This window comes from Macrobrachium nipponense, chromosome 47 (genome assembly GCF_015104395.2).
Source record: "Macrobrachium nipponense isolate FS-2020 chromosome 47, ASM1510439v2, whole genome shotgun sequence".
Taxonomy (NCBI): Eukaryota; Metazoa; Arthropoda; class Malacostraca; order Decapoda; family Palaemonidae; genus Macrobrachium; species Macrobrachium nipponense.
Genome location: NC_087222.1, coordinates 1,247,783 through 1,310,504, shown reverse-complemented (window position 1 = coordinate 1,310,504; position 62,722 = coordinate 1,247,783). Strand labels below are relative to the sequence as shown.

Sequence of the window (62,722 nt, the reverse complement as noted above, 5' to 3'; positions counted from 1 at the left end):
TCCGTCTTCTTTCTGCATTTGTGGCCCCACCAGAAAACAAGATGGACAGTTCAGCAGCATTTGATTACCATCGTGGAGGGAGTGTGTGAATTTTTGCTCTACGACTCACTGTCAACCAAATTATGAGTTGGAGGATAAGGATCTTTTGGATTCATGACAAATTTAGACAAGAGGAAAGAATGGAAATTATTGTCGCAAATTTCAGCGGTATTTGAACGACTCGTTTTATCCCCTCTAGATGATATGGGACGGATGACCTAGACACTATGAGGAAAAATCCACAAACAGGGGGGTGAACACTAAACAAGAATGTTATTTTACAAGCATTTTATTACAAAATAAAATTCTTATAAATTTGGCATAATGGAAAGTAAAACCACAGCTTTGTCGAACATAAACTTGAAACCTTAAGGGCATATATGTTCACAATTGTGGCGATAAGGACGATTACTCCTCAGCCATTTCACAAATTTAGAAAAACACCAAAACTGAATCTCATTATAGTAAAACAATGACTTGAATCTAAAATGGGACAACTAAACGACAGTTACTTTACTACTACAACGTGACAGCCCTGGGGATGGCAAACTTAATCTCGGATAAAATACTGACGGTGGCCGGTATGCATATTCCCAAAGTGCACTGAGCGTTTGGACAGGCTCCACCCCCTAGCAGACGACGCCCTATTTGTTCTCCTCCGTCATTAACTTATTTTGTTATGTTTTTATTATTTTTACGTTGTGCAAACATGAAATTGTGATATATATCCACATTTTACGATAGCTATATGCATATTTTGCTATATAAATCAATATTATTCATAATATTTTTGTAATATGCTGCTAGCCAAAGTTCGTATGTCTAAAGTTTTACATTACGATGTGAATTGATGCTATGACAATTATACAAATATATACACATTTCATCATAATTGAAGCTCAAAATGTGACAGTTAATAGTGTTTCCAGATATATATTTACTTGATTAATATGAGTAATTGTCAAATGACTAGCACATTTAATAGGAAAGGAGCTTCATTTCCTAAACCCAAAGTTTTGTTTACATTCGTCAGCTGACGTGTGGCCTAACTTCTACTTTTCTTTTACTATATACAAGATCAGAATTTGTAAATACATTTTTGTTTTTCAATAGAGAACGAAGAGGGCATCGTCTGCTAGGAGAGTTAGATATCTCCGCCCACAGTGGCTGTAGGGGGCGGAGTCTGGCCAAACACTCAGTGCACTTCGGGAATATGCGGCCAGTACCTAATAATGTCACAGGAAAAATATCACAATGCGGCTAGGGAGAAGAGTCCCGATCAATTTTCAGTTCTTTGTTCATGCTTTTACGGTGTTGCAATTTTATCACAAGTTCGTTGCCCAAATGTTGAGGGCCGATGACAAGATCGTAAAGGACCAAGCAGCAGCTACATAGGGTAGGGTTGAACAGACAAGGTTGACAATTTTCACAATTTTATTTAAAAAATAGACTATTAAAGTTGAAAAAAGAGACAGTTCCCATATATCACAAATATATCGACTGGTTAACAAAATTAAAAATTTTTAGTCATCAGAGTTGCAAACTGACTTTCCTGTGTTAGTTTTTGATGCTGATTACGTATCTGAAGTCCGTTTTTCTCTATGGGGTCACATTTTAATGTTACCGATACTTATTGTTTAAACGTACATGGTATATGTATATTGAATACAAGATATGACACTTACATCCCTTTTTATTGTACAAAATCAAAACTATTACATACAAAATAAAGTTAGAATATACTCTAATTAAATACTTTCTTTGGTGTGTTTTGTCAGGTTTCATCTTTGTCTTACATCCAGCAGTAGTCAGCTAACATCCCTGCATTCCAAAATCCTTGATATCATTGTTCCATTGATGCAATATCTTGATGAAATCGTTCCCCTTGCTCATCAGACACTGCTCCAAGGTTCTCTGCAAAAAATTCCAGTATGAATCAAGGAAATGGACTTTCAGTGACATCCGACAGCCCATTACAGCATAGGAGTCTAGAAGACATTTCACTCTATTTCTAAACTCTAGAGATCTCTTAATTGTTGCCTAGAAAATTTTCACAGAGCCATTTGAAAGATTCCCAGGCTTTAAGCTCAGTCTCATCGTGTTGTGAGAAAGTTGTTGTCCTTCAGGAGTTCTTTTTTCTGTGGTCCTACGAATACGCCTTTCTTCAGTTTTGCCTCAGTGATTTTTGGAAACTTAGCCTTCACATATTCGAAACCTTCTGAGCTTTTCCTTAGCAAGTGTCTTCACGAATTCTTTCAAGAGGCCAAGCTTCGTGAATCCTGATTGTATTCCCATCAACATTTCAATCACCTTCAAGTCTCCACATATTTTCCACCTGTAGTTTGTGTACCTTATGGCATGTTCTCGTAACACTCCTTCATGTGTACTGAATGTCCTATGTGAATGGATGGTTTCTTGTTACCGTTGTGTAGTAGTACTGCCTTGAGACTTCTCTTAGATGAATAAAAGAATAAGTGCCATTCAGATGGAACATATTCTTGAAACAAACAGCGAAATAACACTTCAATGTTATTACTGAAAGAAAGCGGTCCATCAACAGAGAAATAGGAAGTCAGATTCCTATTTCTCTTTCTGAAATGAGTAACACAAACGTCTTTCTAAAGCAGACATTTTTCTTGTAGACGAGATGCCAATAGTTCAACTTTATTCATAAATTTATTGTAATATGCTGCTAGCCAAAGTTCGTTTAGCGAGGGTTTTATCCTTCAACAATGGCAAGTCTCTAACCAAATCATTCAACTCTCCTTGAGAAACTTTCTGTGGTTCGTTTTCATTTCCAGTCACAAAATCCGCATCCACCTCGGTTTCTTCGCTATCAGCAGTATTTTCCTCAAGAAAAACATCTTCGTCAGACATTTGAAGGCCATTCTCTGGTGGCACTGGAATAGGAAGGTCATCATCGTTGTACTGTACTGGTCTTCTTCCTGATTCCAAGTTGGGATACACAATCTTATGCTTAGTCTGTACAGTAAGCCAACATACAATAACCTTGCAGAAATAACAGTCCGTGAAATGATCCTTTGGTTCTCTCCATATCATAGGTACCGCAAACGGCATTGCTCTCTTCCATATACCAATCCCTAAGTCCATTTGAACAAGCTGAGCAGATGATGTGCGGTGCCCAACTCTTATCTTGATCCCCATGAGAACATCTAAAGTATAACTGGTAGATCTTGATTTCAGTTCTGATGGTACGTTGCTGAGCCTTGGTAGTGAATCAACCACAGACATAAGAAAATATATCAGGACTGTTCTTGCAATGCCTTGACATCCTGAATAGAGTTTGATGATGATGACGATGATGATGGGACACCTGAAACAGAAAGTAAAGTTTTGTAAGGTACAAAAGATGACCGATGAAATATTTTGTAAAAAAATGCCATCTAAAATCATAAAAAAAAACATAAAATTGCATAATGTACGCAATTGGGTATAAAATACCAACCAGAATTTACCTGTATAGGATGTTTACGCGTAGTGATGCTGCTGATCAGAATTTTATTCCTCTCTGTTCTCATCAGACAAACTGTTTCTGATAGAAGGAAACCGATTACTGAAATCGATGGCCATAACTACATATGAAACACAACATAAAATCCCTGATGAAAATTGGCGGTTGACAAGTGAATTATTTACAATTCTCATAAGTGTGAATCTACTACAAAATGGTCATAAAAAAGAAGGGGGTAATCTTCACAAAACAGAACACAATACAGTTAATTCCTTTACAAAAGGGATCCCAATACAAGAGCTAACACATCTGAAGCAATAATTCAAATACGATCACGGATACACCTCGATAAATCTAATTCAAGCACATATCTTACAACTATTAACCGGCTCAATCAGAGGAGAAGGTTGCAATCACCTACTTTACCAATTCGCGCCCTGGGGAAGAATGTTCTTTGAAGGGGGTGGTAGCCCACTTTACAACTTGGAGAACACCAAGACACGGACTAGTTTATTGCGCATTTATGTTATCTTCATGAATTAAAAATTAAAAATGATAAATCTATATTACAATCAAGGGTCGATTGAAGTTTTATCATTTAAATTCAATTTCTAGGCACTCTCCCAGATTTGCTATAATTTCAGCATTTTCGCCTTGGGAAGTTCTTTTGTTTTTTATACCGAATACATCCTATAAATTTTGATTCGTTATTTACAGAAAGGTTATTTTTTTATTAGCTTAATTCATCGTCTTCTCCTCTAATTAATTTGGTTTACTGCAACCTTTTAGTTGCATTCGTCAATTTTGTTACTCACGTGGCCCGTTCTTCTCGCTAAATAACCTGTAGTTGTGGAAGGTTTGTCGTTAAAAAGGGAATCCTACCTTTTTCGCGAAATACGGTAATCCCCAACGAGCTTGTACTAAACACGTTGCAAAGGTTGATACGTGGTGGGTTGAAACCCTTACGTGTCACTGTTTAGGAAAAATTAATCTGACTTTGTTCCAGTGACTTTTTTCTTGTGACTTTTTTCCTGTGACTTTTTCCCGAGACTTTTTTCCTACCCAAAATGGTGACATTTTTCACTGTTACTTATTTTCCTGTGACATTATAACTTGGATTCGGGAAGTTCACCAAATACACTGAATTTCCTGTACTCCCTTAACTGATGATTCTAGGTCTCTTCTACTTATATTCTTCTCATTCTTGCGTTCATCATTCTTCTCCTTCTTCTTCTTTTCTTTAATCTTTTTATGTCCTTCATCATTCTTCTTCTTCTTTTCCTTATTCTTTTTCTACCGATGAGATCAGGTCCACTTGAGTAAGAAAGAGCTCAGTGAGTGAGTGAGGAAAGAATGCTGAGTGATGAAGGAGCAAATGAGTGAGGAAAGGGTGAAAAAAGAATGAATGAGTGAGGAAAGAGTGAGTGGGAAAAGAATGAAAGAGTGAATGCGTGAAGAAAGAGTGAGTGAGGAAAGAGCAAACGAGTGAGGAAAGTACCTAAGAATCCACTGGATGGAGGGAAAGCCACAAAAGAAAGGACTGCATATTTATCATTCATATCCAATATAAAAAGGCTTGAGTAAAATTTTTTGAATTATTTTGTAAATAATAATAATTTTTTTTGACAAAACATAAACTTCTTCATGCAAATTAAATTTATTACATAGAGCATTGAAAAATATTCATTTTAAAGATAAAAAGGTATGAGCATTTGCAGTACACGAATTAAGCAAAGACCATGTCTTGCGTAACACCTCGTGCTGTTATTTATAGACTTTCAAACAAGGTATTTTGTTCGAGCTCTTCTCTCATGGCAGAGAAGCGACCGCCGTCTCCCGACCCTTCGCTGGTGGACCTGCCCTCCCCTGATGAGCAGGGCTTCCAGATGGTCCAGAAGAAGCGCAAGAAAGCCCTGAATAGCATTTTTCACGCCTCTGGCCCCTCGACTTCAACACCGACTTCGACCCCTGTAAATAACCTCTCAACTCTCCCCAAGTTTAAGGTAATAGGAACGCAAGGCAAAACGTCATATGCAGCTGTTTTAGCCTTAGAGAAACAACACCCAGAAGCAAAACTCCATGCTAGACCGAATCTGAAAGGGGAATTCATAATTTCCCCGAAAGACCAGCATTCTGCCGACCTCCTCAGCAACGACCCCTCCTGCCTTCTGCTAGATCCTGCAGATAAAATCATGAAAGGGATGATCTGCAAAGTCCCGAAATATATTCCCATCGAAAGAATTCTCCAGCTACCAAATATCCTGAGTGCAACAAGATGCACAGTAAAGAAGGACGCAACAACGACAGAGGAAACCTTGAAGGTGGAGGCCACATTTAAGGGTAATATCCCTCCCTTCATCGATCTCGGAATCCTTGGCACCTACCACACAGAAGCCTTTGTTCCTGAACCACTAAGATGTTTCAAGTGCCAGAAGTACGGACACCACAGGAGAGAATGTACTTCCCACCACGTCTGCGGAATATGCAGCCAGAGACACGAGACTGATGTTTGCCTCCAGAAATTTAAAGCAAAGGGCCACACTGTTGCCCGATGCCCCAACTGTCACCAGTCGCACCATGCATGGTTCAGGGGATGCCCTGCCAGACTGGAGAAGATCTGGAGGATAAAGGGCATCACTCCACCACCTGCAAGACCTCAAGAGCGCCATCCGCCCCCAAGACAACCTCCAACCGAACCAAGGATCGACCCAAGGACCAACCTACCTCCTCCACCACAAACACCTCATCCTTTCAATCAACCCAAAACACGCCATTATATCCCAAACCCATCATCCTTTCCTTCCCTCCAACCTCCAGTTCCCAAACCCCTTCCATCCCCCCGAACCCCTAAGGTTACTCCCTCAACCCCTCAGTTAATTCCCCCAACCCCTCAGGTTATACCCCCAGCCTTTGTACCGCCGACGCTGCCGATTCCTGCTCGTGTTGAAGCAGGAACTCAGACAGAAGAAGCTACAGCTATTGAAGAAATGCAGACCGAGATATCGGCTGCAGCTCCCGTCACGTATAATGAAGCAGGAACACAGACAGAGATCATGGATAAGAGAGACAGCTGCGTCGGAAGCACCTTCATTCTCGTAGGAAAATACAACATTAAAAAGATCCTGCTGACCTACGAAGAACTTCAAGCAATTATACAAAGAGCTCTCTCTAGAAAAGGAAAAAATTATAATCATCAACTGTTTTCTGAGATCTTCAACGAGGCCCTAGATTTAGAAATCAGCCTTCCAGACAATCTCCTCGCAAAAGAATACCGGTTAAGAACTCCGACGTAGAAATTCGACCGTTCACGAAAATTGCTGTTTATAGCAATAACTGCTTTTTCTACTACTAAATAATCTTCCTTTCCCCTCCGTTTTTCGGCCGCCTCACGTCTAACGACCGAATATTTCAACTGTCACTCTAACTACCGCTTAAGCTGTTTGTTTACTTTGTTTTGCTATTCCTAAAACTGATAACATTTCGTTTTTCTCTCGTCGATTCTCTATTACTAACGATCGGCGCTTTTTTTCTATTATCGAATAATGAAATATGGTACTTGAACTCCATAGATTAATGTGCTTTTTTTCCGTTTTTCTACGACTATAAATTTTTCGATTTCCTTATTGGCCATCTCTGACTCGCCAGGACTCGCTACTATCGATCTTTATCTTCTACTAATGGGTACCTTAGGGTTTAAAGGGGTTTGTAACCTTGCCTATTCACTTTTCCTTTCACTTTTGAATCCATACCATTCCACCTGCACATTCCATAGAAATCATAAATAAAAAGATCGCCTCATATCCTTAAATCACCTTAACCACCTGCAAAAAATTCAAATGACCTATGGGCTGCTTATAGCTAAAGCCCGTGCTGGCATAAGGCCAGCTTAATCTTCAACAACAACAACAACAATTAAGCAAAGATGTTCCTACAATGTTCTCCCTTATAATAAGTTTGGTTATATCTTGATATCAATGTTGGACACCCAGGAAGCCTATCAACGATGTGTATGCGGTCTAGCTGCTATGGGACTGTTTGGCTAATCACAGTGCACAAAACCAGTGATGACATCTTGTCCCTTTCAGCAAATCCTTTTAAGAAGATGATGCTCTAGCCTTTGGAGTTAGGAGGAATGCATGTCGAGTGATGGTCCTGTAAATTCCATGTTCCAGATGCTTCTTTAGACTTTATATTAATGTGAAATGTCACCAATTCGTTTCTTGCTTTAATACATTCAGTAATGAAGCCATCGATTTCTGAAATGTCCATAGCTTAAAAAAAATAATACCTAAAATTAGATTCAATTACTTCATTCTGACAAATTTTCTTGCCAATAGTGCGTGAAAAAACATGAACTAAAATCGATGCACAGGTGGAAAGTATTGGCACTAATTTCTATGTTATAACGGTTTTCAATGAAGTAAATAAATCAAACTTTGTGTTTTTGCACTGTACAATCATTTGCATGTTGTTACATGAGTGGGATAATCTTATGGAAAAATCTCCATTGTATTTAATTTGTTTTTCTTTGATCACATTGATATGACATCACAATAAATAATTCGCTTTTGTATCGAAAATTTACGACAAAAATTAATGTCAGTAACAGGCAAAGTAACTTTGGTCAACCATAGTCAAATTTCTCTTTACGAGAGTATGTCATGTTGCAACGGGCTACAATCACATCCCTTTAAAGGTGTCATGCAGTCCAGCTGTAAACTGGGATTTTAAAACCAACAGAAAACTAGATACTCGTTTGACAATTGCTGACAAAATGCAGAGGAATTTAATATCCTATACAATGAAACCAAGACCCAGTGCATGTGGCTGCTCCCAAGATCGTTTAAGCATATTGCAGAACCACAAATTTCCGTGCACGAATTTCCGAATTTGGGCCACATTATTACGGACGACCTAAAAAATATGGCAGACATAGAACAGAGGTGTCATAGACTATGCGCAACTGGCAACATGATTGCAAGGAGGTTTGCCTTCGGTCACCGAGACGTGAAACTGCTGCTCTTCTGCTCGTATTGCTACAGCATCTATAGGTGCTCCCTCTGGACGAACTACACCCAAGAGACCATGAAAAGTATATCACTGTTGTGCAAAATGACATTTTGAGACGTCTCACAAAGACTCCTCGCTACCACTCTGCCACACAGATGTTCACAGAAAACCACTTGGATAATTTTAAAATTATTGTAAGACGAACAATGCTACGATTATTATTACTGGTGTAATGTTTTGAGAAACACTACTCTCTCATTCTGCTATGTTGAACCTTCTGGTTCTGGGAGTTGTAGTTGGGGGGCGATCTCCCGCCATCCACGAACTATGACGCCAGCAGAAGCATGGGTCTGCTTACTTGTAATTGATATACCAGAATAAAGTACGTGAATTACCAACCTGTCTTCTTGGAACCTAAGTACCAAAGGACGAGGATGGAACAGTGGCGACGAGGAAGAACCAAGTGTACGAAGAGGTATGTCATATTGAAGGAGAGTTAGTGTACCAAGGACAACCGGCTGTATCTAGCCTAGCATACCGGTTTAGGCCTGGTCAACGTCCAGACTCCAGTATTCGAGTAGCCTGAGTTCAGCTGTATTTGTTGGGGACTACCGAAGTTCCATACCCCGTCAGGAAGGTTTTTTTTGTTTTAATTAATTTATTGCGCCCATTGGTGATCAGAACATTGTTTAGTTGATCAGTGGGGTTAATACAGTAATATTGTTTACATCTACATTGTAATTAAGTTATGCCTAAAGAAAAAAAAGTAATAAAAAAATAAAGTATATACAGACATTTAAGTACATATCAAAACAGTATTGTTTACATCTACAGCACATAATGAGGGTTACACAAAGGAATACAAAATAAAGTATAGACATATATTTAGTACATATTAAAATAATATTACTCATTTCTATATATTAAAGGTTATACAAATGAATTCATATGGAATACAAATTAAATTTAGTTTGATTTCGTAGGTAGGTTGTACCTATCTTTAATTAGTATTACATAACAGCTGATTATTCAGTATCCACCAAAGTGAGGATGGCACATGAGGATCTCATCGAGCAAATTATTATCTGTCAATAATTTTTTACATATATCAACTACTGTGAGTCTTTGGGGTAATATGTCACTAACAAGTGGACATTCCAGGCAATAGTGTTCCAGGGTGTTGGCGTTGGGTGCGTCACATAACCTACAGGGGAGAAGTGAGGAACTCCATCTTGCTCAGCCACCTGCCAAACTGGTCGCCAACCCAGCCGAAGACACGCACAAACAACGTTATTTTGACGAACCATGAGTGCACTGCGGCGATACTTGTGTTGGTGAGGAAAGAAGTGATCATAATGCTGTATTGATACACTGGTGGCTCTCTCGGCATTACTACGATGATGAGTAGGTGAGCGAGCAGCTTGGCGCACCATTTTTCTGCAGCACAGGAGAGATGGACTGGGAGCATCAGCATCTGGAGGATCCAGCTGACAGGCAGCCTTTGCGAGATGGTCAACAGTGTTGTTAGCCAGAAGACCCAAGTGAGAGGGAATCCATAAGAAGTGCACTACCAGTGAGCTCATGTTGGCCATGTCTAGTTGCCTATGTATTTGTGCAACCAGGGGCTAGTATGCTGGCTTATGTGATGAAAGGGCTTGGAGTGCTGGTTCCGAGTCGCAGATGATCAAGCCGTTGTTTCTGGTCCGTGTGATTAAAATAACTGCATCTAGAAGTCATGTAGTTCACAATACGTGGAGCTTGATGACTTTGGGAGGCGACGGCCTGTCCAGCCCTCTGGCGGGGGTTCCAAAGTGGGGGAAAAAACAGCACATCCAGCACTGCCATCCTGCTGTAGGGAGCTGTCTGTGTAGAGGTGATGGGCTACACTGAGGGATGAGGATAGTCTGTCGATGGTCTCCAATGCACGTTGTTGTTGAAGTTGAGGCAAGTCAGTCTTAGAGACTGGAGTGTAAGAGATTGCTGGCACAGGAGTCTGCCAGGGTGCAAGGCCATGATCCACGTTCTCTGCCACGGTGTTGATGTCAAGCCCCAGAATGCTTGAACAGACAGTACTAACTAGTGTACGTCCCCCCTGGCGTAGTTGTGGACGAGGTGCATCTAGATCCAGAGAAGTTCTGATGATGTTTGAATAGTGAGGAGACAGGTGAGGGTAATACAGGCATTTGATACTGAAGTAGGTGACATTGGAGTATATTCGCTCAACGAGTGGGGGGAGACGGAGTTCGTGTTGCATGTTTACAATTCTAGTGGATGCTGGACAACCTAGAATGAATCTCATTGCTTGGTTCTGGAATTTTTCAAGCGGCTGTAGAGTTGATCTGGAGAGTTGACATAGTGCAGGGGAAAGATAATCTATCACTGAGCGGATGAAAGCAATATATATGTTTCTGGCAACTGGGATAGATACTCCTGCAGAATAATTAGTGAGCCACTTGAGAGGAGTGAGGCGTCGCTGTAACCGGGCCAGCAGATCTTGAACAATGGGATGTACTCTCTGTCTTGCTGGAATGGATGGTGTAATTCGCACTGCCGCTCCCAAATAAATATACTGTGTGCATAAAGGTACAACATTGTTCCCCACAGTAAATTCTGGTAGATTCCTTGCTGGCCTTGGGGAGAAGATTCTACTTTTTCCTGGGGAGATTATAAGACCACAGGAGGAAGCTGATTCGTAGAAGGAAGAAAGGAAGCGTTGCAAGTGATCCGGGGAGGTTGAATGAATGCAAATATCGTCTGCGTAGCAAGTGATGGTTGTGTTATCAGTATCAGGAAGTAAGGAAAGAAGGCGATGTAGGAGGATATTAAATAAAAATGGACTAAGTACTCCCCCTTGTGGAGTACCAAGTTCAAGTTCCTTTGCAGTGCTCAATGCTCCCTTAAACAGCACACGAGAGACTTTATTTCAAAGATATCCACGTATCCACCTCAAAAGGTTTCCCTTGATTCCAAAATCAATAAGCTGGTCTAAAATAATGTCTCTATTTGCAATATCAAATGCACTTTTCAAATCAATGAAGGCTACAACACTGGTTGGGGAGAGACGAGTGTAGAGCTCCATGAGACAACGATGTGTTCCTCGTTGGGGTAGGAAGCCGTATATTCTAGATGAAAGCTTATCTTGCAGCCGGAACATAAGGCGTGAGAGGAGGATACGTTCAAATCTTTGCAGAAACAGGAGGTGAGGGAGATAGGACGAAATTTGTCAGTGCTAGGCTTGGGAACGGGTATAATTGTACTATGAGTCCATGCTAGGGGCACATATCCCAGGCAGAGGCAGAGGTTGTAGAGCCAGAGGAGAGGGTTGCCAGGTATTTTTATGAGTGTGCAAAGGACTGCATAGGTGATGCCATCATCACCAGGAGCTGACTTCTTACTCCTTGCTAAGGCACATCGTAGCTCTCCCTTAGTTATGGGTACATCGTCCTCTTCATCACTGCTTAGTAAGGCGGAACTGAGACGTAAGGCACAATGGTTTTTATGTGAAGAGAGAGAGTCTTGTATATGAGCTGGAAGGTTGATGGTTTGTGATTGTGCTGACCACTTATCAATAAGGTCCTGTGCATACTGAGCAGGGCTGTGGTGGAGGACACTTGGGGGTTTCTTCTTCACAATCCTGTTGATGAGGTGCCATATGGAACCGATGCTTGTTTGATGGTTGATGCTGTCTGTTAATTTGTGCCAGGAATCTGTTTGTACACATTGCTGTAGAGCAACTAGATCATCTCTCGATAGTTGATACTGGTGCAGAGTCTCAGGACTTGGTTGTCTCATAAAGGCAAGGCCATCATCCATCGCCTTCTTTTCTGCCTGAGAAATTCGATTATCCAGTGTCATAGCACCAACACAATGCCTGATATGAGGCTTTCTGATATATTGTGTGTGGAAAGCATGTGTGGTACTAACAAGTAAGGAGTATAGTTTCTCTGGACAGTGGAGGTCAAATGTGGATCGAAGGTTAGTCATATATGAAATGTATGTAGGCTGGTACTTAGGCGGAATTGTGATGCAAGTGCGATTGTGTATTGGAGTAGGTGTAGCGGGAAGGGAATATTGGATGCTGAGACCAATGTGATCAGAGAAGAGCGTAGGAACCATTACACAATTGACTCGGGAAGGTACGAGTCCACAGGTCAAGATGTGATCCAAAGTACCACCTCGTGCATGCGTAGATCCACCAGTGTCCCAACGGGTCAGTTGATTTCGACGAATGTATCCTAGAAGTAGGTTCCCGTTTCGGTTCACAGTGCCAGCAAGATCTCCCAAGTCTGGATGATGGGCATTAAAATCTCCCATGTAAACCATACCACGAAGGGTTGGGGCTGGAAACTTGGTTGTATTTATCCTACCTGGTGCTGCATATACATTGCACAGTCGTATGGTGCCTCCGCCAACAGTAATCTCAAATAATTGAAATGTTGTATCTTCATCCTCAGAGTTTGGGAGAAGTCTATGCTGAATTGAAGTGCGTATATAGGTTGGATGAGCATTACCAACAAAAGCTTCCTGAATTAGAATAACATCTGGGTGGTGACTATGTACAATTCCCTTAAGTGCAGAAAGTTTTGCCCAGTTTGTAATACCACAGGCATTCCATGAGATGATATTAAGCTTTACTTGGTTATCGAACATGTCCCTTGGAAGAATGGCAACTAGATAAAGAGGCAGTGGTAACACCGGTATGAATTGGTGGTGTATCACGTGGCAATGGTCCTGTATGGGGATTAGTAACACTCTCAAGACGTGTAGCAAGTGAGTCAAGTTTCTCAGTGAGTATAGTAACTGATGTGATAACAACCTTCTGAGCTTCAACAAGAGATTGTAGTGTGTTATCATTAGTAGCAAATTTAGAAGTTAGATTGTCAAAGGAGGTTACGAGACTGTCGATGCGAGTGTCCATGCTCTCTAAACGAGATTCAATGGCTTCAAAACGTGATGTAAGGGAGTCACACCGAGACTTGAGGACATCTACAGCCTTACGAAGTGTAGTCACTTGTGAGGAGGCAGTAACAGTGGGTTTGATTGATGGCACTGGAAGCTGTTGTGCAATAAGCTGGTTCGATGCAGAGCCTGAATGCCTGGTACAGCCATGCCACACATTGACTCCAGGCTCATTACATCTCGGGCATTTCCAATGCGAGGAGTCCGGTGTAGGTAGAGGTAATGAGGTTGATGTTGATGCCGAAGAACTGTCAACCACTGTGGGTGGTACAGGGGGCCGATGAGGGCAGGTCCGACTGTCATGCTCAGCAGCACAAAATGCACACTTTACAGGGGCAGCACAGTATCGTGAGATGTGACCGATACCCCAGCATTTGAAGCACCACAGCTTTTCGTCTGGCATTCTGCGTAGTTCTCATGATGGTAGACAAGGGAGGAAGGAGAAGTTAACAAAAGGCGGGGGTGGATCTTGGTGGCTCCAAGTAATGACAATACGATTGATGGACTTCCCATCCTGTAGGAAACGACACACAGTGTGCACCCCTTCCAGTTCCTTAGCTAATGAAGGGTCTACATCCACAGGATATCGAGTGATGAGATATGTAGGGAACTTACAGGGTCTGTTTTCATCATCCTGAACATCTAACACAAGTGACAGAACCTCACTACCCTTGACCCTGTTTATGATATCCAGGCAATGCCTCGAAATGTATACAAATCGAGAAGTGACCGCAGACATTTTAACTTCAGCCAATTCCTGATCGAGGCTGAACATCTTGGTAACCTCCGATAGCCAGCGAAGCTTCACATTAACCCCCGGATTCTCTCTAAATAGGAGCTTTATGTATTCAGCACGTGAAGCAAAGGCAGGGAGAACAGTTTTTGTAGCCATGGTAGGTATAATCTGAATAGCAGGTCTAGGCAGGGAATTATTTAGAACTTTATTTTGAGAGGAGGAAGCATCACACTTTGTAGTTTTAGCAGCGGGGGATGATGGCTCATTACTGCTATCTGAATCATGCTCCATACATCGTTTGTTGGAGGTATAGGTATGGTCCATGAGACTAGGAGCTGCACCAGCAGGGATCAACTTATGAGATTTAGTAGAGACAAGTCGTGGCCAATGTTCCTGTGTAAGCAGATATTCTTCAACATTATCATCACTTAGAGCAAGGTCCTCCTCAACATCAGCGAGAGTACCAGGTCCCGAGAATTCCATAGTCATTATCTACTGGTGTTTTAACAATGCCCGAATCTGATTTCGTTTCTATGGTACAGTAACGTTGCCATGACGCGGATAACCATGTCACATACTCTGTACTGCGCATGCGCGGTTTAGGAAAAATTTGAACGTAGTGGTATGGCCGAGTGAACGAGATTTTTAATCCTAAATAAAGTCTAAGTTCAAAAACTCGTAAACACACTAATGTCCCGGCACTGACCACTAAGTACTACCACAGCTTTCAGTCAATTCTAGGTGACGTAGATCTTCGTATCTCCTAAATAATCGAGAAAGTTTTCAGAGCATACAAATGTGCTTGTTGACAAAGTCCAAGATCTTCTTCTCCCATCAGGAAGGATGGCAGCAGCAAGGAGACCGACAATTCCCGAGTTTAACCCAGATAAGTTGGAATTATCTTGTTGGCTGGATCTATTTTCCATGAAATGTGAAGTAAATGAAGTAACAGAGGCGACAGCAAAAAGGGCTTTGTTGCTTTCTTCAGTTGGAGTAGAGACATTTTCCACGATCTGTAAGTTAACAGCACCGAAATTGCCGTCTGCAGTTCCATTTGATGACCTAGTAAATCAACTAAAGTCTCATTTCATAAGGAAACCAAGTTATCATAGAGCATTATGTGATTTCCTACAAAGGAAGAAGCAGAATAAAATTGTTAGCTCAACAGTGTGAATTTAATAGTGATTTTGACCGAAGGTTGAAGGAACAATTATTGATTGGTATTGATAATGAAGTATATTTTAAGGTTTTATTAGCTGATCTCCCTTTGAGTTTAATTAAATCAATCTCCTCTCGTTAATTACTTGCCAAGGTTACCAATTTAGAAACTGCCTATGTTACCGAATGTAGTCCTAATTCAAGTTCTTTTACAGATAATAGGCCTACAGGTGCTGTTAACAAGGTTAGGCATAAGTTAACTAGGCCTAGACCTAATTCTAGTGCAGACTCTAAAGGGAGAGGTAAAAGTGATTACATATTGTAAAGCTCAAAGTAAATGCATTCATTGTGGGCATGATAACCATTTAGCTAATAATTGTAAATTTAAGAATGCTAATTGTTCTTCCTGTGGCAAGGAAGGCCATGTTAGTACAGTGTGTCCCAATAAAAAGGCTAGAAATAAATCTAGGAATGTTAATACAGTGTATGATGTAGACGAATATACTAGTAAGCATATTCCTATTAATGAAAATTTCCATGATTCTTATGATTTATTGAAACTTTTTGATGTTAATGTGAATTCTATTGATTTTGTCGATGATTATGAGGAACCATATAGAGAAATTTTAAGGTTAAATGGGTTTCCCCTAGAATTTGAATTAGACACTGGCAGTGGTGCATCCACTATTTCACGGCATGATGCTAATAAATTGAATTTAACACCATTACCAACAAGGAAACACTTAGCAAATTATGATAATGCTGAATGTAGCTAATTATTCTCAAAGTGATAGAGAGGCTCTATCCATTATTTTTGGAGTCAAAAAGTTTTCTGATTTCCTTGTGGGTAGGAAGTTCGTTATCAGGACGGACCATAAACCCTTGACTCATCTATTTAACCCTAGTAATAGTGTTCCACAATTATCTAATGCTTGTATTCAAAGGTGGGCTTTATTTCTATCAGGTTTTGAATTTAAAATTGAGCACATTAAGGGAGTGCATAATACAGTGGCAGATGCTCTTAGTAGGCTACCATTGTGTAGAGATGATGCTGATTTTCATGTACCAGGAGAATATGTAAATTTGATTAATATTTTGGATAAGAATTCTTTTGATGTTACAATGGTAAAAGAATGTATAGAAAGAGACACTGTTTTATGCAGAGTAAGAGATTATGTAAGGAAGGGGTTCCCCAAGGAAAATGTGATGGAAAATTGTATGTTACCTTTCTATAAATTGAGAAATCTTTCTTTGCATGAAAATGTATTACTGTATAGGAATCGTATTTTGGTTCCTGAGATGTTGAGGAAGCGTGATATGGAAATGCTTCATGAGGGCTACAAGGGTATTGTTGCCATGAAAGCTGAAGCAAGGTCTTTTGTATATTGGCCCAACATGGATCAAGATTTAGAACAAATAACTTCTAACTGTGCATTATGCATAACAAATCTCGAACATAAGGCCATTTCACCTTTATCTTGGCCGTCAGTAGATAGACCTTGGTCCCGCTTGCATGTAGATTATTGTGGACCCATTGACAACATGCAATATTTGATTATTATTGATTCCTTTTCTAAATTTATTGATGTCTATGCTTGCAAGAATATAACTTCAGAGGATACCATACAATGTTTAAGGTCATGTTTTGCTAATTATGGTATTCCTGACACAATTGTATCTGATAATGCAACTTGCTTTATGTCTAGGGAGACTCAGAATTTCTTTCAGAAAAATGGTGTTAGACATTGTTCAGGAGCACCATATAATCCAAGTACAAATGGGCTTGCAGAACGGGCTGTCCGAATATTCAAACTAATTTTTAAAAGTTTGATTGTAATTTGCCTGTAAAAACGAGAATGGCAAAATTTGTGTATACCTATAGACGTACAATACAGTCTTCTACTGGCTGCTCCCCAGCTGAATTATTATTTGGAAGGAAATTTGAGGGTCCATTAGATGTTATAATGCCTAAACAAGGAGATGAGTTTTATGTTCATGAGTCTAAATTCAGAGTTGGTGATGCAGTATATGCCAGGAATTTTGGTAAAGGACCAGAATGGTTGGAAGCTAAGATTATCAAAGTTCTTGGTGAAAGGAATTATTTAGTTTCTGTAGATGTTAATGGTATTTTGACTTAGAAGCGTCACCTATCACAGTTATTTGAGAGAAAAATGTATAATACTAGAGTAACTGATGAACCGTCACTATTAAAAGATACGATGATTCCCTATGTTCCTGTAGTTTCTTCTCCCCATAATGTACAAGGATTAAAAGAAACCAATAACCCTATTCAGAACTCAGGTATGATTTGTAATCCCAATGTGGAAGTAGTAGGATCTGAGAACAGTAATTGTGATACTGGTGCCATTGTAAGAAAATATACCAGAGTAAGAAAGAAACCTAGGAGACTCATTGAACAAATTTAATTTTTCTTTTGTGTGTGTGTGTGTGTTAACCTAAGGGGGGAGGAGTGTAATGTATTGAGAAACACTACTCTCTCATACTGAGATGTTGAACCTTCTGGGAGTTGTTGTTGTTGGGCGATCTCCCACCATCCACGAACTGTGACGCCAGCAGAGGCATGGGTCTGCTTACTTGTAATTGATATACCAGAATAAAGTATATACGTGAATTACCAACCTGTCTTCTTGGAACCTAAGTAGTAAAGGACGAGGATGCAACAACTGGTATTTTCCTTTTCTCATTATTTCTGTGATTATAATCAATATAGTTTTGTTACATTCAATTTTTTAACTATTCTCAATTCTATGACGGTTATTACCATTATCTTGATTATCATCTTTTGTATTACTTCAGCAAGTGTGGATAGTGTCGATTTTTTTTTTTTTTTGTGTTATCTTATGTATATAGTAAGAAGCGGTTCGGTCAGAGTGCACTCAGTTCTTAAATTAGTCGGTTAGTAATTGGTTTACTCGGTTCTTGGGAATTTGATTACTTTTCGTAAACGGCATGGAAACTACCTCTCAACTCATATAAAATAGCACAAAAATATTGAGAAATGAAAAAATAAGCCAAAATTTTGCATTCTTAATGTTTATTCATAACATTAAAAAGTACTAAAATCACCAGTACTAAACAATAGGGAGGAATGGTCAATATTGAGTTCATGAGCATGACTCGAACGTGATGAGAATGATATACACTTATATCACAAAAGTACTATTGACAGCGTTAGATCCAAGTCCATACATGTACCATACGGCAACGAAAACAGCTGAAATCACTATGAAGAAGGGTATGGATGGATATGATACGATAATAATGATGTAATATCAAGTCATCATAACATCAAGTGTTAATAGTCCCATGCTAGACAGTAAAAGTCTAAAAGAAGCTGCGCTTCAGCATGATTTATTGATTTCCCTGTTTGCAATCGGTATTGTACCTGTTTTAAACTAACAGATTATGTAAGGATTGTGAAGTATTTCATTGCCCTTTACACTATTTATATTGGCTGCCCTGTTATATATTGCATAAGTGTTCAGTATCTGGTCTTATCTGAAGTAGGTTTGTGATTTTCTCCAGACATCCTGTCTGGAGAAAGGGAGAAGTTTGATGCAAGGCTCCCCAGGTGCGGTCGTTCGGGGCACGGGTGTCGGGGAGGTCCCTAGCAGGGGTATGGATTGTCTTGCGGGCCGAGGTACCGAGGCTCTGGAGGGCACAGGCCAGGAGAAGTCACGTGATTGAGCTGAGTCCTCCATTGTCTGATCAGCTCACTCTTATGGTCGACAGGGATCGTGAATGGCAGGCCAACCATAAGATCAAAAGCCAAAACACTTCTGTGGAGAAATGCCATTGAAAGTCCGCTAATGACGTTGAGGAGTACCAGAGAACCTAGACTAGGCATCGTATGGGTTCGTTAAAGGTTCTCTGAAAGTGAGCGGCGGTAATTAGTCTCTTAATGGCGAAAGCCAAAACCACTGTGTCACCTACTCTGGAAGGTCACCAATTGTGAGGACTGAGTCAGACAAGGAGTGAGATTGAACTAACTTTATTCTGTTGTTTAGGATTAAGCTGGCTTTATGCCAGCACGGGCTCTTGCTCAAGAGCAGCCCCTAGTCTTTATTCCACAGAGAAGTTGTACATAAGGCAGTGTGCGGTCGGAAACGTGGTGTCCATCAGACACACACGAGACCACAAACAAACAAAGAAAAAGGGCAGAGCCTCACAGCCGAAAATACACCTATAGTTTGACATAGAGGAAACGGATTTACCCGATATATACACTGATAAAAAGGGCGTGAATTGCTCTACAATTTAGTATCTGGAAGAGAAGGAATATACATATGGGAAAAAAGATATTTATAAAAGTAGGGCGAACATTCAGCCCGAATGTCGTCCTTAAAAACAATGCAACACAGTCAAAGATCTTAGGCCAATTGCATTAACAAGTGTAGCTATAATATAAAATTTTCATGGGGATCCTGGAAACCAAAATAGAAAAGCTGATTAGAAATATAAGGACAGCTAATAAACTGTAATCAGGCTTTACCACATAAAGAGGAATTGATGATTTATATATCTTAGAATACTACTGAACACAAGAAAATATGTAGGTACAAAAGAAAAGACATTATTTGTGGCATCAATAGACTTCCATAAAGCTAATGGAGGCATTGATCATTAATATGCTTTGATTTGCAGATCTGTTGAGGGGAAGTTGAAAATAGGAAGGAATTATGGTATTGCAGAGAGAAAAGAAACTTAAATCCACATAATCAAAGGAGGAACAAAAAAAAGAAAAAAAGAAAACCAGGGGAGTGGTTTTAAAGACAAATTCCACCTAATACTTCTTATACGACTTCGCCCGGAGTATTTATCATCATCCTTTATCCTAATTATCTCGCAATTAAATAAATTACCTGTTTTTTTTATTATTTTTCCAATGAATATATCTAACTTTCCCCTTTTCATCAATTAGGTCTGAATTCAAATTGGAATCACGAACGAAAAGTCCTTAGGAGACGACGCCCAAAACGTAAACAAAACTTCATTACGTGAATCCATTATTTAGCCTAATAACTACCATTAAATTATCCAGTTTATTAGCAAATTATCCGAATTTTTAATCATATTCCAACAAACTGCATACAATTGTCCAGAAAATGACTTATTGGAATGAATGAAAACCACCGAAACCACTTCTAAACCAAAGCCACAAACATAAACACTGTCAATAGAAGACGTCCAAAATGTCAACAAAGAGACGCCATTGACTGCCTTAGTAGTGTAACTTCTATTAAACGTCTTTTTATCTTCTATAATAATTGCCATCTTCAGAATCAAGACAATTCTTAATCAATCGTAATAATTGATAAATTTCGAAGACAACTGATAATTACTGTAATAATGTGAGTTATAGATGTTTATAGATTATATAATTAGCTTCTATAGATATGGTTCTCTTAGGTTACCCAATACTAGACCTGACCTTCTGTGGGGTCTTAACCTGAGGCTATCTAAATGAAATGAGTTATATTTTATGATGTCTCAATGATTTACTTGTAGGCTAATGTCAAGTTTAAGTTATAAGTTTCTGTAGGATCTCATTGCTGTAGGCTACAGGATCCCTGTATCCTGGCCTACTTTATCCTAAGACTGTCTGGTTCAATGATACCGTATGATTTCATAATGATTCCACGGAAGGTGTAGGTACGGTAATTTAATCTATAGCTAACCCTATAGCCTAAGCTAGGCTATAGCCCCATGTCCTAGGTTATTTTTTCAATTAACCAAAAGACGACTAGAGGAGGATTTATCCTACAAAATAACTAGTGTAAATTGCGTCTTTCACTAGTTTTTGTCATTTCTTTTTACAGGTATTCTCCAATGGGTTCTAAAAAACCCATTGTTTGTTGTAAAAGTCGTATCTCAAATAGGGGGAAACACTGCCTTAGGTCCATCGTACTCAAGTGGATCAGCCTTATTCACTCGATATTTAATTGGTGAAACAAGATTATAATTACATCTTTAAGCATACCATTTAAAAGATTGAAGTTTCATCAACAAAATGTGATATATGAAAGCACCATACAAACTTAGAAAAGCATGTGAGGTCTTCGTAAAATATGTTTTCAAGGCAGCTTTTAAATCCAATATGGCATCATCCACCTCCGGTCCCTTTTGTAACCGGCATTGCTCCAACGTCCTTCCCAACCTTCCCAGCGCTCATTTGAACAATATTATCTTATATATGTAATGTTTATTGATCTTACTCAAGATTGCAGTTGTAATCAGCACAATAAAACATTTTGTTGCCTATATTAGTGAAAGAATGAAACTTCTTATTCCTGGGGTCATGGTTTGAACTGAATTTAATTTTTACCTTGTAAGCGGTGGTTTTATCCTTTCCACCATCACAACTAAAACTCCACAGTGCTTATTTGATTGTAATTATACATGTTTTGGTCTTAATTCACTCCAAATTCCACTTGAACTACATTGAGAGTTTGTTGACAGCAAAGTTGTGGCGGGAAAAAATTTCCAGAATGTCGTACATCTGGCTGCTGAAAACCATTGCCAAACAGAAGATGGATTAGTGAATTGTTTATGACAAAAATTTTGTATTTTTTATTTATTTTTGTTGTTGCTAGCACTTTTCATTGATTTAAGTCTATATTACTATTTTGACTTTTTTATTTTTAATAATTGTATGCCAGAAATAAATGTAACCTTTAATGCTTGCATGCTAGGAAGGGCAAAATTTCATCGTTGCCAATTTAATGCAGCTTTACACTTACGCCGATGCATATACAAAGTGTTTCCATGAATTCTAGTTGTCATAATAATGCAATAATTATAAAATTTCTCTAATATGTATATATTAGAGCAATTTTAAGGGGTTCTGTTCTTGAGACACGTTATAACAAGAAAATTGTCGTAAGCCGGAACATCATACAAAATACTAGGAAAACCTTACTTTTAATGCTTTGGGTGCATTGAAAACTATGTAAACTGCATTCTTATTGTGTTTTTATCAAAAAACCTTCAAATATTGATTATTTTGCATTTTTGGTGTCATATTTCTTCTGCCAGATGAGCGTTGTAGGCATTGTAACCCTGGACCATGCGTTGAAACCCTTGAAATAATTTCTGATGAATATAATTGAAAAGCGCCTTAACCTCGAAACGTCGTAAGCCGAACCCGTCGTAGCCCAGTGACTGCCTGTATACTACAAATAGATATGCTAATTTCACTTATTGCCGGACGGTAAACACATACCAATTGGCAACACTGATAAACAATAGGAGAGCACAAACAACACGTATGTACTTCTCACAGCAAAACTGTTGATATTTGAGTCAGGAATCTAGTTACTTTTTCAACAACGAATATTTTCAAATTAATTATCATGAATAAAAATTTATGCAATTTATGGCCTTAGACTGATGTTTAACTTTTTATTTAAATAATTATCTAGTGCACGCTTCTTCTTTTTACCAAAAAGTCGCAAGTTTCCTTGGATCCAAAGCGGAGGGCGTCATTGTTTACGATTTTTGTGAAGAAAGTGTCCCAATGTCTATGGGTACAAGTGGTGCACGAATTTAGCACATGGAATGGAAAGTTTATAGACACAAGTGACTCCGCAAATATCGAGATGGCGTTAGTCTTCTACATTTTTGGTTTTAAGTAAAAATTTTGAAAGCATCATGATGGCGAGTTTCTTTTGCCATACTTAACACAATTCTGAGCTAATTTTCTTGCTTCTAGTTTGCATAAATGAATATCTAGGTACTTTACTTATATGGGACAAGGTAATTTTTTGTTATATGTTGTGTTTTTAAGTTGTAATATGACTTGAATATGTCTTGTTATGAACTAAATTATTTTTTTCGTAATAGATTGCATTGGGGGAATGTTTATTGTATAAAAAAAATTGATTCTGTTCGCTATTTTCAATTGATTTAATTGTAATACGAACTTTAAATTCCTTATCTTTTATCGGTGTGAAAAGAATAGTAAAATGTGATTTTCCATGCCAGTTAGATTTGATAAAAAAAAGTTTTCTGTCGATTTTATCTACAGTTGTGTTTGATGGCATATCAAAGTTTACGGGAGTTTTATCCTTGTTGCCGATGCACGATAAATCATTAGCAGCATGAACATTGTTTTCTCAGCTTCAGCTCCAACTTGCATTTGTTCCTACATGTTATACAAACCCTCCGTCCTTTACTTTAGGAATTTCTTTCACCGTAGGCTGGAAATCGGTTGTAGAAGACTAACAACAAGGTAGTTAGGCAGCAAATACTTGTCCAATTGTCGGGAGTCCTGCCCAACTGTACGTTAACATTCCACTTCACTTTTGGCTGCCGTGGTGATCAGATGTGCTTTTGCTCTCTGATCATTGTTGTTGTATGAAGTTCTGGAACTCTGTGAGATCTGTCTTTTTCTGTTTTGTTTGTGATTGTGTATTTTATTTGCCATTCTCGCAGCGCATTTGCCCTGGAGTTGGGGGCAAGATGTGTGGTAGCTCCTGCTCAAAAGTTGTGGGCCCTCACATCCTCTGTGTGAAGTGCCAAGGCCATGAGTCCTCAATTGATAACTCATGTGATACTTGTCTCTCTTGGTCAGTGGAGCAGTGGGGTAGGTATGAGGGGAGGAAGCGATCTTAGGGGAAGGCTTCCAAGGCTTCGTCAGAGGGTTACACACCTCTGAGGACCCCGTTGGTGACTAATCCTTAGTCTTCCTTCCACCCACCTCGTAAGCTTCCTCGCCTTGCTGTTTCCCCTTGGGATGAAATGTCTCCCTCCGCTTCTTCACTTGATGTACTCAGGGGCTTCTGCTTGCTCCAGAGGGGATCTTTCTCCTTCGGGGTGAGTAGGACCTCCTCCCACTAACCCGACTTTTGCTCTCTCAGTTGTGTCTGCCTCTGTGGTTGGGGATTTGTAGCAGGCATGGCTGAAGTTGGGGTTGCCTGGTGTCCCTTCTCTACAGGGGCTGATGCATCATTTTTCGTCGACCCTGGGTATGTGGCACCAACTCACCTGGTGTACACTCAACACGTGACCACAGAAACACCTTCTTTGGTTGTGTCATCCATGCCACATACTTCAAGGGTAGACCCATTTCTGCCCACTCTTCCTCCAGGTTATGCAGTCCTCTCTCCCCCAGCGACTTACAATCGGCCCCAGAGACCATTCCTGCTAGACCTTCCACCTGTCTCCATGCCCATGCCTGCTGCTGTACCAGTTCCTGATTGTGTGAGTGCTGAGGTGGAGGGCAGCCCCAGTCCCAGCTTCCCTGGAGCCTGCTGCTTTGGCAGCTGCTTCAGTGTCATCTTGGATGGGGGATCTGACTGCTGCCCTGAGGAAGCTGACGAAGAAGTCCAAGAAGAAGCATAAGGTGTCGTCGTCTTGCTCCTCCTCTTCGTCTTCGTCATCGTTGTCTGTCACCTCCTCCACTTCTTTCGAGGCTTCCCTGCCAAGGAAGAAGAATGTAGTCTTTCTCCCCCTAAGAAGTCTCATTCTGTGACTTCTAAGGGTCTGTCTTGCCGTTCTGGTGAGACAAGTGGGCCTTCCACTGGTTCTCCCGAGAACGTGCACGAGACGAGACCAGTAGGAGGTCCCGTTCAGTTCTCTCGGGAGGTTCCAACGTCTTCAAGGATTGGGATGCATCAGGAGGATGGTAACCCCTCTCGTCATGCAGGTGCACGCTATTCTTCGCCCGATTGTTGGTCATGACTGGTCCAGGTGTCGAATAGCACTTATCCTGGTGTACGTGAGCGTTGTTCCGGTTCTCGGCTGAATGTTTCTCTACAGGGAGAATGCTCCTCTAGACCTGAGAATTGATCAACACCGATGGTTGGTGATCGATTTTGGCCCGCCCCATCTGTTAGTTCTGCTAGCAGGGCAAGTGAGAGCGTCCGATCTTCCTCACCTGTCCCTTTACCTTCCTTCGGATACACCGAGAGGAGCAAGGCAACCAGGGGGAACCCTGGGGAGTGTTGTTTTCAGGGTTCATTGAGATCATAGCAGGTCTATTAAGGGTCTTCCTTCTGAAGGAAGAGAGAAGGAAGGAAGAGGATCGAGGGAGGGACTCATCCTGGAAGGACTTGACGGTCTTTCTCTTCAGGATGTAGTCACTCCTGAGATTCAGAGGACTTTTGCAGAGGTCATCGCGCTGATTTGTCACCACAATGGCCTAGGGGAAGGGTCAACGGTTGTGTCCTCTGACTACCCTTTGCAGTTGGAGTCCTTCTGCGGTCCTAATAAGGAACCCAGAGCTTATGTGGGCTTACTGTGATCCTCCTTGTCTGAAGATGTGTTGGAGTAGGTGAACAATCTTGTCTCAGGGCATGAGAATTCACTTAGGGCCAACAGATCAGACAAGCTGCTTCCCCCTTCTCTACCTCGATAGAGGTGTTTCTACACACCCTTGGAAAACCCTTTGCTGATGAAACAGGTTGATCTGTAGGTAGTTTGTCTGACTCCCGGCTTGCTGCTGTAGCACCTTGTTACCGAGAACCTCTAGTTCATGCAGCATGAGGCAGGGGCCTTGAAAGCTACCACTATGGGAGTTTTCCAAACAGTCTCCTGGCTGGATCTGTGGTCCCTCACAGTATCCAAAGTTGCTTCTTCTTTGGGACTGATAGTTCCCGGAGAAGATTCGGTTTTTGGGAGACTTTGCCAGTCTAGAGGTAGGGCTATTTCCTACCTGGCCCACCAGATGGTAAACCTGTCGGCCAACCTGGTTCTTAGGAAGAGGCACTGCCCTGAATCATGTAGCCAGGTCTGCTGGGCCAGAGTCGGCATTGGTGTTAAGGAACAAAATGTTGCTGGGCTCCTCTCTCTTCCCTAGAGAGATGATGGACTCTGCAGTGGACAAGCGAAGAGCTGAAGATATCGATCGACTTGTCCATCAGGCAGTTACTAAGACCTCAGGGCCATCTCATGCAACTGCAGCTAGGCCTTCGAGCCAAGCTAGCTCTTCCTCCGCCTCCAAGAAGACTCCTCCTTTGAAGGGGGTGCGAGGAAAGACCCAGCCTCCTTAGTTTGCTGCCATCAATGTGGGGGAGGGGGGGGGGTGTTGCCTGGCGAACGATTGGGCACCATGGCAGCGCTATGAAGACAAGTCCTGGGTAGTGGATGTTCTCGGGAGGGACATCTTCCTTTCGAGTCAAGGCCACCTCTCACCGAAACTCCAGTCCTACTACAAACTTACATCCCTGGTTCAGCCAAGGATCTGGCCCTAAAGGAAGAGGTGCAATCGATGCTGAGCAAGGTTGCTGTGGAAGTTGTATGAGATCCGTCACCAGGGTTCTACAGCCGGGTCTTCTTGGTGGAGAAGGCTATAGGGGCCTGGAGACTGGTGATAGATCTCTCTCCCTTGAACCGATTCGTTCGCCAGACTTGGTTCACGCCTCTAAGGAGAATAACTTCATGCTTTCGGTGAACCTGAAGGATGTGTATTTTCAGATACCCATTCATCAGTCCTCCAGGAAGTACCTTCACTTTATCCTTGAGGGGGCGGTGTTACAATTCAGGGCACTGTTTAAAACTCTTGACCGCCCCTTAGGTGTTCACGAGTGTTCACCTTGGTGTCTGCTTGGTCCCATTCGGTCGGGATATGTCTGTTGAGGTATCTCGATGACTGGCTAGTCCTGGCGAGTGAGCTCTCACAGTTGTTACAGGTCAGGGATCGGCTTGTTGATTTTTATTGTGATCTCAGGATCATGATAAATTTTGAGAAATCAGATCTTATTCCCAAGCGGAGGATAAAGTATCTGGGCAAGCTGATCAGTACGGTAGCAGCACGGGTCTTCCCCACAGACTTGAGGATCCGCAAGTTCGGGAAGGCAGCTCAACTGTTTCTGTCTCAGCATGAACAGCCAACTCTGCTTTGTCAGGTTGTGATTGGTCACCTTTTGTCACTAGAGAAGATACCTCATGGGCATCTTCACCTGCGGTCTCTTTAATGAAGACTAAAGGAGTGTTGGTCACAGGCTCGGGATCCTCAATCCTTTCTCATCCCTCTAATGGAGGAAGTGAGGAAGGATTTAGCCTGGTGGCTAGATGACAGGAACCTCTTAATAGGGGTGGAGTTGCACACTTCCCCTTCGGACATGCTTCTGTTCTCGGATGTATTGAACGAGGGTTGGGGCGCACACCTGGAGGGGTTGCTGACTGCAGGAACGACAAGCACCTTCACGTCAACATTCTGGAACTCAAGGTGGCTTTCTTAGCCCTCCAAAAGTTCCGGGATCGAGTGATGAGACATTCTATGGCGTTGAAAAGCGATAACACCACAGAAGTGGTATATGTCAACAAACAGTGGGACCTAGTGTTCTTTCCGAGGCACCACGAGAGATTCTCCTGTAGCACAACCTTCTGTGTCAGCAGCGCATAGAGTGGTACCACTCAGCAATACAGTCTCTGTGTTTTCACACCTGGTGTTATCCACCATCTCTTGTGAGCGAGAGGCTTGTCTTGCCGAGCAGCAACAGAGATGGCAGGATATCTCTGACAGTCCTCTGCAGCAGTGTACCAGGGAAAGTGGGCCGTCTTCTGTGAGGAGTGGATATTTCTGCTTTTATGGAGATCTCTCTCTTTATGAGGAGCTTCAAGAGGTCTTGCCCACCCAGGAACTCAGGCCTCCTGAGTGAGATGTGACTGTTGTCTTAAGGAGTTTGACTTGTAACTCTTATGAGTCGTTAGACAGGGATCTGACCCTCAAGACCGTTTTTTTGCTGGCCCTGGCATTGGCAAAGAGAGTGGGTGAGCTTCATGGTCTCTCTTATGATGTTTAAACACATAAAGGGATGGGGATCTCTTTTGCTCAATTTTGTCCTGGATTTCGTGGCGAAGACTCGGTGTCCTTTGGTCACTGACACTAGATTCGAGTCCTTTATGATCCCCTCCCTAGAGGAATTTTGTGGTAATGACCCAGAAGAGACACTACTTTGTCCTGTTAGACTGCTATGGCACTATCTGAAGAGAACTCGTCATATCCGCCCTGAGTGTCGACGCCTGTTTGTTAGCACCTGGGTGACCAAGAAAGGGGTGTCCAGAACACTATCTCATTTTGGGTTGCCGAGGTCATCAGGAAGGCATACTCCTCCAAAGGGAGGTACGACACTGGCACCTTTCGTTCGAGAGCCCACAAAGTCAGAGATATTGGTCCTACCCTTGTTTTCTGCAAGAACCTGTCGGTTTTACAGGTATTGAAGGAGGGGTTTGGTCCAACCAGACCACCTTCACCTACTTCTCGCTTCAGGATATAGCCCATAGGTCCTTGGATAGCTTTTCCTTGGGACCCATGGTGGCTGCTCAACAAGTTGTGTAGCTTACCCAACTCCTCTAACTGGACAAAGTTGCATCTCACCTTGTGTAACTGTATGAATGTAGGTGTGACTGAGAGTGTGGCTGGCTTCTCTTCCTCCTTTCATTAGTCTCTCTTCCTATGGGCAGAGAGCTGCAGTCGTCACATGCTGGAATGGGCAGTCGATGCAGGTAAGCTATGTTACTGAGCTCGATTCTATCCCCTTTCATTAGGGTATAGAAGCATGTATCTATCCCTTCCCTAACAAGGAGGGAAGAGGACATTAGCATGAGACAAACCCAATACTTCTATATTTGTTTTTTTGCTTCCGACTGTAAAGTTCTTGTTTCGCTATTCATATGAGGCTACACTTGCCTCCTTCTTATGAATTGGTACAGAGGTCTGGCTATTGTTCACACAGTTCCCATACTCCGATCAATTAGACAGAGGCTAAGTTTCCCTCCTCACTCCTACAACCAGGATGGGAACCTTGGTTGGGCAAACACCAGTCTGTTCACAGGACCCTATCAGATTCCTCCCTCCAATCAGTGAGTCTTCCTTATGTAAAGGACCAAGGGTTTGTATAACGTGTAGGAACAAATCACAGTTTTTTAAAGTAAATTATATTTTTCTAACTATACAAACCTGAGGTCCTTTGCATTTTATGCCCACCCCATGCTGATGTCCCTTGCATGGAACTACCAACATGGAATGGACATGTGCAAAATCGCAATGTGCAGCATTCTGCCATTGCAAAGGGTGGAGAGAGTTTTGCTATGGCCCCAATGAAGGTGAAGCAGAAACATAATGATACCAAAAATGGCAGTCAGTGATTTGCCATTAACTGTACAAACTACAAAAACAGATTCTCTAAACAACATGGCATCTCTTTTCACAAGTAAGTTCCATTTTTACATTCTTTTTAGTCAGTGTCACCTGATTGTGGGCATTTACTTTGATTTATGCTATTATCATGTAGCTAGGTTCCATAGTCAGGCATTACAGGATAGAAGCATTCACCAGAAATGCAATAAACTTTTTCCATCCAAGGGGCAGTAATATTCAGTGTTACGAGTTCAGCTTTTGTACATTTAGCATAAAATTGTCAACAAATTCTGTAATTTATTGGTAAGCCAGCCTGTATCACAAGGCCCACCTTGCCATATTGGAGTGTAATCAGTTCATTTTCCATGACAACATTGTGTTATCTAGGACATCTGTTGCATTCGGTTAAAGTAATTCAGTAGCACACATTATTCAATCTAGTAATTTCTGTTTACACGATAATACATTTAAAATAGACCTAAAATTATTAGTATTAATGAGATCAACATTATTAAAAGATCTGTAAAATTAGATTATTTATATCAGCAAATGTGTTTCGTTTTGTAACAATGACTGGTATAAGTAAGCCATAAGCATAAATTAACATAATTACAAATTAAGTCCATTGTGTCATGGTGGTAGGGTTAATCCCTAGGTGACACAGACTGGATAGCAATGTCATAAGACCTAGGTAGTACATAAAATGCAAAGTAGAGTATAAAGACTTTGATACACAGAAGGATATTAAATAAAAGGGGTTCAATCAGTCTCAGTACATATACATGCTTCGTGGGTTCACTGGAAAGTGCTTTTCAAGAGCTTTTAAATTATGATAAATTTATTCAAATTTTCATTGAAAAATTTCGGACAGTAGGGTAAAAAATTAACCCAGGTAAAATGCATATTTGGATATCTTTACTTAAAACTGCAACGTCATATTTCTACATGCTTAATTATATGCATTTAAAAGGGATTTGCAAGGGCTTTCCAATGAGCCTATATTTATTAAAATCGGTGGAGAATTAAGGACGACAGAGTGAAAAAAAGTACTTGGAAGACTATGCTTTAATAGCTTAATTCAGCGTCATCTCCACCTTTTCCCATGGTGCCGCGCAGTGACAATCAGCATCAATACATTTATGCACGCATGTCCATTCCATATTTATAGTTCCATGGTTCTTTAGTTGGCTCTGACTACGATCCTGCAGAAGCTGCCAAAGAGAAAGTCGAAGAAGAAGAGATTGAGGAAGGTGTTGTCATCTTTCTTTCATCTTCGTCATAGTCTGCGTCTGCCGCCTCCTCACCTCCCCCTTCGAAGGTTTCATGACCTTGAGGCTTCTAAGGGTCTGTGTCCTCCCTCTGGGGGGGAAAGGCAGTTGGCTCTCTCGTCGGCTCTCCCACTCCTTCGGGAGAGGATCCTCTATAGACGCTTATTCGTCTCCCGAAGAATAGGAGCAGCCGGAGATGAATGGATTAATTACGAGCGTCCCCGAATACGCCTGTGGTGTGAATTGCTGAAAAATTGATGACTGAGACTTTGCCCTCAGGGGCCAGAGTCTCGGGAGCCTCTGGAACACGAACCAAGGTTTGTCCTCCAGTCTCTGGTTCCAGGGCCATGTCGAAGACTGGTTTGTGAGTTTCTCCGAATGTACAACCTCCCAAGGGAAGTCGTACATCCACAGTCAGTGACAGGGAGTCAGCTCTCTGTCACAACAGTGGCAACGGGGGAGAGAAAGGACTGAGCTGCCGCTCAGACCCACCTGCGAAGACCAAGCCTGATTCTTCGTTAGGATCCGTGGTTGATGTCCCTGTCCCTTGGGATAGGGCATCGGGAGAGGCTAAGAGGAGGTCCCCTGTACCTCTTCACTTGGGGGATTCGGCCTCGAAGAGTGCTGAGATGCATTTTGAGGACGATGCTCAGTCTCGCCAGGTGGAGAGCTGCGTCACTGCTAGCAGAAGCACTGCTAACAAGGATATTGCTCTCACCAGCGCTGCTACCAGTCCTGCTACCAGCGCTGCTACAGCGTGGCAAGAACCAATGCATTCTCCTCGGGAGAGCATATCGTCTGTGTGATCGTGCTCTCCTAGACCCACGTACTTGTCACCACCACGGGTTGATGCAAGGGCGCAGCTCACTCCCCCTGCAGCAGTGCTGCCAGGAGGAGTAAGACCATCTGATCCACCTCTCCTATTCCCTCTACTTCCTCGGGCTACACCGGGAGGGGCGAGGTGAATATTAGGAATCCCTTAGAGCTTTTTCCATGGGATTCGGCGGCCTATGTCCCTGGGGTTTTAGGACTCCATCGAATGTATCCTCAAGTCGTCAAGGATGGATCCAGGGGGTCTCGTGAGGGTCTCTCACGTGGGGGAGTAGATTAGGAGGAAGAATCTCTGGAAGGACTAGATGGTGCTTTGGCAAGAGCCTCTGACACCCCCGAGATATGGAGGACCTTTGCAGAGATTGTTGCATTGATACATCAGCACAATGATTTCAGGGAAGCAGCCGCGACCTTCTTTACAGGAAATCACCCCTCCCATCTCGAATCTTACTGGGGACCCAAGAGGGAACCCAGGGCTTTGACGGGACTTCTGTGGTAAGCCTTGGCTGACAGAGTGTTGGACCAGGTGAATAATATTGTTTCAGGACAAGAGAATTCCCTTAGGTCCAACCGATTGCATAGACTTCTTCCCCCCTCCTCTACTTTGCCAAAGGCATTTTTACACACCCACGGAAAGGCCTCTACTGACCAAGCGGGTGGACCCAGACCTGGTTCGCCTCGGTCCGGGTCTGTTGCTGCAGCACCTGATGAGCGAGAGTATTTCTCTCTCTCAGCAGGAGGCAGCAACGTTTGAAACTACTGCTATGGCGGCTCTCCAAGCAGTCTCCTTGCTGGACCTGTGGTCTTTCACAGTGTCTAAGGTTACTGCTTCCTCTGGGGCCATCATCCCGGGGGAAGAATCAACCCTCGGGAGACTGTGTCAGTCTGGTGGTAGGGCTATTACCTACCTGGCCCACCAGACTGACTGCTGACATGTGGCCAAACCTGGTTCTCAAGAGGCATGATGCTATCCTCTCTTGAGTAACCAGGTTGCTTGGATCTGAGTCTGTTTTGGCCTTACGGAATGGACCTTTGCTGGGTTCTACCTCTCTCTTCAATAGAGAACAGGTAGATGCTTCAGTGGACAAGTGTCGTGATGACGATAAGTACCAACTTGTTCACGAGCCAGTGGCTTTCTTGCCTTCATTCCACTGTGGCTAGACCTTCCACTCTGGCTAGGTCTTTTTCAGCCCCATAGAAGTCATCCACTCCTAAGGGACCCTGAGGAACTACCCAACCTTTTTCTTCCTCCTCAAAGGGAGCACTGTCACTGTCGGGTAAGGGTAAGAAGAAGGAGGGGCAATGCTAGGGTTGGCATTTGCCTCCAGCTGCTGCCATTGGTTGGGGGGTGCCTATTGAGCCTTAGGGCAACTTGGCAGCGATATGGAGCAGAGCCGTGAGTAGTGGATGTCCTTCAGGAGGGTTGTATACTCCCCTTCAAGTCTCCGCCACCCCTCACCAACCACCTGGTCCGTCTTCTTTCCTACGTAGTGGGATCATTGAAACACCAAGCACTAGCAGAAGAAGTGCTGAAGATTCTGAGCAAGAGCACTGCAGAAGTCATGTCAAACTGGTCTCCTGGGTTCTATGGCCAAGTCTCTCTTTTAGAGAAGACCTCGGGGGATGGAGACTGGTCATAGACCTTTCTCCCCTGAACCGATTTGTTTGCCAGACTTGGTTCAGGATGGAGATATGAACAATGTTTGCCTCTATCAGGGAGAACACCTTCATGCTTACGGTGGACTTGAAGGATGCGTATTTCCAGATGTGGAAGTACCTTCGCTTCCTTCTCGGAGAGACAGTCTACCAATTCAGGGCACTCTGTTTTGGGCTCTCGACCACTTCAGTGTTTATGACAAGTTTTGACAGGATCTAGGGATCCTGATATATCACGGAAGTCCAATCTCGAGCCCAAGCAGAGGATGTTGTACCTAGGCATGCTGATAGACACAGTAGCAGCAAGAGTTTTCCCCTCAACTCTCATATCAGCAGGTTCAGGGAGGCAGCGAGACGGTCAGCCTGCTTGGCTCTGGCAGGTCACCTTTCGTCCTTGGAGAAGCTGGTCCCTCATGGGCTGCTTCATCTTCGGTCTCTCCAATGGAGACTGAGGGAGTGTTGGTCTCAGTCACACGACCCTCACTCTTTTCTCATCTCCCTCTTTCATGAGGTGAGAGAAGCCTTGGACTGGTGGCTCGAAGACAGGAACATCATAATAGGAGTGGATCTCTCCATTTCCCCTCTGGACATGCCTCTGTTCTTGGATGTATTGACTGAGGGATGTGGCGTACACCCGTAGGAGTTGCTGACTGCAGGGGTGTGGGACCTTCAGGACAAGCACCTTCACATAAACGTCCTGGAACTCAAGGCAGCCTTCCTGGCTCTCCAAGAGTTTCAGGAACATGTGATGAGACACTTCGCGGTGTTGATGATCAACAACACCACTGTAGTGGCATATGTCGACAAGCAAGGGGGACTCGCCTCTCTTGAACCTAATCATTTGACAGTGCAGGTGCACGAGTGGGGAATAGCACACTCGGTAGAGCTGTCAGCCAGATACATTCCATGCAAGAGGAATGTAGTGGCAGACAAGCTCAGCCACCAGAATCAGGTGATAGGGACCGAGTGGTCCCATCACCAAGATGTGGCGGGAAGGTTGTTCAGCCTATGGGGGAGTACAGTCATAGACTTCTTTGCCACCCAGGTCAACAGGAAGCTAGAGACCTTCTGCTCCATTGTTCCAGACCCATAGGCAGCTGCAGAGGACGCGTTCCAACATCCGTGGGACAACCTCAAAGTTTACGCCTTTACCCCATTCTGCCTGATTCTAGCAGTGTTTGGCAGGGCACTGATCACTCTGAATTGTCAGATGATTCTGGTGGCACCCAAATGGCCTCAGGCTGTTTGGTATCCCGACCTTCTGGCTTTTCTCTCTGAGGCACTGAGAGAGATTCCCCCAGGGCAGAACCAGCTGTGCCAGCCACACATTTAACAGTACCACCAGGAAGTGTCGTCCCTGTGTCTTCATGCCTGGAGGTTATCCACCATCTCTTGCGAGAGAGAGGCTTTTCTCGCCAAGCAGCAACAGAAATGTCAGGATACCTCAGACAGTCCTCTGCAGCTTTATATGATGGAAAGTGGGTCGTTTTTTGTGGTTGGTGTCACAGACTGGGTATCTCCAGTCAGAGCCACTCTTCAGCAGGTCGCAGATTTCCTCGTCTTCCTTCGCCGAGAGAAGCTCCTTTCCGTCTCAGCTGTAAAAAGCTACAGGGCTGCACTGGCCCTAGTCTTGAAGCTGAAGGGTATTGATATCTCATCCTCCTTCAAGATGTCATTACTAATAAGGAGCTTTGAGAGGTCTTGCCTGCCCAGGGACCTCAGGCCTCCTGAGTGGGACATGACTCTCGTGTTGCAAAGCCTAACTCATGCCTCATATGAGCCTCTTTGAGGGTCCTCAGACAGGGATCTGACCCTCAAGACCGTCGTTCTGCTAGCCCTGGCTTCAGGAAAAAGAGCTGGCAAACGACTTGGTCTTTCTTTTGATGTAGAACACTCTAGGGTATGGGGATTAGTTACGCTCCATTTTGTCCCGAACTTCGTAGCGAAGACTCAGAATTCATCGGTCCCTGATGCTAGATTCAGGTCCTTCACCACTCCCTCCCTGAGTGACTTCATTGGTGATGATCCAGATGAGATGCTGCATTATGGCACTACCTGAAGAGGACTCGACGTCTCCGGCCTGAGTGTCAACAACTTTAGTTAGCACAGAGGTTCCAAGAAAGAGGTGTCCAATAACTCTGTCTTTCTGGCTTCGTAAGAAGATCAAGAAGGCATACTCTGCTGCTGGTGATGACACCAGTACACTTCATCCTAGAACTCACGAGGTCAGGGGCATTACCCAGTTCCTCGCGTTTTGCAAGAACCTGTTGGTTCATCAATTTTAAGGGGGGGGCCCCACTTTCACTCTCACTACCTTTGAGATATTGCCCACAGGTCCTTGGACACTTTTTCCTTGGGACCAGTGGTGGCTGCTCAAAAAGTTGTGTAGCTTACCCAGCTCCTCTAACAGGACAGATTCGCATCTCACCTCATTGTACAATATGAATGAGAGTGACTGTGAAGTGACTGACTCTCCTTTCATCTCTTTCACTCTCCTCTTTCCCTTTGGGTAGAGAGTATGCGGACCGTTAAATGCTGGACCAATATAGATACAGGTAAGACCCTCCTTAGAGTACCTATCTATTTTCTTAGACTAGTTAATGGAATCAAATATCTGCCTTGTCCCTTCACAAGGCAGGGAAGGGGGCTTACACATAAGACAAACTTATTACTTGTATTTCCCTTCTGCCTCCAACTTAATGGTTCTTAGCTGTCTCTTAAGGGGGACACAACCTCTCCTTATGAATAGACCCAGAAGACTGACTATGAACTTGTAGTTCCTTAACTCCGATCAAAATTCAGTGGCTGGATTCCTTTCCTCACTCTTGCGACCAGGAAGGAAATCTCAGGTAGGCTGAACCCCAGTCGGTTTACTGAAGATCACTCAGATTCCACCCACCAATCAGTGAGTCCTCCTCTTGTAAAGGACCGGAGGTTTGTATATCGTATAGGAACAAATCACAATTTTTGAAAGTAAATTGTATTTTTCCTAGTTATACAAACCTGAGGTCCTTAACACTAACTGCCCACCTCATGCCACCCCTCAATCTACTACCTGGGCCGAAAGCAAATTGGAATGTTTATGTCCGCTCGGAGGGTCTACCAATGATTGGGCCAGTAGTTAACCACCGAACTGCCATGTTTACAGATTTCAGCAGCCATATCCAGGCTACGCCTTAAGCAATTCCTATCGTAAAGGGCCTCAGGTTTGTATAGCAAGGAAAAATACAATTTACTTTCTAAAATTGTTGTATTAAGAATTCCTTTCCTGATGGAATTGGAGAGTGGACATTATCAGCTTATTTGGGCTGGGAGAAGGCTGTAACATCTGGATCTTCAATTATAGTGATAATAATTATGTAAAGTTGCCACACCTACTAAAGTAGTACTGGTGCATGTAGTGTACATACACTTTTTTCAAAATTATAACAATTTGTAAAACATTGAAAAAAAATTAAGTATTCCTTACCTGATGAATTTGGAGAGATATCAAAACCCTGGAAGGATTTAAGGTCTTCTGGGTCTTCATCACTATCAAAGAATTCTGGAATGATACATAATGGAAAAAATGAGCTTATGCAGCAGTAAACATTTTACATATTGTTTGTATGTATGTAGTACAAACAGTTTACAGCATGGAAATGATAAGAGTGAAATTATGTTAATTAAGAATTCTTTACCTGATGGAGCTGGAGAGGCTGCTGGGTTGGGTACTGGTTCATGTTCAGCGGAATCTGGATTGGGCATCAGTTTTGCAATGATACAAATGATAAAGACTATTGGGTTATGCTGTGTATGTACTACAGTAAATATAAGTTACAGTCCACTAACACTTTTATAAAATTGACTATAATTTATAACATGTTTTATTTGTTCCTACCCGATATGCAAACCCTCGGTCCTTTACGTTAGGAATTACTTTCAGCTTAGGCTGGAATACAGCCATTAAATTCTTGAACAAGGTGGTTAGGCAGTAACTACCGTCTGGTAAGTGGGTAGGCCTGCCTGCCCAGATGTAAACATTACACTTTGCTTTTGGCTGTCTTCCGATGAAGACGTATGTTTGTGAGCTCTTGCTGACCAGCCATTAATCAACTTTTTCCTGGTGGGATCTTTATTTTCTTATTTTGAATTAATATGTATGTACTGTGTTTGATGTTAATAATTAATATACAAACCCACTTGTTGTGATAGCCTTGCTAGCTGCTTTTCTGCTTAGCGTTAGGGGTCGGCGGCAAGATTTGTGCCAAGACCCTTATTACATATCTTCATCCTTTAATGTCAGGGTGAGATAATGTATTCATCCACAGTCAATGCTTATGCTTTGGAAATCACCGAGGGGAACTTCGGAGGTTTGTCCTTTGAATTTCTTTTGGTGCTTCCTCTTCTCTTTTGTCCTTTCTCTAGCTTATCAGACAAAGATAGAGGAGTTAGCATGTGATGTCGGTGTTTGAGGGATCTCCTCTCGTTTTGGAGGGCGGTGCCCTTGGATGCGAGAGGAGTATCCTTATTTTTTAAAATCATGTTTTCTTTCTTTTACAGGCTAACTGTGTTGATAACCACAGTAGATTGTTGGATATCTCTTTTTGTTGACCATCCTACCTTGGAATTGTACCTGTAACTCGTAGCATGCTGTGATATTGGTCCTTGAGTGTGTGTACTGTTCCCCTGGTGGATTCATTTGTCACTGTTATTGTACAGTTTCATCATTAGACAATGCCTTCATGGTATCCCTGTGATTATTAACTCTATTTCTGCTGGTATATGGGCCTCATCATGTAGAAGAAGTCTTGCAGAATTTGGAGAAGTCGAGGAGGAAGAGAGCTCGTCAAGTGTCGTCATCTTCCTCTTTGTATTCATCATATTTTTCTTCAACCTCCACCCCTTCGACTCCCAAGGCTCCTGCTGAAGAAGGAGAAGTTAATCTCCCACCTTAAGAAGTCTCATCACAGGATTTCTAATTGTCTGCCTCCTCAAACTGAGGAGGCAGTTGGGTCTTCCGCTGCCTCGTCTGTTCCTTCTGGAACAGGAACCATCGCGTTTTCCCCAGGGTCTAGCGAGTCGGAAGCTGTAGAAGCGCAAACTTCGGTTCACACTTCTACTGCTAGTCATAGATGTTCTGCCTCTGAGACTAGTTCCGTGTTGCTCGCTCATTCGTGAGGTTCCCCAAGTGCATGTAAATCTACGGATTTTCATGCATCCAGAGTTGATGATACTGAGATTGCTCACCATCACAACTCAGGCATGGAGTGGAAGAAAGGAGTGAGTCGCTGAACTCCACCCAGACCATGGTCACGTTTGATTGGCCAACTGGTCTCTGTGGCGGCGAAAGTTTTCCCTGCCATGCAAGAGTTTCAGGAAAGCGCTTCTTCAGAGCGAGGCAAGGCAAGCAAGGGCATCCAATCTTGCCAAGTGCTTAAATTCTCTGGAATTTCTAGTACTCCCAGAGTGTTTTGGCCTTCTATGATCTGCAAATACTCGGGCGAGATGAGAATTCTGATAATTGTTATTACAGTACCATGGAATTTAGCTGAATGTTCGAATTCCTTGGAATTTCTGGCATTCTCAGATTGTTACGGTTTACTGTTTTTTCCAAACACTTGGGTGAGACAGACATCCCCGGTAACTGTCATTACAAAAATCAAGAGTCTCACTAAGCCATTAAATTCCTTGGAATTTCTGGCATTCTCAGAGTGATTTGGTTTTCTATGATTTCAAAACACTTGGGCAACGGGTATTTCCGATAATTATTACAATAATCAGGAGTCTCGCCAAGCACCTAGATCCCTTGGTTTCGCTGGCGCTTGTTGAGTGCTCGGCTTCATCATATCGTCGAGTATATCAGGGCAAGACAAGGCTCGCCTGATTATTGTCTTACAAGAGTCAGGTTTTCTTGCCAGGAGTGGAAATAATTACGAATTATAGCGCTCACTGAGGACTCACCATCATGAGTGCTTGGATAGCAAGAAAAGCCTTTACCAGTACAGAACGAACTCTGCTCTTGATCAGTGCAGTTCCTGCCATGACATAGCACCCTACCTTTCCGTGTTGCAGCAAGTTTTTCACGGGGTCATCATCTTTTGTCTTCCTCATCATACGTCCCCTAACTTCCCTCTTCAAAGGCTTCCACAGCCTAAGTAGAGGTAGGTGTTTTCTCCGCCCCCTAAAAAGTCTCTCTTTGAGAGCAAATGCCTGTCTCTTCTACTCAACTGCTCCTACCGTAGCGGGAACCAGGACACTATCCCCAAAATATAGTGTCTCAGGAGCCCCAGAAGTTCGAACCCAGGTTCGTTCTCCTAACTGGTTCCAAGGGCACTGCTCATGGAACCAGGGCTGCGTCAGGTATACCCGTGTACGGGTCTCTCCGAGTATACAACCCCCAAGGTTGTAAACTCCAGTCAGTGATAGGTAGACTTCTCTCCATCACGATAGTGGCGCAGGATGAGAGAAGGGACCGAGCCGTGTTGGTAACTCAGACCCACCTGTGAAAGCCAGGTGTGGCTATTCTTCAGGTGCCAAGATCGATGTTGCTGTTCCTCAGGACAAGGCATCTGAAGGAGACAGGAGGAGGTCCTCTGCACAGTCCTCTTCATGAGGCTCGAACACAGAGAAGATAGTTGCGTAACAAGATGTGGCAAGTTTCGCCAGCTTTTACTGCAGTTAACTCCACTCAGCTTTCGCTTGTGTTTGTGCAAACGAAATGGTTGTAGTAAATAAATATATGTTTAACAGAGTGAGAACATCACAAGTTCAGAGAAGAGCGGGCAAGAACAGAATAAACAAGGAAATAAGAGGAATCATATGGAATCAACTCCTTAGAGTTCAAATCCAAGAGACTAAGTTTTTGGTTCAATCTTAGGATCTTATCAAACATATGTCAATCTGTTCAGGATGGATAGCACCGAGAGGTTTGAACACCTCTCCAGTGCTACTGTTTTGGGAACAACCACTGGTTGAACTAGTCATCTGTGGTCTCCTGTTATCACCGTAGAAGTCCCCCTTCTGGACAACTTCACCTTCGCTCTCTTCATTAGAGAATGAAGGTTTGCTTCCAGTACTTATTCTTGTCTCTCAAGTAAAGAAGAATTAGGCTGGAGTGCTATTTAAAGGATCCTAAAAATATACTAGCATATTTCTCTCACAACATGCTTCTGTTATCAGTTGAATCTTCTGAATAATAGGTGCATATCTGTAAGTTAATTTTTCTGGTATGTGACCGAGATGAAAAGTACCATCATTTAATTAACTTGAAACTCAGGACAGCCTTTTGGGCCTCCTAATATTTCTGGTTTTGATTTTGAAATAACTAGTGGTATTGTTTACCAACAACACCACAGCCTTTGCATTATTACTGAACAAGAGGGTTTTCTTCCCTCCCATATCGGTTAAAACGTAGATGCTCGATTGTCTTTTTTTGCACTCGATGGTTCTAGCCAAACATGGAATGCACTACCAGGCAACTCAGTATGACAAATCGACAGGACTTTTTCTATGATCAGAATCGTGAGAGTTTACTTCTCTCGATTCAACTGTGAAGATGTAGGTCCACATTCACCTTAGTCATTCTCTAAGTAGTATTTTTTCTCCTTGGGTGAGATTCAACTACTGATTAGAAGATAGACGATTTGTATTGTTGTTCTCAGCATCACCCTCCAAAGGAGGGGGGTTGGTTGTGATGCGCAGAAGCACAATCATTCGGCTTCTGTTTATGAGTCTGAATCATTCGTGATCTCCTGCACTGCGGACTTTGTATTGGTTAATCCAGATCAGTCAAACTTTTCCCTATTTGTATGTTGCTCAACCTATGAAGGATCGACACCCTTCATTGATTGTCAATACCTTTATGCACTGCAGACTTCCTTGGAACCTCTTTTCCTTTGATCAGTGGAGGATGCTCACAGGTTGTGTTTGCTTACCCGGTTCCTTCAAGAGGACTAGTTGCATCTCACTTATGGTGTGCAGTTCTATGGGTAAGAAGGATGCGAGAGTGACTGGCTTCTCCACCTTCCCCTCCTTGTACTACTACTCATTTTCCTGCAGGTTGAAGATAGGACTCGAACTTACAATTGCTGGTCAGGCGGTTGATTTGGTAAGCTTGCACATTGAGTTTCCTTTCTATTTTTTCTTATCAGAATCATAGAAGCAATCCCACTCCTTCTTGTAGCAAGGAGAGGAAGGAGACTGGCAATAATGCAAACCCTTCCCAGAACTCTGCATTAATGCCTCCACTCTAAATATTCTTCCCAGGCTTATTTCGGATGAGTTATGATTCCTCACTCATTTCAAAATGGCCCAGAGGTCTAACTCTTGATCATGCAGCTCCTATGCTCCGATCAAGTTGTCAGAGGCAGGGCACTCCTCACTCTTACGGCCAGGAGGAATAGCCCAGGTGTGCTGAATTCCAGTCAGTTCTAGAGGCTCACTCACATTTCTCCCACCGATTAGTGAGTCTTCCTAATGTAAAGGACCAAGGTTTTTATATTGTGTAGGAACACATCACATTTTTTGGAAGTAAATTGTATTTTTCCTAACTATACAAACCTGAGGTCCTTTTTACATTAATGCCCACCTCATGCCACCCCTCAATCTGAAACCTGGGCCAAAAGGCAAAGTGAAGTGTTTACATCCGGGCAGGTGGGCCTACCCACCTACCAGATGGTAGTTACTGCCTAATCACCTTGTTCAAGGATTTAATGGCTGTATTCCAGCCTACACTTACAGTAATTCCTAATGTAAAAGACTCAGGCTTGTATAGTTAGGAAAAATACAATTTCCTCTCAAAAATTGTGATATTACAGTGGTAAGCAAAACAGGAAAAGTTCAGTATTTCTTACCTAGACTAGGAGTGGGAGGTGGTGTTGGAGACTTCTTCTTGAAGAAAGCATCTACCCTAGACTGCATACTTTTCTTCATCTGCTTCTCCTTCAACAATCAACATCTTGTAAAGGGTTACCAAATTCATGATCTCTCTGTGAACCTTCTCATACTTTGCAATGTTAGGGTCTTCAGCCTCAAAATATGCCAAAGCTCGCTCCAGATGATTGAAACCCTCTGACAAGCCTTTGACAGTTAATGCTCTGGGCTTTGGGTCTGGTACCTCTAACTCCTCCTTGGTAATCTGCTTCTCCAGCTTAATGAGGTCCTCTGATGACAACTCCTTTCCTGGGAGGGCAGCAGCTCGGTAACATCCTCAACTTCTAAGTCCAGTTTTAGCCTCTTCCTTAGCCCAACGATCTTCCTCGTCACAGTCTCAACATCTCCTGCCTGGTCAAACCCTTCAAAACTGTAACAGTTTCTTCTAGGCCCCTTTCAAATTTGTTGTCTTTACCTCTTCCCAAGCACTTGCAATTTTCTTCACTGTATCTGCAATGTTGTAGCCCTTAAAATATTGCTGCAATGTCAACTCCTTGTTACCTTCGACAGCCATCAAGGCAGAGCGTATTGTCCTCCTCAGGTAGTATGCCTTGAAGTTAGCAATGACTCCCTGTATGAGCAAAGTTGTATTTGGTGGAAGATGCACCACCTCCATATTAGGGTACATGCTGCTCAAATTTGCAGGGTGACAAGGGGCATTATCTAAAACAAGAAAGACCTTAACCCTTTCATGTCCAACTGACGTAATAGTACGTAAAAATACTCTATCCCCTATCTATCCAAGTGACGTAGCGTTACGTAAAATTTACCTAAATTTTTCGTACGTGTGGTAGAGCCATTTTTTTTTTTTTCGGACAAGTAGCGATTTCCATAGGCTAGATCATACCATGGACCGTGTATCTCGGGTATCAATGCGCCAGCAAAGTAGTTTCTGTACTGCACATGCTCAAATCCCTGGCGTAGTAAAATTCTCACAATGAAATCAGCTGATCGCACCTACACTTCCCTCTCAATGAGCCCAAAGCTATTTTTCTTAACTCTCCCTTTATTCTTCAACTTTTCCTCTACAATTTCGTATATTTACAAAGTAATTTCTATGAAAAATAACCGAGGTAGGGCTCTTCAAAAAATTGTTATTCTAGCAATAAATGTTGACAACGGTAAAAATTTTTTTCGTTTTGATCAATTTATAACGTCAAAATGAAACTGTTGTCGTATCCAAAGCCATTTTTCTTGACCTTCGCTTTATTCTTCAACGTTTCCTCTACATTTTCGTATATTTACAAAGGAATTTCAATGAAAAATAACCGAGATAGGGCTCTTAAAAAAAAAAAAAAAAAAAAATTCTAGCGATAATTCTCACTATGCACCGGGCGGAGCGCTATGTTTCTTATCCTCTTTTCTATCGATTTTTTCACTGGCTGGACTTATTCGTTTTCCATTTATTTATATGTCGATATTTAGGGAATTTTATTGGCTTTCTCATAAAAAAATAATTCATTCGCCTGACTTTCATAGTTTTTGGGTTAGGAACTTAAATATAAAAAAAAGTAAAGATTTTTTTGTTTTTTTGTTAAATAACTCACATTTTTTCGTATTTAGAGGGCTGGGACTCTTATTCTGACTATTCCACCATAAAATACTAACATTTAGAAAAAAAGGACGGCAAAATGAACGTTGTTGACATTAAATTTATATTTTTGCGGAATTTTCAAAATGATAATTTTTTCGCACTGTCGAGCGCTCCCAGACACCTCGGATATCTGGGGACACAGTACTCAAAACTAATCGGATATGAAAGATTTAAAAGGCAGAGCCTTTGAGGCACAATACTACTGTTCCAGTACTGGCACAAAGTGATCATTGAACCAGTCTTCGAAGACCATCAAGGTAACCCAAACCTTCTTGTTAGACTCCCAAATGCCAGGGAGTTGACTCTTGAAAATGCCCTTAGAAGCCCTAGGGTTTTCTGCCAAATACACTAGCTTCAAGTTGCCACTAGCATTGGCCCCAAAGAGTAAAGTCAGTCTCTCCTTACCAACTTTATGACCTGGTGCTGAATTCTCCTCCTTGGAAAAATATGTACAGTTGGGAATCCTCCTCCACAATACTAACCCTGTCTCATCTACATTAAACACTTGGTCAGCAGTATAACCACTCAGACCACTAGGAAAACTTTCTGCTGCCTCACTCTCAGTGCTAGCTGCTTCACCTTGCAGCTTCACGTTGTGCAAATTTGCAGGAGCCTCTACTGGCAGAAAATTCTTCACTAGCACTGCCCTGCCCATTCACTACTGCCGCATGCAGCTCCCTAGCCTTTTCTTGGATCACACTTAAGCTCACTGGAAATTGTCGCTGATTCTGGTCTTACTGACAGTTCATCAATAACTTCTCCTCTGCCACAATGTTCTGACTACGTCACTTCTCATTAATCACTGTTACTTTCATTTGTGCAGCATCTTTAACATGCTTAAGAATACATTGTTGTCCAACTAAGCCCCAAAGGACTACCTATCTCGGTGTTACTTTCTCCCTTCTCTGAAAGTTTAATTACATCGTACTTGACCTCCGTGGTGATGGACTTCCTCTTCTTGGATGCACTGGCATCAAATGAAGTATTCTGCCATTTAGGAGCCATAGTAAAGGTGCATAAACTCAGGCCAATGAAATACAACAACAAAGTGAGAATTAACCTAGCGTATTAGCGGCAAACACATCAGTGAAGTAGCATTGTTTGGTATTGTTGTGCACCCATTTGTCCTCAACCTGAATAAACATGATTAGCTGTGGTCAGCTACAGGCCATCCCCAGTTATTGCCAGCGGTTCCATTCTCGATGGGGTGCTGATAAGCAAAAACTGCCATTAACTGAAACTGCGATTTATGGCGCTTGTGGCATCGATAACCAGTTAATGGTGCCTCTGTTAGGTATGTATCAGTGCCATAACTGGAACTCGCCATTTTATGGCACCATAAATTGCCAATTTTATGTCACTAGACAAGCCCCATAAAACCAGATTGTCATTAACCTTGTCCACCGATAACTGAGGACTGCCTGTACTAATGCAGTTAAGGCTGTCTTAGTTTCACTGAGCTGAGTACCAGCTCTCCTAGGACTGGCCCAATGGATTAGATTTTTATTTACGTGGCTAGGAACCAATTGGTTACTAAACAACAGGACCTACAGCTTATTGTGGGATCCGAACCACATTATATCAAGAATGAATTTCTAATCACTAGAAATAAATTCCTCTGGCGCCACATAGGCGGCAGCGAACACTAAAGTAGTTAAATATAATAATTAGTACACCTGCAGTCAGAAACCTTTCTGCATAAAATACGATGTAAAAAGCATTGGAGAAATGTTGCAACCCTGGAATGTGCATTGTACCATAACAAGAAACCGATTTTTTATTAATACTGCAAACCAGAAATGGATTTTTTATCATATATGTATCTGAAAAATCGTCGTTGGCAGGAACTGTCGTAAACGTAAATACCTGAGTATTTGAATGCCTCAAGAGTGAAGGAGACCTGACACTGGGTCAACAACTGAGTAAATACTTGAGGGGCAGTGGAAATGTCACAGCACATTGCCCAAAACTGCCATACCTTCCCATCCCAACAAAACCTGAGAAGATGACAGGACTTAGGGTGAATGGGGTCTTGAAGAAATGCATCCGTGACTCAATGGAGACTTCCAATCGTCCTGACAGATTGTAAGAACTGTACTGGGGGTCTCCATCTTGAATGGAGTCTTGAGCCCATGCTTGTTAAGATGAGAGGGATCTACAATAGGTCTCCAGCCTCCCGTTGCCTTTCTGACAACGAACATCAGACTGCAGTACCCCTTTGATGGAAGTTGAGGTGATTCCACTGTTCTCTTCATTACTAAGGAATAGCTCTCAAAGACTTACCAGCAGCAGATAACACGTTAGCCATATTCTCTTTCAAGGTCTGAGCTGAACATGATTAACCTGAAAATCTGAAATATTTTTTCCTGGATGGCAAAGTAGAGATGGGAATACCCTCTAAAACCCTGGCAATTACCCTGTCATTAGTAATGTTTCAATAATCTCATGAAGGTTCCACTGTGGATGGGAAGGTGATGCTTCCTCAGACATTCCCCTAACAAACCTGGATGCCTTACGTTAAGAACACTGTTTAGCCTGAGCCGAAAGACCTATAGCCTCAGGGAAAAGTTCCACCACATACTCCTGCATGCCCCTTTACATGTCCACTGAGGCTACCTCTCCAACCCCAGAATCGCAAGTCTTACTGGAAAAATACACAACTGTCTCTCCAATATTTGAAGACTGGAACTGAGTTCTGATCCTCCCCACCCCCGTCAGAAACAAGCATCTCCTGAGATTCCTCCACCCCAACTGACGAAGAAGTAGCAATCGAGGGCTGTAAGGACGACTCAGTCTGCTGCGACCCAAACTGAGACCTCTCCACTAGCCAGGGCATGAAGGGCTTCTACAGAAGACGACTTCACCCTGCCAAGAACATCCTTCCTTTCCCTTCCAATAGCAACACCATTCTTCACATTAGGTTTAAGAATGTGCATTAGGTCTCAACATCAAGGTTATTACCCACACCAGACACCAAACTATCCCCTGACTCAGAATGAACAGTAAGTGGTCTAGGTGGATAATTCCAACCATCATGCATGTGACAGTGTGAGCCAGACCCTAACCTAACCCCACGGAATCCAAAATACTGCATAGGTGATAATTTCGCTACAGGTCAAAGAGCTTGCCATCCCATAACATACACAAACGCATGACCTGAAGTAAAGTCTCAGTAACATAACCTTCCAACCTAGGCCTACCCAGATCTTCCCAATCGCCTTCAAGATCCACATCACTATCTGTATCTAGCTGAATATCAAGGGAAAGGTCCTGCTATTCACTCCAGTGAGTATGCTCCCACTTCCTGTGGAATGGGTGGTACTGAATGCACCAACTGTGTTGCGACTGGGTCACTCACTGGTGAACCCAGAACAGGAGCAGGAGGGCTGGAATAAACATGATTAGCCAAATCCTTAACATCAGCTAAATCCTTGATCTGACTATCGACTTGATCTCTAAAGTTATAAAGGATAGAGCTCAAATAATCATAAGATACGCTTGATCTCAGACTTTGTAGCAGGTTTAAGCAAATCATCTACCTCCTCACACTGATCTGGTAAAAGTGCAAGATCTGGCAACTGAAAAAATTTGCACATCCTTGGGCAAGACTGAAGGACTGCCTACAATACTACCCTGCACATCTGAAGCCACACTCTTACCTCTTATCTTGCACTTGCTGTTAGTCCTAATAAGACCAATCCGTACATTGATCACAGCTAATCTCGAAGCAGTCATACTCCCTACAATTATAACAGACAGTATGACCATCAAAAACAAGTTTTGACTCTTAGCCATTTGTGGCAAGAAGTGCAGCATCTTGTGTTCTTTGAAGGTGATGATTCCGTGCTGCAATGACTGGATAAATCATCCATAATAATGTAGACAAATGAACTGATAACTAAAGGTAAGATTGCCGGCCAATACAACAAAGAGTTGTCAAGCCTCCAATATACACTGGACACCACAAAGGAAGGAATGGCTGGGTGTTGGAGGGAGCTCCATCGCTCCCCAAGCACTGGGGGCAATCAGGTTGCTTTGACTTGAAACAACCGGGAACAAGTTACAGTGATATTATTCCATAGAGACCAGCTGGCTTCTGGCCTAGTGTTTTGGGGCATAAGTTCTCCATATATATGTAATTAAAGGGTATATATGTGACTGCATTATATGTGTACGCATATTTATGCAGCATTTTAATGTTTGTATCTAATATCTATGATTCAATGCTGGTAGGTTTGTTGACCATTTAATGGACGTGAAAGGTACATGCAAATATTAGTTCTGCAGGCTAGCATGAAAAAAATAGATTTATAATTCTCCCAACACATGTAGGAAAGATGATGTTCATTTGATCGTCAAAATTAGAGTAAGTCGGTAATTTATGGTAAACAGAATCTAGTTGAATTGTTGACCAAATTTGGCATGAATAAATTTGTTAATTTTGAGACCAATTATGTCCAAATTATCATTGCATTGTGGTATTTGTTTTCCCTGAGGATGCCTACTTTAGAGTTGTTATGAACGGTGCTATTCAGAACATGTTTTTCTCAGATTGTTTATTTCATTTCAGATTATTTCAAACAGAAGAAAATTTCTTCAGATCCTAACAAGGATTGAGTATAACACTTAAAACATCTTGTGAAAATGGAAGCAGAAAAATCATCATCACTGCTGTTAATCAAAGAAGAGAACGAGAATCTGGAGGAGGATCTTACTGAAAACACAGGGGAAGGCTTTTCATTTGCAGACCCCTTCTTAGAAGTCAAGGCAGAACCAGAATTTTTTGACGGTGGGGAATTTGATGTGAACTGTTCCTCCCAAGCTATTATGTGTGAGGAGTACAGCTCTCCAAGCTGTGATGATGAAAGTGGAAAGAAGATCTGTATTGCTGAGGAAAATAGACATTTGGGTAGAAACAACACAGCAGGGAAACAAATAAATTGTCCTGAATGCCAAAGGACATTTTCAAATATGTGCCAATTGAAATCCCACATAAGAACTCATACTGGAGAGAAACCATATACTTGCTCTATATGTCAAAGAAGTTTTTCTCGGTCAAGTACTCTCAAAAGACACATGAGAAGTCATACAAGAGAGAAACCCTATACTTGCTCTATATGTCAAAGAAGTTTTTCTCATCAAAGTCATCTCAGAGAACACATGAGAACTCATACAGGAGAGAAACCATATACTTGCTGTACATGTCAAAGAAGTTTTTCTCAGTCAAGTACTCTCAAAAGACACATGAGAAGTCATACAAGAGAGAAACCCTATACTTGCTCTAGATGTCCAAATAGTTTTTCTCAATTAGGTAATCTCACAAGGCACATGAGAACTCATACAGGAGAGAAACCATATATTTGCTCTCTATGTCAAAGAAGTTTTTCTCATCAAAGTCATCTCAGAGTACACATGAGAACTCATACAGGAGAGAAACCATATACTTGCTGTATATGTCAAAGAAGCTTTTCTCTTCAAGGTAATCTCAAAGTGCACGTGAGAACTCATACTGAACAAAAACCACATACTTGCTCTATATGTCAAAGAAGTTTTCATAAATCGGGTCATCTCACAAGACACATGAGAACTCATACTGAAGAGAAACTATTTACTTGCTCTATATGTCAAAGAAGTTTTCATAAGTCGAGTAATCTCACAAGACACATGAGAACTCATACTGAAGAGAAACCATATACTTGCTCTATATGTCAGAAAAGTTTCTCTCAATCAGTTAATCTCAAATATCACATGAGAACTCACACAGGTGAGAAACCATATACATGCTCTGTATCTCAAAGTTGTTTTTCTTTTCCGGGTATTCTCAAAAGACACACAAGAATTCACACTAGACAGAACCTGTTTACTTGATCTCTGTCCAATGAGCTTTTATCATGTATTTTAAGTTAATTATCTTGACTCCTGAATCTGTCTGTCCTTAAATCTTGCAACTCAATTTTCGACCTGTTCCCTTCGTCTGATGGACTTGAAATCTCGCCTGGTCACTCAATCCTGGTGACAATACAATCTTACAGGATCAGGGCAGCAATGACCTCTAGTGACCCTTTAGTGACTTCTCACAGCAAATCCCCAGGATTTGTCAGAAACTCTTCTTTGGATTTTTCATAGCTTCTTTGACTCTGTAGAGTCTGTCTTCATCCACCTCCCCCTTCACTCCTCTTCCTTCTCCCTCCCCTTCCCTCCTCTTCAATCCCCCTCCCCCCTTCTCTCATCTTCCCTCCCCTTCCTCCTTCCCTCCCCTTCTCTACAAGAAATACATTTTTCTATTTCTAATAGCATTTCGTTCCATGTTTGAGGCCTACGCTTTTATTTCTATAGATATGATTATAATAGTAAGAGAAAATTCTGATATGTTTAAAAAAATATATGTATTTTTTTTACTTTTTAGTGCATTTTAATAAAGGCATGTTTTAATTTATTTCTGAGACTGTCAAAGGACACAATGGAAACATTGTAGAGAGAGGAAGTTCTCCAGTACTAATATCAAATATGTTGGACAATTTCAAGTGCTTTGAGATGAATCATGCAAACTCATAATATTTTAGAGGGCAATTAAATGCACCGAATGCCGTAAAGGTTTTCAGTATTCCTCTGCTCTCAAAATCCTTATGAGAACCCATACTGGAGAGAAGCCATTCATGTCTCCTGCATGGCAAAGGAGATGTTTTGAATCAAGGTGTCTTAAAATACATGTGAATACTCATGCTAGAAAGAAGTCATGCCTGTATCTGCACTGGGTTCCCAAGAAGTCTTCTTTATTAGGTCCATATTAGAATGAATGTGTTAACTGAGAAGAAAGACGACACTCTTCCACAAGTTGTTAAAACGATTTTCCTCTTGTAGATTCATAAGATATGTCAGCACCCATGGAGGATAAATATTGTTCTTTCACACTGCGTGTTGTATTTTTGTCTTGTATTCTGCAAATCATAGTCATTGGTTCTGAATGTCAGACTGTTTTTCAGGTGTCAAAATGCACAAGCGAAGTCACTCATCAGAGACGATCTTCAGTTGCACTGAAAGATTTGTTAATGTTTTGCACCCCAAAGTAAGTTGCAATTGATATGGAGATAATTCTTGTCTGCAAAATCTATAGAAAAAATGCAACAGCAACCTAAGGGACTATTAAAGGAAAAACCATATTTATATTTTTATGATCCAATTCATGACCATCATCATTGCTGTTAATCAAAAAGGAGAAGGAGAATCTAGAGGAGGGTCACTGAAAACGCAGGTGACGCCTCTTCATTTGCATGCTAGGTTAAGAAATTTTCTTGTGTCTTCTTCACTTTTTTGGTTCCTGTGTGCTCTTTGTATGATTTCCAAATGAAGAATTAGTTTTGTCTTTGGATGACATGAATATGAATAGAAAGATTGATTTCTTCATTACATATCAATGAAAATTAAGTGCAGTTTTAATTTATTATTATTTTTAAATGCTCTTAGTTTTAATCTTTTACAAAGAATGTGATACAGCATTAGTAAGTAAATCCTAATACTTTGTATTAGCTCATTAAACACAGTGGGCGGTGTAGTATTTTGTTTTAGGTTAATCAGTCAAAAGTATTGAGACTGGACTTGTTTTGTAAATGAGTGAAGTAACGTATTATTCTGGTTAGATTAAAACCTTTTCTAGTTTTATTTCAATGTACAAATTTTAAAAAATATGGTTAAATAATAAAAAAAATAGTTTATTCGTAAATCAAATCTTTCATTTGACCCCATAAAAACTTAAATAATATCAGAATAATATTCTACACTGACAAAAGTTAATTGTATAGATGACTAAACTGTTCATTTTTCAGGATTATTTTCTTTGATGAAGTGAATCAGTTTAAAAAGTCTTAACAAAAACAGAATATTACAAAACCAACAAACACATCCTGCTATGAGGGAGAAGTTTAAAACTTTACCATCTTACTAGGTAGTTACCTCTTAATTCAAACTGCAAGCCCAACTGTTTCTGTGGCTGGTAGTTAACCTCTAAAAGAAATGAAAGTGCTGGTTCCTGGACTTCCTGTAGGCTTCCCTCATCCTCTAGCATACTTGACTTTCAACTAGTATCGTTGATATTAAACAGGAGCATTAGAATTAAGACATTTGGCCTGTATCAAAACAGTTGAATGTGTTCAAATGTTTGTATAACGCTAAATTTGTCGTAACACCTTAAACTTTTTTATTGTTATATTTTTTACGAATACTTAATTCTATATGATTTAAGGATAGTAGATCGTATATTGATTGACTTCTTGAAAATGATTTAGTGTTTTTCGTTGAACTTTCTGTTAAGTATCCAAGACAACATGACTCTTTGCTTTACCAAACTCTGAAGGGAAAACACCTTTACGATTTCTTGTTTTTATTGATTAAAATCTCCATTAATGATAGCTGTTGATATTAAATATGATATCTTAGTGATATTTTTACAATTTACAAAATACAATGAAATTAATACTTGTATATGTAGTTTCTATTTTTAAGCTTAGACAGTAGTTGTATACTGTTAGAGGACAGAAGTTCAATAGTTGCTTTGTGGGGAGTTTAAAATCTATTTTATTTTAGAGTTTTTAGCCAAGACGAAGAATTATCTTCGAGACAAGAGAAAATAAAAATGATTTCACCATCTATTTCTCATTAAATCGCTAAAATTATTTTGTTATTTACGTAAAAGAGAAGGGTAGATGGTTGTGTCAACAAATAAATTTTTGTCAATTAGTATAATATTACAGTTTTTTTTTTTTTTTAGTTTCTTAATTTGCCAATAGGTGGCTATAGTATCTCAGAACCCATGGCTTTCCCAAAATCTACAGGCCTAAAGTTAATTAATTCTTATCATACGATAAATATAATACATAATATGATTATCAAATGCAATATTAGATAAATACTAGGCTCTGTTGAAAACTATTATATACTGTCTTTATGATACGAGGTCATTCATTTTGGAGTTACGTGAATTTTATAGACACAATAATATGGCATTAAATATCCACAGTGTCCTACTGACTTGAGCAGTGATGATGCACCTGTTGAATATTCAACTGATGTGGGTTGCAGCCAGGGTAGAGAAAGACATATGGCTTTTAGCAGCTCCTTCTTTGTAAATTATTTGATCGTCTTATTGGCAACATGAGGACACTTCTTTTTAATAAAATTCACCTAAGTTAAATAACAGATGAAAACTGACAGTTATTGTATTTCAGCATTTGTGACAGATAACTATTGACTTTTTTTTCTTTTAATGGCACTCTGGGGGACCCAAATCCCTTCTCTAGGCACTTCTCTGCCCTGTTGTAGCTCAATTCGGTACCCCACCAAAACAATTGGCACTTGAGAGGGCATCTATGTCAAAGATGAACCACTTTTTTCTTTGCCTTTTTCCTTCTGCCTAATTTTCTTAACAGCACTCTGTATTTATTTGTGAAATACTACTTACCTTTGTTTAATTATTTCGTATAATAATAGTTCATACATTGTCTTGTTGGAGTTCATAAATGTTAAACAAATTTGGATGTTCGTACGGTCATCTTCGTCTGCCTTTCTTGTGTTATCAAAATAAATTTAGCAGAAAATCTGAGGGGCCAATTATTTTGTAATAAATTGCTATATTACTGAAAGAAAATTAATTTTAGATATGATAATATAATAATATTTATAATATACTTCAGGAACAGAAGTTTTTCATACGAATTTGTGGGATAGAAAGATGATAGTCCTTTTCATTGAATATGACAGCTGACATGACAGGGCAGACGAATTATTTAGAGGGAAAAAGGCCCAAAAGATAAAGATACAACAAGGACATGAAAGAGGTAAAAGTCATCTGCTTATATTTTTCAGTCTTTCCGTCACTCAATCATTACATTTGAGATATAATGTACTCTATTTTTCATTACTTTATAAGCAAACTGCCTTATATCAAAAGCATTCAAGTTACACAACTTACGAAACTTGCTAGTGATCATTTTGGAGCGTAATTCTCAGTAGTTTTTAACAAGTCTACAAATTAGCCTTAATAGCCAAAGTAGTCATGATTCATATCTGAACTAATTTTGACCACTGGAAGAGTTAATTTTGGTTGACTACCCTTAAAACCATGGACTTTAACTTGACTATTTGCAAGATACTGCCATTTAAACTGCGTATTATTATCTTTAGTAAATATTGTAAATGGTCTAGTATGTGCTTTTAGAATGAATGAGACGCCTTTTGAGACACATTATTTCCACTCTTTCCAAAATTAATTAAATTTACACGTGTTAATATTTTAGGCCTGTCTTGCATGGTGATTGATAACTGCATCTTGCCTTACATAATGACTGTCGCGAATGTTATATTGACTGATTTTTAGGTTTGTGCCAGATGGATGGAGGCTGATAGCCCTACCTTAGGGGACAGGTTCCAGCCCGTGCACAAGGACAACTCGAATGGTAAACACAGAGGATTTTAACAATTTTATTGCAAAACTAATATTTATCAATGTTAACAAAAAGACAAAGTATTAATGCGTGAACTTGGGTGGTACAGCACCCCAAATTTAGAAGACATTAATGTGGCCACGTGACCACTCAAAAACACAGAAAAATCACTTAAATTGGAATAACACTTCATTAACCCAGCAAAAAGCACTTGGTAGAAGACTTGTCATAACCGTCGCGATCAAAGGCATTGGAAACCAACACCCCGGTATCGTATCTGTTCTGCAATGGAAATCATTCCGCTTTTAGCTGTTCAAAGCATACAAATGCAGCGGTGAAAAAGTGCCAACTTGTTTTGTCACGAAAATGCTTCAGTTGCTTCGCTTCTGGCCATAGTAATAAACAGTGCAGTAGCAAACTTAACAGCAAATTATGTAATGGAAGACATCATAGTTTGATTTGTGAAAGAGATAGTGGTAAATCCTGGTCTAGTGTGCCTTCAGCAGCCAGTATGAGTTTCCAGTCATCCGCAAGACCTCCGCATATAGTTTCTGAACCCATTAAGAACCAAGGGCAGAATCGTAATGTAAATCAAAGAAACCCATCAAAAGACAGCAATGAAAAACCTTACCAGCCACATTGTTACCCATGGCTACTGCGGTTTTGTACGCCCACAAACAACCATTTCGAACTCTCTTGTTTTTAGATACAATAGCCGGTGTAGTTTTATTTCTAGCTGGTTGGCTAAAAAGTTGAATCTGCCTGTCATTAAACATGTCTCATTAATATCGCTCATTTTGGGTCACAAGTAGTACAAGGGGAATTCGATGTACTATCATGTAGAGTACATATGTAATGATAAGTATATCAATTCCATGATAAAAAGAAATGTGTAAAACATTCCTTAGAGTAAAAGCTTAACTCTGAATCAGGTTACAGGTCGACGAGGAAAGAATTGCCAAAAATATCAGACACAGGATGAGCGCGAAGGCTAGGTATGCAAAACAACAAACATACGAACGAAAACCTCCTCCTGCTCTGGGAACCTACTTTTGCTCCCACAAGAACTCTGATGAGTAAGTTTAACCTAAAAAGAGGTGTTCATTCGTACACATGTATCTTTTGTTAGGTTTGGTAACCTATTGCACTGTACATAACTCTGTAAGACATCCCTTATTACAATGGTGGCAGTAGTAACCTTTTACATATAATGGAAACTTTCTATGATGTCGAAATGGAAGCAACTTAATACAGCCACTCAAGACTTCATCATACGACAGGCAGCTGCATCGTAGTGCCATGAGGGCTCAACGTATCCTACAACGACTTCGATGGAGTGAATTCAGCTAGATTATCAAATATATTAGCCATACATTTTATCAATTGACTTCTTTGTCATAAGGGTTATTTGTTCGAAGTAGGTAGTCCATGATGATGTAAATACTCCCATCCATAATATAGGACTAAGTAACGTAAAAAGTCACTTGCTAAGTAATTGAAGTACAATGGCTGACGAAGAGATAAGGAAAATGTATTAAAGAATATTAACTTGTTTATTAGGGCAGACTATTTCAATTTGTTTGTGATAGTATGGAGGAGTAATGATGGTAGTTTATATTTGACAACGTCTCCGAAGGTTGCGGGAAAGAGAAAGAGAGAGCAAAATTGGTGGAGGAATAAATGGGAGTGGTTTGATGGCGGATCGTAAGCGTGTATCTGTTGTGGCGATCGCCGTGAATATCAGTGGTGAGCATCTGTTATGAGAGTTAGGAGGCGAGGGAGTCTGTGATCAGAGCTGGTGAGGGAAACTCGGTGTTTTTCGCAGTCTTAAATATTATTGATGGTCAGTTGTTTGTGTGTTTTTTGAAGCGGTTGTTTGAATTATTGTTGGAATTGTGTGTTTTGAAGGTTGTTGTGCCTGTGTTGTTGAATTTGTTGTGCTTATGAGTTCTGTTGTGTTGAAGATTAGTTGTTGGAGTTGTTGAGTGTTGTTGGTGAGTTGTTGTGGTTCCTTGGTATTGTGGGTGGTGTGTTGACTTGTCGTGTTATTGGATTTTGGTGCTGATAGTGATTATTTGTGCAGTGGTCTTTTGTTGTATAGTTATTGAATTGTTGTGTGGTTGTTGTCCTTGTTCAGTTGTTTGTGCATTGTGTTACAACAGCTAGCCTAGCCTAGCCTAGCCCAGCTATATCCAGAGAGAAAGTTTTTTTGGTTTTGGCTTGTAATCCTGCCCCATTATTTATTGGCGCCCAACGTGGGGCTGCTGGTGTGGCAACGGCAGGACGGTTGGTGTGGTGGGTTGTATGATTGGTGAAGGAAAATGAGTATGGAAGGTTTGATTGAAGTGGAGAGGCAGAAGGAGGAGTTGCAGTTGTTGAGGGAAGCTAAGGAAAGAGTGGAAGAAGAGAATAAGAGGTTGAGGGTAAAGTGTGAGGAGCTGAAGAGCGAGTTAGAGGAAATGATAGGAATGCTAAGGAGTGCGAAAGTGGAATTGAAAGAAGAGGTGAAAGGAGCGGAAGAGAGAATGGGTAAGAAAATGGACGAAAAATTCGGAGTAATGATGAATGCAGTGCAGGAGATGATGAAGGGATTCATGGGAGAGGGAGCAGTAGGAGGTAGGCCTACTGGGTATTGTGACAGGCCAGGAGTGGTGAAGAAAGTGGAAGAACAAATGGATGATATCAGTATGGAAACAGTTGTAATTCGTTCAGACTCTTAAGTAACTATAAGTAGGTAAGAAATGCCAATAGTAAGATACCTTATGTTCGAAATAGAGTTGCTAATATGAAAACGGTCCTGTCCTTCAGCTCCTACATGTTGCGTCTGCTGAAAATCCAGCTGACTTAACCACAAGAGGTATTTCATTTGAGCAGTTCAGTAATTCACCAATTTGGTTTTCTGGTCTAAATGGTTACTCATCCTGATGAATGACTTGTTCAGAAATCTAGCGTTCTCGTATGTGAAAATGTCTCTGAGATCTCTCAAGAATTGCCTAGGGTTGATCCAGTATTTCATTACACAGGATATTCAACTTTGTTTAAATTGTTCAGGGTAACAGGTTATATGTTTTCAGATTTATTAGAACAGTAAGGTCTTGGTTAATTATTCCCAGACCTAGTGTTTATTGGATGCAAGTTGTACAGAAATCTTACTATCCTAGTGTATATGTATAATAATTTCAAAGAAGGTAGTTTCCCTCTTGACTCCTATGGCAAACAGTTTGTGAAAGATTTTATTATATTGTTTCGTAGGTCTTGTGCCTTTTACCCTTTTCAAAATCTTGTCATTTCTGATAATGGCACATATTTCTTAGCAAGTGCTAAATGTTTTTAGGAGATGGTTGAGCATCCTAAAGTAGATCACTACATGAAAGAACATAAAAAATGGATCTCTTAAAACCCTTCGTAATTGTAACGTCGATATTATTTTGCCGGTATTCAAATTGATATATAGGTTATTGTCAGCTTTCTAGAAAGTAGAGTTCCCACTGAGGGGTTCCTATGACTGTTCATCCTGGACCAAGGATTGAAGGTTGGTTTTAGGGTGCACCTCTTCAAAATTTGGGCTAACTCGGCCAGACACGAAATTTCAAAATGTCTGCCATGCAGCTACCAGTTTGTAGAATATTGCATACCTTTGCTTCTACTTGTCTGATTTTTGGATCTAAACATGTTTTGAAAGTCAAGGATGTCATATATTACCATTTCAGATTGTTATATTGAATGTTTAATTACAAAATATAAAAAATATCTTAAGAGGCCAAATCCAATATTATAGTTGAATGACATCTGGAATTGAGTAAGAATAAATTTTCTTCTCATAATTTTATTGGCAGTGAATCTGTCCTTTACCTTCGACAGTAATTTGATGAAAGAATAATGTATCTAAGAAAGTCATAATGAAGTAATACAACATCTCATATTTTGACTATGGCAATGATTTTACAGTTGTAAATCAAATAAAGATTGCCTGATTTATCTCCATTGAAGCATATACATGTATTCCTTCAGTCAGTATCTGATAGGGATGGGCGATTCGAGCCGAGTGCACTCGGTTCCTAAATTGAATGGTTACTAATCAGTTTAACTTGAGTAAGAAGAAGAATCAATGACGAATGCAAGTGACTACGTGACTTATGTCACGGGTAGTATGTGAAAAACAAACTAATCATTATGAAACTGTGGGGAAGGAAAGCGAAATAACCTGCTATAAACTTTATATTTCTTATAAAACTAAACAAAATTAACCATGTATATAAGATAAAACGAAGGAAGCGCGCCTTGCAAAAACCTTCGTCTACGGGGGAATCCATTGAGTTTACTTAAGTTACAACACATCATGTAAAACTAGAGTTCGTCATCTACCTTAAGACATAATTACCATATCTTTTAGTTAATGCATAAAGATGAGATGCAATAGAGTAAAGCATCAAGCGTCAAGGATTGTTACACCATGAATTCACAAAAGTTGTGCTCGAGGGCAACGCCATGCATAGTGTGCATTCACTTCCCAGGTACCGAGGAGAAAAGATAAAGGTAAGGCGGATCGTCTTCTCCTCCCCACACAGCCAGAGTTGTAACTTTGATTCAGTTAACATGCTATAGTGTAAGTTTATTGCGGGGTATCTCACGCTTCCTATGAATAATGAAGCCTAATTCGAGTTTGTATTGACAAACGTAAAGTGAGTAATCCAATTACATGGATTTTGGTGTCAGATTTCTTTATTTTTTTTATCTCTTGGTCCGTCTCATAGACATGGAATTGCAACGGCCATGTGCTACTTTAATTCATTGAGTTGTCGTATTAAATGTTTCTTGTGACCTTTTCACTTAGAATTAACTTGTACATAATATGTGGGGCAATGTTTCAAGTGTAATCATAGTTTATTTTTAAATGAAAGTTTAAAACTGTAAACCTTGCTTCCTCAATCCCTCGACCGAGTTGTAGAGTCTAGTCCTTTAGACCTTTTTATCGCCCAGACCACCGCGCTAGAAGTAAGTCAAGAGCAAATAATTCGCAACAGTACCAACAGGTGCGATGTACCGATGTACAGAGTTCAAGGGTATATAACAGATTAGTTGCAGATGACCGGCAAAATATTACATTAACTTCTTGTAAGGCAAGCAAAATAGCATAGTTGTTGTTGTTGGAGTATTAAGCTGGCTTTATGCCAGCACGGGCTTTAGCTAATGTAGCAGCCCGTAGGTCATTTGAATTATTTTTTTAGATGCATTGGTGATTTAAGGATATGAGGCGATCTTTTTATTTATGATTTCTATGGAATGTGCAGGTGGAATGGTATGGATTCAAAGGTGAAAGGAAAAGTGAATAGGCAAGGTTACAAACCCCTTTAAACCCTAAGGTACCCATTAGTAGAAGATAAAGATCGATAGTAGCGAGTCCTGGCGAGTCAGAGATAGCCAGTAATGAAATCGAAAAATTTATAGTCGTAGAAAAACGGAAAAAAAATGCGCAACTCTATGGAGTTCAAGTGCCATATTTCACTTTACGAAAAAAAAAAAAGCAGAGAGCGTCGATCGTTTAGCAATAGGGAACGACGAAGGAAAAACGAAATATTATCAGTTTTAGAAACAGGATAACAAAAATAAGCGACAGCTTAAGCGGTAGTTAGAGTGACAGTTGAAATATTCGGTCGTTAGACGTGAGGCGGCCGAAAAACGGAGGGGAAAGGAGGATTGTTTAGTAAAAGAAAAAGCAGTTAATGCTATAAACAGCACTTTTCATATAGCGGCGATCTTTATGTTTGAGATCTGTATCTAAAATCTTCTAACAGGAGGTCATCTGGGAGACTGATCTCTAGGTCCAACAGAGCGTGGACGAGCTCAGAGAACAGCTGATGACCACTGCCACTGTCGTTATTGAAGATGGCTCTATTTAAAAATGCCTCAAACTCCTCGTAGGTCAGCAGGAACTTTCTGATTTGATATTCTCCTACGAGGAAGTATTCGTTTCCGACGTTTGCAGTTCTATTTTCTTGTTTGCAGGTCCGAGTTTCGCTGTTTTGCTTAGCTACAAACTCCTCTGTTTGTGTTCCTGCTTCTTTATACAAAACAGGAGCTACAGTCGGTGTCTCGGTCTGCATTTCTTCTTCAACTGCGTCTTCTGTCTGGGTTCCTGCTTCGGCACGAGCAGGAATCGACGTCTTCGGCGATGCAGAGGTTAGGGGGGTAACCTGAGGGGTTGGGGGAGTAGGGGGAGGAGGTAGAGGGGCGGGAGTTTGGCGATACGGAGAGGATGAGGGGGTGGGGATGTAGTGCCGGGATTGAGGAGGTTGGGAGGAAGGTTGGGTGGTTTGTGGTACAGGAGGTAGGTTCGTTCTAGGATCGAACCTGGGGTTGCTGGGAGGTTTCCTGGTCGGTGATGGTTGCAGAGGTCTTGCAGGTGGAGGAGGGATGCCCTTCGCCTTCCAAATCCTCTGCAGTCTGACTGGGCATCCCTTAAACCAAGCATGATGTTGCTGGCTGCAGTTAGGGCATCGGGCAACTGTGTGGCCCTTTTCCTTGTACTTTTTCAAGCACACTTCTGTCTCGTGTTTTGCACTGCACACTCCACAGATGTGTTCTGATTTACATTCGTTTTTGTGGTGTCCATACCTCTGACACTTGAAGCATCTCAGAGGCTCTGTTACGAAGGCTTCGGTCTCGTAAGTGCCAAGAATCCCAAGGCTGACCCTGGCTGGAATTTGGCCCTTGAAGGTCGCTTCTATCTTTAGAGTTTCCTGTCCATCTTTTGTAGTACATCTTGGCTTCCATGATGTTGGGAACCTCGAGGACTCTTTCGATAGTGATGTATTTGGGGACTTTGCAGATCATCCCCTTGCTTATTTTTGAAGCAGGATCAAGTAGGTGGCACAGGTTGTCTTTCTTCAGTAGTTCAGCAGCTTTTTGGTCCTTGGGAGTAATTATAAATTCTCCCCTTAAATTCGGTCTGGCTATGAGGTTGGCTTCTGGATATTTTTTCTCGAGGGCCCTGACTGCAGCATACGAAGTCTGGCCCTCGATTGTGACAGCTTTAAACTTCGGAAGTGTTGGAAATTCCACATAACTCGCCGTATTCGGTGCTGAATTCGTAGGGAGCAGGTTATTGTTGGTCGAAGTTGGTGGCAAAATCTTCTTCTGTTTCTTCTTCTTCTTCTTCCTTACTGTAGAGAAGCCTTGCTCGTCCTCCAAGGGCGGGTCCTCCCTGGGATTACCGGGCGAAAGGGGTCTCTTAGAGGCCATACTTGTCAAAATTATAGGTTTAAAATGACGAGAGTTACGTAACGCGCCTGTGCACGAAATTACGTAACCTCTGAATAGCATAGGAAAACGTCAACTTCATAGTCTAGTTCGACTGAACATTCGAAGTTATGGTAAAGTGACACGGGATTGTTAGGTAGAAATATGGCGGAAAACAACAATTACCCAAATAATATTTCTCTCTACCTGATAATTACTAAAATATACTAACACCTAACCACAATTGATCTAACTAATAATAGAGAAGTATAGTTTGGGAACTTTACCTTAAATGGGATGATGGTCTGTCTTTGAAATGTATCTTGAATCTTGAAAGATACGGCCAAATACCTGACTGTAGAGTTTTAGATAATAAAAAGGTAATCCTTTGTTAATTGTAATTTTATTCCCTGCTGTGAACATCTTTTGTTTTTGAGTTCTCGGTTCCGTTGTTGTGTTGGGATGCGCCAGGGGTGCTGGTCCTTGGCGGCAAGTTGTTGCAACGGGATTCACAATACACCTGGTATCCGGCCCTGTATTTAATTATGCTCGTCCTAACACTGACGAACAACGAACGCAGATAGGTTTCCAGAACATTAAAGTTAGGTTGTCTGGATTACCTAACAGAAGTACGATCAAAGGCGAAAACACGGTCGGTTTGAAGAGGTGGAGAGTCGGGTGTTAATACTGGGAATACTTCTTGCTAAATAATGTGAAATGCAATTTGGGTATCAAATTCAGGAGCAAGTTGGTGATGAGGACTCTGATTGGTCGGAAAAATTGTGGGTGAGTCATTGCGCGGGGCACGGGTTGGGGGCTTGATTTCACACGTATGTGAAACTGACGCTGTGTTTAGAAAAGAAAAAGTGCAAAACAAACACAAACAGGGTCTTGTAACAGACGTACAGTATGGGAAATCGGAGAGGCCAGTTTGGGGGATAATGTGAACTATACAAGTAGAGTAAAATCGTAAAAACGTAGTTTCTTTTATTTCAATGAAACCAAAGATATAGTGTATTGTTATTTCAGCTAATAATATTACAATGAAATGTTGTGGAAGGGACACCCATTTTACATAATAATGAATTCATACATACATAAAAATACATATTATATGCATGAATGTAGGCATAATATATAAGTGCTAATTATGAAATAGATAGAAGACTGGAAAAGATATCTAATATGCCCAATCTATAAGAAAGGTGACAAGACAAATTGCAGTAATTATAGAGGAATATCCCTAATGTCACATGCTTTCAAAGTATATGAAAGAATACTTGAAACTAGATTGAGAGGATATGTTG

General features: G+C 41.2%; 1 protein-coding gene across 1 annotated transcript; it reads left to right on the top strand.

The window, feature by feature from the left end:
- The first annotated feature begins 20,600 nt into the window (after positions 1–20,600).
- Positions 20,601–51,439, top strand: LOC135204661 (zinc finger protein 572-like). Its single transcript, XM_064234811.1, has 2 exons — positions 20,601–20,746; positions 48,311–51,439. Exon 2 carries the CDS (start codon positions 48,385–48,387, stop codon positions 49,606–49,608), a length of 1,224 nt encoding a protein of 407 aa, XP_064090881.1. The 5' UTR covers positions 20,601–20,746; positions 48,311–48,384; the 3' UTR covers positions 49,609–51,439.
- Positions 51,440–62,722: the final 11,283 nt, after the last annotated feature.

Bases quoted from the DNA above. Each gene is read 5' to 3' on its own strand.
- LOC135204661 (XM_064234811.1), top strand. From the start codon at position 48,385: ATGGAAGCAGAAAAATCATCATCACTGCTGTTAATCAAAGAAGAGAAC.